Genomic DNA, 60,948 nt, shown 5'->3' with positions numbered 1-60,948 from the left:
AGGCGAGACCACAATAGCTGGGGTCCATCCTCTTTATGTGAAGCATTGAGAGTTCCACCTGGGATTGGTGGGTAAGGATCAGGTAGGCCAGATTTCTTACCTATGCTTTTACCTGGCACTTCCTCCAGTACTTTAAGATTAAATGCAAAGGGTCACATACTTAGTCACTAGGGAAGGGATTAAGTACCAACTGGAGAGCTCAGGTAGTGAGGTCTGTTTCCCAGTCTATTTCAAGACTGTGTCATGGTGTAGAAGAGCATCCTTGTGCCCTCAATGGTGTCTCTTAAGGCTCTCAGGCCTCCTTACCTACCCAGCTTCAAAACTTCTCTCCCTGGGCAGATGAGCTGCTTCTCAATGTCTCCTCTCCCTCCCTGCTGCCACGCTAGTAGTTCCTACCAGGGTTCACAGATTTCCCTTAGGAGAGTTGAACCCCAGTGATTTGGTAGAGGTAGCTTACTTAGAAGAGTAAGCTTAACATGAGCTCTCCCCTCTTAATGAATTTTAAGTGTTCTTAAACAAAAAAAAATCACACACAAAAAAAGCACAAAGAAACTTTTGGAGGTGATGGATATGTTTATTACCTTGATTATGGTAATGATTTTATGGGCATATGCCTATGTCCAAACTCATTAAGTTGTACAAATTAAATAAGCTCAGTTTTATATATATGAATTATACCTTCATAAAGCTTTTTTTTTTTTAATTAGTAACCCTTCTAGTTTCAGGTGTCTAAGTGCCGAGACTGGGACCAGGATTAGCTCCTTCAGATGGGCTTCCAACCCAGGAAATGGTCAGTACCAGTCAGAAAAACTCCTACTGGTAAACACTTTCCAACCTTCATTCATTTTAACCAGCAGAGGGCACACAGCAGACATGCAGTTTCTCTACTGAATTAATCTGTGTCTTGCATCCAGCATGGTCCTCACAGCATAGAGGTGTTTATACTCTGGATTAGTTCTTCAGTTGTCTCTCAGGGTTAAAAGGCACTTGCCTAGTAATTTCAGACAAACAGTGCAAGGACATTTGATATGACTTAAACACTTTCATTTATCCTAAGAAAAGACACTGAAAGGATCCACCTTACCAGGCTGGGTTCCGTGAAGCTCTGGCTTGGGAAAAGTAGTTTCTGATTTTAGAGTTCATCAGGAAGCCTGAGGATACCCACTTAACCACAGAGAGGGGGAGAGAGCCAGAGAGAGGAGGCCTGGAGGCACATGAGAATCAACTATAGACATTTTAAAAATACAAATTCCAGGGTGCCTGGGTGGCTCAGTCAGTTTAGCGTGCAACTCTTGATTTAGGCTCAGATCATGATCTCACAATTCATGGGTTCAAGCCCCATGTAGCATGGAGCCTACTTGGGATTCTCTCTCTCCCTCTCCGTCCCTGCCCCATGCTCTCTCTCTAAATAAATTAATTAAATAAAACTTTAAAGAAACAACAAATTCCTGAGCCCTGCTCCCAGATGTAGTAGATCAGAGTGGCGTTAGTGTCCCAGGAAATCTGTATTTTAACACGTTGCCGACAGTTTTCATGCAGTTGTCTACGATCCAGCATTTGGAAGCCTGTAATCTAGGGAAATTTCTGGGATCCTGTCTCAGTACTACTGCCCCACTGCCAGTCATTAGGGTCGTGGACAAAACAAGATTTGAGGGCCCCCTGGGTGGCTCAGTCGGTTAAGCATCCAACTCCTGATTTTGGTTCAGGTCATGATCTTGCAGTTAATGAGCTCGAGCCCCATACCAGGCTCTGCACTGACAGTGTGGAGCCTGCTTGGGATTCTCTCTCTCTGCCCTTCCCCCCGCCCCCCCCCGGTCATGTTCAGTTGCTCTCTCGCTCCCTCTCTCTCTCTCTCAAAATAAATAAATAAAACTTTAAAAATTAAAAAAAAAAATACTTGAAACCAGTGGAGCCTGGGCCAGCCCTCCAGAGAGCAAGGCCTCTCCCAGTGGGGGGATGAGGGATGGTGAGTGGAGAAGAGCCTCTAGAAGTTAAGGCAGCAACGCTGTCCCCTCAGGGGTTACAAGAGAATAATCGTTGACCTCTTTCTGCATCTGCCATTGTTGCTAGAGAAGCTGAGCCATGCTATCCAGGGAACTCTCAACACACCTCCACGCCCTCCATCCCACCCTGTAGTCAGGGTGGTCTGAAGTCAGCTTCACGTGGGGGGTGGGCTTCTCCAGCTCTTCTGGGCTAGGTGTCCCTCCCGGGCACTGCTCTCAGTGATGTGCTCAGAGCAGGATCTGGTCCTGGGCTGTCTGACTGAAGGATCCTGCTGAGATAGTCCTCTGCCTCATGAACTTGGCCAGAGCCAGTCGTCAGGCTGAATGTGGGGGCCTGAGCAAATGCACAGATGCTGGGGGATGGGTAGTTCTGGGGGGCCCAGTGAAAAATCCTGTAGCCCTAAAGGCTGAGCAGCAGAGTCCACCTGGCTGCGTGGTTCCCAGCTTATTGTCTAGGGCAAGGACATCTTAGGGGGTCCTTTGTCCCAGAGCTGACACTTCTGTCAGCCACTTGGGCTTCTTGGAAGAATCTGGCCAGGGGCATCCCATTCAAGGAGGAATGTCCCAAGCTGGCCACCTGATTATTGAACGGCCTGCTTGCCAAACCCCCATGGATCAGGGGGACCGGCTAGAGTGAACCTGAAATCCCTGCAAAGGTTCTGGAGCTTGGAACTAGCTGGAATGACAGTATAATATCATAGAAAGAGCCCAGACTTGAAGTGAGACAGATCTTGCCTCACCACTTACTATATTGGACAAGTCACTAAATCAGTACATCTATATTCATATACGTAAAATGGAAATTGTTATCCGCACCTCACGGGGAAGGAGCACTAAATGAGCTAGTGAAGGAATGTGGTGTGTTAGCACAGAGCCTGGCATATAATAGGCATTCAACTGTTGGTAGTTATTTCTCTGGGTCCTCTCTCTGTTACACAGGGGAAGACTCAAGGGTGTAGCTCTGAAAAGTGAAGACGATCTGTAGAGGAGACCTACTGGCTATCATGGATCATTCCAGAGACATAGTGAGACTGCATGAGAGGCCTGGAAGCACCTCACTTCACTTGATTCTCCCTGCTCCTCACCACCCTCAACAGCAACAAGGGTGTCATGATTCTCTGGCCTCCTTAGTCCCCTTCCTCTGGTGGCATTCTGGGATCAGCCCATTCCCAAATCCTTTTGCTCCTTCTGATGGAGGCTTGAGTGCCATTGTGCCACCCTGCTGATGCTAGCAGCAAGCTCTAGGGCTAGGAGACTGGGCGGAGCCTGGAGGTTCTCAGGATTCCCGGGGTCACAGTGGGAAGCCCCAGGACTTCTTGGCTGTTCCCAGGCACCTGAGGGAGAACAATGTCATTACTGCAGGAAAGGACAGGATCATGCAGGTGAGGCTCAGAGGACAGAGGCAGGTAGGATTGGTGAGCACCTTCTATTCAGAGCAAAATTACCAGAGCCTTGGCAGGACCAAAAGATGATAGTCTTGGGGAAGTTCAGAGTCTGATTTTTAAGATGGGAGGCAGCCAGTATGGAAATGACAGTCCTAAGGCCCACATTCAGGAGTCATCCAGGAAAGGTGTCTATTCCTCTCAGAAGAGCTAAGGAAAGTAGAGGCTTTTCGCTCTTGCTGGTCAGCAAGCCTGCTGAATCTTACCAAAGGCTATTGAGTCTAGGTGATGATAAAACCTTCCACTCGCTTCCCACTGCACTTAAATAAAACTCCAACCCAACAGACCTGGCCTCACCTACTTCTCAACCTCATCGCCCACATGCTCTCCCTTGCTCCCACTAGCCTCCTTTCTGTTTCTCAAGCATACCAACCTCACTTCTGCCTCAGGGCCTTGGCATTTGCTGTTTCTTCAGCCTGGGGTTCTCGTTCTGACCTCATACCTGGTTGCTCCTCTCCATTCGGGTCTCAGCTCAAATGTTACCTCTTCAAAGATACCTGTTGTGATCACTGTATCTAATATGTTGCCCTCCCCCCACCTCCCTCACTTTCCATCCATTTACCCTGTTTTATGACCCTGAGAGTCCTTATTGCTCTCAAATTCTCTCATTATGTATCTCACTTCTTGAATAGTGTCTATCTCCTTTGTGAGAGCAGGATTTAAATTGTTCACCTGCATTATCCCCAGGGCTTAGCACAGTGGCTCATAGTAGATGGTCAGTAAATATTTGTTGAATGACTGAAAGGTGTCAGAGGCAATTCCGGTCTAGAAGAGGAAATCCTGATTAGAGGACTCAGAATGTTGTTATCTTGACCCTGTTACGGCAGAGAAGGACCCTGAACAAGACAGGCCAAGACCCAGACTGAAATGTAACCATCAGAATGGATAAGTGTACCTGCAGCGACTGAGAGATGGCCCAGCCCTGCAGCCAAGTCAAGAGCCAAAAGACACCACACAACAGCAGGTCGTGTCCTGGGTAAGGACTCAGCATCTGAAGTCTGAGACAAGGCTCAAGGCCCAAGTCAGTTGGGGAGAAGTATAGCAACAGGGGGTTCAGCAAGCAGTTCGCCAACAGACAACAGGCTCCTAGCCCCTTGGGTGAGATTCAGGGGCAGGGTGTTAGGTGGGGACAACTAGTAAAAAAAAAAAAAAAAAAAAAAAAACACCTAGCCCTAACTGGGGTACTAGGCAGGCTTCAATGATGGATCAAGGCAGAAGTCAAGTAATGAAAACCAAACCGGTGACTGGGACTCAGCCTGAGGCCAGGTGGGGGTGGGATGGGGATGGGGTGGGGAGTTAGCCAGTTCTGGAGGAAGAGGGCTCTAAGGACAACTAGGCAGGACCAGATAGGCTATTTGTTTGGGTGGGAGGTGCTTCTGGTATGTATGATCTTTTGCTGGGGTGGGGGTGGGGAGGAGGATACAGGACAGACCTGGGTTCACCTACCAGAGGAAAGTGCTCAGGGGTTGTCTGCCTGGGACCCTCTCCCCATGGGCTTCTGACAAGAGAGCAGCCTTAAAGAGTACCCCTGAAACACCTGCTTCTGATTCTGTGTCTCCCTCGCTCTCTGCCCCTCCCCCACTCATGCTCTGTCTCTCTCTGTCTCAGAAATAAATAAACATTAAAAAAAAATTGGGGCTCCTGGGTGGCTCAGTCAGTTGAGTGACCGACTTCGGCTCAGGTCATGATCTCACAGTCCATAAGTTCAAGCCCCGCGTCGGGCTCTGTGCTGACAGCTCAGAGCCTGGAGCCTCCTTCTGATTCTGTGTCTCCCTCTCTCTCTGCCCCTTCCCCACTCATGCTCTGTCTCTCTCTGTCTCAGAAATAAACATTTAAAAAAAAGAGTACTCCTGAAATAAATCTTTTTGAGGCTGTTATAGCTATGCCTTTATAGCCACTCTTAATTACTTTAACAATTGGACAAGGGACTCTCACATCCATAGGACCAGACATTTAACAAATACCTACAGGATTCCTGCTGGAAAACCACAAAAACTCCCACTGCCTCAAAGAGCAACAAACTGTCCTGCCTCTTTTTGTAGGCCTCCCTATCCTCAGCTCCCCCACTAGGGCTGCTCAGCTTTTGTCCTTTCATTCAACCCCCAAGGTCATTCCTGCCTCCCTACTTTGGCCACTCCCCCCCGCCCCCCCCCCCCCCCCCCCCCCCCCCCCCCCGCCACCAAACCAGATGGAACACTTTATTCAACATACAAAATAAGTTATTTTTCAGTGGCTCCTCCCTATCGTTGAGTACATAATGCTCTCAATTCCCATAGCACAGCCTCAAACTTGGTGATATTGTTTAATTTTTGTTCTCAAGTAGTTTCAGTATGGACATTGTTTCCACAACCAGATCAGAGCGTCTTTGGAAACAGGGGACAAATCCTCCCCTTGTTATGTTTCCTCCATAGCACCTAGCAAGGATCTGGGGGCATAACAGGTATTTGTTAGCTTGAGCCCTGCCCTCTTCAAGAAAGGGTAGGGGGAAAATACCACTCTGGCTGTCACAGACTGATTGGTAAAAAAAAAAAAAAATGGGAGGCAGGATTTAACTATTTTGGAAGCAACTGGGCCCCTTGGGCAACCTATACTTTTTATTTTTAAACTTTGGGAAATGAGGAGAGAGCAGCCTACTCTCAACATCCAGGGAACCTAGGAAATATTTATAAGTTAGCATCTCCTTTCAAGACTTCTCTATCCTTCCACATATCTGGTCTATATCCCACCCTCTCTGGGTGTTTCTGCCCACTGATGACACTGAGTGACAGAATGAATTAGTCCTGAAGAAGTGACTCAAATGATTCAGGTGGCATAGAAGTCTAGTAGGGAGTGTGCCTTGGCAAAGCATTATCGTTCTAGTAGGGCGAGCTGCCTCTTCTACTCCTCACAATCAGAAATGTCTTCTTGGTGGAAAGCAAGACATCAAGGCGTGTGATAATCTATACAAATTTTATTTTAATATCAATTTGTATGGAAACAAGCAGATGTCAGCATTTTTGCAGGCACAGGAAAAAAAGGGAAAGAAAAAACTCCAGTAATAATTGATCTTGTATTTACACCATTTGGTTTCAACAAGGACAGGAAGCTTTGCTGTTAGCTTCCTGTGGGGACTCCAGTTTCTGCACCTTCCCCTGCTGCCTCTCAGCATCACGATAGAGCAGGGATTTCTGAGCCTTTAATCGGCAAGCCAGGCACATGAAAATTGACTCCACGTTCTGGCTCTCTTTGGGGTCCTTGGCCGAAGTCTCAAACAAGAGCATGTTGTGGGCATCAGCAAATTTCAGGGCTAAGTTGGAGGGCACCTGGATCTGTTCCCTCAAGTCACACTTGTTGCCCACAAGCACTTTGGGGACTAGTGGGGGCACAGCATGCCCGTTGCATTCTTGGATCCACATTTTGAGGTTGGTGAAGGATGTCATCTTGGTGACGTCATAGACGAAGACCACTGCGTGCACATTGCGGTAGTAATGCTCGACCATGCTTTTGCGGAAGCGTTCCTGACCTGCTGTGTCCCATACTTGAACCTGGAAGATACAAAAACCCATATCTGGAGTCAGAAAAGGAAACATGAATGGATAGGAGAAAATATGGTTCTGTGATCTTATAAAAATGAGGTGAAAAGCCCTGACACAGTAAGGGGTTCTTTGAAAGACTGGCAGAATGGACTTTTCGAAGTATACAAAGAAGTTTCTTTCCAGGTTTTAACATTTTTCTCAAAAATTTGAGTTGAAAATCTTGAGTCAAAAAATCTTAAGGCTTTTAGTTGAAAAACTGGGATGTAAATTGGTCACCTTTTCTGGAGGAGTATTTGGCAATATTATCAAGAACCTTGAAAATGTTCAAAACTCTTCAGGCCTATAATATCACTTCCAGAAATCCATACAAAGTAGCAGAGATGTGGTCAAATTTCTGTACAAAGATTTTTTTTTAATTTTTTAAAAGTGTATTTATTTTGAGAGAGAGAGCGTGCACACACACGAATGGAGTTGAGGCAGAGAGAGAGAGAGAGAGAAAGGGAGAATCTCAAGCAGGCTCTGCACTGTCAATGTGGAGACTGATATGGGGCTCAAACCCACAAACCGCGAGATCATGACCTGAGCTGAAATCAAGAGTTGGATGTTGAACTGACTGAGCCACCCAGGCTCCCCCTGTACAAGGATCTTAATAGCAGTGTTTATACTTTTTTAAAAACAGGAAACAACCTAAATGATCACTAAGAATAGCAAAAGTGTATGTACATATCTATACAGTGGGCTATTATACAGCCATTAAAAATAATGTTTTCAAAGAATAAATGGTGGACGAAATTCTCATAAAATATCAGGAAGTGAAAAAAGCAGTATACAAAATTTTTTATATGCTATGGCCTTAATATTTTTAATATTAAAAATAGACATATGCCGGGGTGCCTGGATGGCTCAGTCGGTCAAGGGTCCAAATCTTGATCTCGGTTCAGGTCATGATCTCATTGTTCATTAGTTCGAGCCCTGTGTCGGGCTCTGTGCTGACAGTGTGGAGCCTGTTTGGGATTCCCTCTCTCTCCCTTGCTCTCTGCCCCTCCCCCACTCATGTGCACACACGCATCCTCCCTCCCTCTCTCTGTCTCTCAAAATAAATAAACTTAAAAAAATAGACATATACCTAGGAGAAACTGGAAGTGTACACACCAGGAAATTAATGGTATTTATGTGCAGTGGGACTATAGGTGTTATTTATTTCCTTTTTTTTTTTTTTTTTGGTATATTCCAAATTTTCTAAACACTTTGTCTTGTATTTTTACCTGACTTTTAATTTTTTTTAATTTTTTTAGACAAATGATTTTTTAAATGTTTGTTTATTATTTTTAAAAGAGAGGGGGACAGGGGATCTGAAGCAGGCTCTGCACTGACAGTAGCGAGCCCAATGCCTGGGTCGAACTCACGAACTGTGAGATCATGACCTGAGCCAAAGTCAGACGCTCAACTGACTAAGCCATCCAGGTGCCCTTTACATGACTTTTTAAATAAAACAAAGTGTTAAAATCTCACCTTTTAGGGGCACCTGGGTGGCTCAGTCGGTTGAGCGTCCAACTTCAGCTTGGGTCATGATCTCATAGATCTTGAGTTCGAGCCCCACATCCAGCTTGCTGCTGTCAGCAGGGGCCCACTTCAGATCCTCTGTCCCCCTCTCTCTCTGCCCCTCCCCTGCTCTCTAGCTCCCTCTCTCTCTCAAAAAAAAAAAAATCTCACCTTTTAGCTCCATTTATTCTAAGTTCACTTCTTTGATGTGAAAAAGGCAATTTAGCTCACTGGATTTTTCTTCTGCATCTCAGCTTTTGGGATAAAGGCCAAATTATGAAGGAAAAAATGCTGATTATCAGTAACACATACAAAGACACAATTCCCAAGGGATACTCTGGAGTAGAAGACACACAATCACCCCATCTATTTCCCTTTATACATCCAAAGTCTTGGACAAGAGAAATTTATTCTCAGAATGATGGCCCAAGGCCCTATGCAATTCTCAGTTATCAAAGAAAATTTGATTATGGTCACTAATTGACTACTATGGCTCTTAAAACCAAGTATAGCCTTTATTTGCAGTTAGCAGTCAATAAGTATAATCTGGTAAATATAATTGAATCTCTTTGCTGAGTGAAGATCTTACAGGGCCCCAGAGTCATCATCATTCTGAACATCAATTTTCATTGTCTAGGCTCTCCTTCATCTCCTCTATTGACATGACTGCCACGTTCCTTTGGCACAACTGTCAAATTCACTCCTTCTGTTTTGATTTTCATGTCCCTAGGCCAGACCCTCCTTTCCTCACTCCTGGACTACAGCAAAGTCTTTTGGATTCTTGATGTCTCCACTCCAGTGCTTCCTGCATGCTGCTTTCAAACTAGGCTTCCTAAATCCCTGCTTGTATCAGCGTGACACCCTCCTCTTTAGGAAATTATGACAGCCCTCTTCTGCATGTGGCCTCAAATGGAAAAGTTGTCTGACATCATTCGGCCCGGCCCAGCCTGGTTTCAAACTACTCAGTTATACCCGGTTCGTTCCCTCCTCTGTACCTTTGGTCCTGCTAGTCCGTCCTTCCCCAGCAGAACAGGTCGCCCCCTTGTTGCCCTCTCCAAATCTCACCCATCCTTCAAGGTTCGGCTCATGCCCACATTCTTCCTAAAACTCCATTCTTCTCCACCTTCTCTTCAATTCTCTGTTCTTCTAACTTTCTATTGTACTTTGAGTCTGTACCACACCATTTAGAATATATTATTTGTTGTCTACTTGTTTCATCAGTGCTCTTGACATTTCTCCAGCCAAACTTGTAAGCAGCCTTTTTCTGCATCAGATCACTTGTCACCATGGTCGTCGTCGTCATCGTCATCATCATCATCATCAAAAGGCAGGATTGAGCCACCAAAACTACAGTCTGGCATCCTACGTATCTCCCAAGGCAATTTCAGAAAGAACAATCGACTTTGGTTACACAGAAAATGTAAGTCCTTGAACACTGATTTGCTTCTGAAAGCAGAGAGAGAAAAGATTTTCACTTTTCCACCTCTCCAGTGCTCTGAGCAGAAAGAAAGAGCAGGCCAGGAAAGGTATGGAGGTCAATGGGAAGAGAGCAGGTATAGCACAAGAATATCATTACCACTTGGCTCCTGATCCCCACCTCCACCCTCCACTAGTCCTAACTCTTGCCTCTGAGTAAGGCTGAATCCCTACCAGCCCTCAGGCATGTGGCAGATGCTTTAACACCATGAGCTCAGAACTCTAAAAATACCTGCCACCAGCAGGAACACGGGTGGGAGTGTGTGAGGTGTTTGGGGCTGAGTGGGTTGGCTGTTTGGCTTTTCTTTGCCTTCAGAATTGTATACACCATCCAAACTGCCAGAGCTGCGGGGAGGATCCTTCCTGCTGTAGACCTCCTTGCCTTTCCAGTGCCACGGGGAGCCTTGAAGCTTTTATTTGGAGGCTCAGAATTTAAAGTGTAGCACTGCTCCCATTGCAGCTTTTTATAAACCCCACTCTAAGTTCTTTGCACCCCCATCAATGGCAAGCGGTGAGTCCGGAAGCAGGCTGCTCATAGCACAAAGTCAGAATGGATGGTGTGGCCTCAGAGCCATCACAAAGGGAGAGCGCAGCAGTCAGTTCACTGCACACAAATGACCTCATTCTGTTTGGGAGTTTGGTGTCCCTGTTCTTAGCATCCTCACAAACCCCTGATCCCTGCCAGACAGCGAAAGCATCTCCTCCCGCTTTCCAGCTGGCACTCCTCTCATCCATTCTTCCCTTTCTGTGGGCACCGCATCCACACGGTAGCCAGGTGTGCTGGCTGATTCCTAGCCACATACATGCTCCCCAGATCCTCTTTTCTCTCCCAGGGCTAGTGAGGGCATCGTGGAGTCAACCAACCTGGGTGCAGACCTCAACAGGATCATGTACTAATCAAGTGCTCTTAGGTGAGTTACTTACTCTGTCTTCAGTGTCCTCCCCTGGAAGCTAAAGATAACCTCAGCCATCTCCGTGGGGATGCTGTGAGGATTAGCATTCCTCATGAGTACAGGACACAGCGCCTAATACGTACTCTCCCTTCCTCCCTGGCCCCAAACTTCCACCATCAAGTCTGGTCCAACAGCTAATTGAGCGGGTGCTATCAGAGATGCAGCAGCAGTAAGCATGGCATTGAGAGACCTGGGTTCCAGCTCCTCTACTTAGTAGCAGAGTAAATGACGAGGCAGATTAACACACGAGAAAGAGCTTTTGCAAAATAGAAGTACTCTGTAAGTGCTGGCTGTTGCCATTGTCTCAGAGGGCCCATCGGCTGTCCTGGTAGCACTGTTCCCTGGATGCACTGGTTCTCCTCCTGGAAAGCACAGAAAGCCTGGCTTCTTGATGATGGCATGGAGCCAAGGCCAAGGCAGTCAGTGGGGAGGGGGAAAGAAAGCAATGCCAGCAACGTGCCACAGGCGGCTGGGGGCAGGCCCAGAGTGACAGGGGTGTTGGAGGAGGCTCCAGGGGCACAGTGTGGAGAGCTGCCGAAGAGAAATCTAGGCTTTTAAACCATTATCCTGGGGCTGCCGCTGCCTGAGCAAGCTTCAGCAAGTCCCCCACCCCTGCACGTGCTCCTAGCTCACACGGGTATTTCTTTTCCCTCTGGAACATATCTGGCATCTTTCTATAGATGAGGAGTGAATGTCCTTTTGTTGGAGGTCGGCGGGGGAGGGTAGAAGTAGAAAAAGGGAGACAGATACATCTGTAACCTTTGGAGGATGCCCAAGTGGATGATGGGAAAAGTCGAAAACAAATCTTTTTTCATTTAGCTGGACTGTCCCATCTGCACCTAAGATACACACACAGTCACACACAAGGCTGACACAGAGAATGGCAAAGGAGGACAGAGACAAAGAGAAACTCACACACAGAAAGAGAGGCAGCAAGGCAGGCAGAGAAACACACACTGATGGATAATTAGCCATTAAGTGAACTGGCATAAGATGGAAGTTCAGAAGCCCTAAGGAAGACATGATGTCATTCTGACTGCAGGCAGCTTCTGAGGGAACACTGAGCTCAGCCTCTGTCCCCTCAGTAATATAACACAGGAAGGTGTCTGTCCAAGTGCTCAGCAGAGGAAGAGAGTCCACAGTCCTGGGTGACACCTGCCCACAGACGCAGCTGACCTGCAGTTTGCCTGGTCGGGAGGGCTGGGGCAGAGGGGTACCAGCTGTTGGGGGAGCTAAACGAGACAGGAGCAGGGGTGCTTCCATGAGAATTTACAAAGAATGGCTCAAAAATTAGTTCTGAGCCTCTCCTCTCTTACCTCCCTCATCCCACCCCTCACACACTCCTATTTGGCACTTTCCAGTGCTTTTAGACTGAGGCAGGCTTAATATGATTTAGCTAAACCTGTAGGAGATGGACACATCATGTCATTAAGGAAAGCTCCACCCTTCCTTTAGGATCAAGAAGGCCTCCACACTTCCTAGGCTGATGTCATGAAGGGCCGTCAGCTTTCCCATATGACGCCCCTCTGTATCCCTGTCACAGGTAACTGCGTGGGTTGGGTGCACCATGGGACCAGCCCAAATTGCTAGGGAAGAGCACCCACAAGGGAATTGGGAAACCTGAGTGGAAGGCCTGTCCCTGTGTGATCTTGTCACTTTCCCTCTCCAAGCCTCGGTTTCCTATCTGTTAAATGAGCACATTGGATTAGAGATCTTTAAGGTCTCTTCCATCTCTGAACATTCTCGGGTTCTCACATCCAAAGGGAGACAGTCAAGATGCAAAAAGTAAAACCTAGGTACTCAGCTCAGTGTCTGGGGTGCAGTTGAAGGAGACATCTTGCAGGCTCCTAAGTTCCAGGGCTCTAACCCTGGACCCTTGGCCTAGAAGAGACCACAAGGCCAGCTGTCCAGCCTGCCATCTCCCGCTGAGCACACTCCCCACCTCCCCACCCCCCAGGCTAGAAATTGCCCCCTAGAGCAGAGAGTGGTGTTAAACAGCTTGGGCTTTGAATCCACATTGAAGTTCTGACCCTGTCACAGAGAACTCAGGATAGTGAGAGAGACAAGTGGTTGGGCTCAAGGCTCAAAGACTGAAGCTCAGATCCATGCGCCTCTGGGCAAGTTATTTAATCTCTCTAACTTTGGTCTCCTTATCTATTGAATAGGAATGATAATAATAGTCCAAATTGCATAGGGCTGCTGTGAAGATCAGATAAGATAGTGCCTGTAAAGCACCTAACCCAGGCTCTTGGTTTAGTCAAAATGTAGAAGTTGTTGTTGTTGTTGTTGTTATTATTATTATTATTGCCTACTCATTGGAAGCTTTTCTTGATGTTCATGTGAACCAGGAAACACTGGATTATAAATGCTGTGATGGGGAGGGGGTGGGACACATTGATTGGAAACACCAAATGGGGCTTCGAAGCCCTAGAGATGGCCCTTGTAATTAAGAGAGTAGCCCTAAATTTGAGAACTCAGTCACCCCCCCTGCAGGGGTTGATGTATGTGCTACCTTGGGACACAGGGAGGCTGCCCAGGAGAGGCCACACCCTACCCCTGGACTGAGAGAAGAGTTTGCAGAGACCTCTCTGCCATCCTCCTGTGAGGCTGGCATTTGTTGCCTGACGGCCTTCTATTGCTGGCTGTGGCCTGGGGCCACTTCAGCCTGTCACATTGGACTTCTCTCCCTCCCCTAAAGGGAGAAGCCTTTGGCAGTCACCTCCTAGCATGGATTTGGCATTTGCTCCTTGAAAAACTCCAGGCCAGCCGGAGTGTGGGGCAAAATCTCCTCCCATCTAGATCATGTGCTAGCTGCCTTGCTCTGGCATCTTCCCACAGACATGCTGGTCTCGCCTGCTACCTTTGGCCCTGAAGTTGCAGCAGCTCTACAAGAGGCAGGGTCACTATCTCCCCACTCCCACACCCCACCCTGGGCTCCTTCGGAATCTGCACTCAGAGGGCTCCTCTATGAACAGTGTCACAAGGCTTTGCCCTCTCAAAAATATCATCTTCCCAAAAAAGCCTGTATTAAGCACTTATCGGCACATGGTGTTGTGCTGAGCTCTGTTTCTAGTGAGTCACACTGTCACAGGCTCTGCCCTCTGGGAAAAAGTCTGGAATCTTTGGCAAAGACTGTAAACTCCAGTTTAGCTAAGTACTTGGTTGTTAGGAAGGAAGGAGTCTTTTAAAAATGTCCCCAAGGCCATTGGGCAGTGACCCTCTTCTACTTGTTTTCACCTCCCTTTTCCCACTTCTGGCTTTCTCCTCTCCTCTCCTCCTGTTCTCTCTCCTTCCTCCTGCCCCAAACTCCTAAACACTTTCTTTCTCCTCCATCTGAATTTCAGGTGGACTTATTCTCCCTCTTTTAAATCCAGAGAATTCTTTGGCTCAATGTGACACTTGATTTTAAGCAAGCAATAACATTAAATTTTAAGGTCTTTGAGGGTTTAAGAACACATCCATAAGTATATTTCTACTTTAGATATAAAAAGGCATGTTTCAGGGCGCGCCTGGGTGGCTCAGTTGGTTAAGCGCCTGACTTCAGCTCAGGCCATGATCTCATGGGTTCATGAGTTTGAGCCCCACATTGGTATCTGCTGACGGTATGGAGCCTGCTTGGGATTTTCTCTCTCTGCCCCTCCCCCACTTCTCTCTCTCTCTCTCTCTCTCTCTCTCCCTCCCTCCCTCCCTCCCTCCCTCTCTCTCTCTGTATCTCAAAATAAATAAACTTTAAAAAAAATAGGGGTGCCTGTGTGGCTCAGTTGGTTGAGCGTCCAACTTCGGCTCAAGTCATGATCTTGCGGTTTGTGGGTGGGTTTGAGCCCCACACCAGGCTCACTGGTGTCAGCACACAGCCCACTTCGGATCCTCTGTCCCGCTCTCTCTCTGTCCCTCCCTCTCCCTCTCTCTCAAAAATAAATACACATTTTTTTAAAAAATGAAAATAATAAAATAAAAAGCCATGTTTCAGAAATTCCAAAATCTTTTTTTTTAGTTTTTTTTAATGTTTATTTATTTTTGAGAGAGAACTCAAGCAGGAGAGGGGCAAAGAGAGAGAGGGACACAGAATCTGAAGCAGGCTCCAGGCTCTGAGCTGTCAGCACAGAGCCTGACATGGGGCTCAAACCCACGAACTGCAAGATCATGACCTGAACCAAAGTCAGACACCCAACTGATTAAGCCACCCTGGCGCCCAGAAATTCCAGAATCTTACAACCTTACATTAAAGAAGTTAGACACACTAGAGAACGTCCTAACCAAGCAAACATCAATATACGAGCCCTAGAAAAAGATACAGACAGCTACTTTGACTTTAAAAAGGAAATGTAGCAATTCCCCCCAAAATGCAAGGGACAAACAAGGTCTCTATTTCAAAACAGTGCCCCATCTTCCTGACCCTGGGGCTCAGTTGCTCTCCAGAGCTCTCCCTTACCAGTACCTAGCTGCCCATCTTCCTGACATCCAGTGCCTTGGCCCAGTTTCCGAAGCCATTTTAAAACACATTCATTTTAATAATCAAGGAATCTGGAGTTGTGCACAGTTTAGTGTTTCATCATTCTCCCCCGTTACTCAGCCCTTCTCTCCACATCACTCAGAAGAGGCACCTTGGGGTCATTTGGGCCCCTGACCAGCAAGAGGGAAATTGACCTCCACCCAACAGCCAGCGTCAGACCATAGGCTCAAGTAAAACCCAGCTGTGGATCCAGTAGAGTTGGTATTTAGTGCCCAGGGCCTTTTGAGGTGCATTCCTGCCCATAATCCTGCCCCCTCTAATCCCCTGACACATGAAGCTGCCCTTGCCATGTCCTCCCTCTGCACCTAGAAATGTATCTGTCCTGTCGAGTTTCTACCTTTTCTGAACCAGCGTGAGCACAAATGGTCAGATGAGAATATCTGTACTTAGCCAATTTGATAAATAAGCTAATGGGGGTGGGGGTGGGGAGGAGCAAGACACTTTCCTTGGCCCTCAGATAAGTTGCTCTGCATTTTTACAAGGGCCTGCTGAAGACAATACCAACAGAATGAGTAATGAGGTAGTTCATTCATTAGGTATCCCAGACAAATAAACAAGATACCATTTGAGAGGAGACTGTTCCAAAAGAACAAGTTTGTTATGAAGGGCTGGCGGGTGACCCTGCCTCAATTGCTTTAAAAGGGCTCATGGCTTTGTGCCGGAACCACCCCACTTCACCCCTGTTCCACCTCAGTCCTGATCCTAACCATAAACTGTAGTTTAAAATAAAGGGGTTTTCATTCACTGTGGATTTCCATGTTTTCCCCCTCTCTAATGCCTCTGGGCTTAGCCAAAGTGGGTTTTTGCAGCCCACCAGCACCCAAGAAGTAGAAGAGACCTCAGGATGTTCAAAGTGCTTTGGGATCCATCCCACAGACTGGGACCAAGAGATGCCTTAGCCTTATACCTCCCTCTGCCCACAGGTGCCACTGCTCACGGCTCAGGGTCAAGGATGGGATCAAACATGCTTTTCCTATGGCAGGTGGCAGGCATGGGCAAAGGGCAGGAGTGCAACCACTCCCACCAGCCCTAACAAAACGGGTGAGGTGGGGACCATGCCACTTAGAGAAACGAAAGGGAATGAGGAGGTGCCGAGGGTCTTCGGCTCGGCACGCGGCGACACGGCCATGCGCTGGACGTTTACAACCACTAGAGCGATGCCTCAGGCGAGGCCCCCTCCCAGGTCCCTCCCTTCCCGGACCTGACCGTCTGGATCACCTTGATCTTCTCGCCCTCGATTTCCACGGTCTTCTCCCTGAAGTCCACGCCAATGGTGGCCTCAGTCTTGTCCGGGAAGGTCCCCCCGCAGAAGCGGAAGGTCAGGCAGGTCTTGCCCACGTTGGAGTCCCCAATCACGATGATTTTGAAGATGCGAATCTGCACGTACTGGTCCAGCGAAGAGTCGAGCTCCAGGGACGCCAGGCCCGCGGCCGAGGTGGGCTGCAGGCCCTCATGGCCCAGGATGGGCTGCGCCATCTCCCCCGGACCGGACCGGGGCCCCAACCCCGCTCGAGGGCTCCACACAAAGAGAGCGGGCACGTTAGTGCGCTCGAGGCGAGCGAGCTTTGTGTGTGTGTGTGCGTGTCTGTAAGTGTATGTCCGCGCGTGTGTGCGTGCGCCGGCGGCGTGTGCGCGCGCGCGTGAAGGGGGTGCCTCTCACCCCAGGCCCCCCTCCTCCGCCAGCGCACCCTCCTTGCAGCTCCGAGGCACCGGCACAAAAGCCGGCGAGTGCGCGAGAGACGGAAGGGGCCGGCCGCGAGCCTCCTCCTCCTGCCCGTGCCCCGGACCAGACGCTCGCGCGGGCGGCCCCACGGCGCTCTCCAGGCGGCCGCCGCCTAGGCCCTCCCCTGCCTGGACCCCTGGGACACACCGGAGGGCGGAAGCCTGAGGAAAGGGAGGGGATGTGGAGAGCGGCGCACACCGACCGGGGAAGGTCTTCCGTTCTCCTCGCCCCCATTGATTTTATAGGTTGCGGGCTCCCCACCCCCGCGTTCTCAGAGCGCGCGGGGTCGGTGGGCAGGGGGCACAGCTGGGGAGGACAAAGACAGCTGCACCCTAAGGCTTCTCGGGAGCACTTCGGCCTCGGAGCAACAGTACCCGGAGGGGGGCGGGGAGGGGCAGAGACACCTCTTTCACCTCCTGAGCACGCCTCCTCGGCTCCCTCCCAAGCCTGGGGATAAAGAGATGCTCTTTTTGAGTAAGCAGGTGCACTCGCGCGCCCCGAGGAGCCGGGGAGGGTGCTGCCAAGACACGCCTTGGGTTGTGGGGGCCGGCGCAGCTGACAGGAGGGAGCCGGGGGCGCGGGGTGTGCGTGTGTAGGGGGAGTTACTGTTTCTGTCACCGACTTGCCAGATGTAGGGGGGGGTGGTGGCCCGTGCCAGGCGCCAACCTCCCTTCATCACACCATGAGCACCCATCCTCTGAATGTTCAGGAGAGCGGCTTCCATTGGCTGTCGCGGTCGGTTGTGTTTGGCTGGCCAATGGGGAAGGCCCGCCGCCGGAGAGGGCCATACAGGGTAGGAGAAGGGGGGAAGCTAGTGGTGGCAGCTCCAGCAAAAGGGAACCTTGTTTCTTGGACTAACCCTTACAGACCCAGGAGGAGGGATCTTGGGACATAGCATAAACCTTACAGTGTCTTCCATCTGAAATAATGTCCATAAAATCATAAGTCCTTCCAGAATGGTGCAGTTTCAAAAGGAATTGGAAACCCCAAGGAGGGTTCACCCCTCTGCAACTGAATGTAGAACAAAGTGGTTGGGTCTACTTTGCCCGAAGTCTAGATTATGCTTGGAAGATGATAAATGAACAGAACTTTCTTACGGTATTAGGGGGCAGCTTCCCAAAGCTTACTAAGCATCACACATCTTGGTGGAGACCTATATTCCGTCTCCCAAGAGTGATTTCCAGGTTCAGAATTTGCTTGTTTGAAACCAATTTTACTGAGGTACAACTTACATACAATAAAATGCACCCATTTTGTTTGCTTTTAAAACTTTCTCCCTCCTCTCACACATTTCATAGGCTAAGGCAATTTTGACATATGTCGATTGCACTGACATATGAGTTATTTACTAATGCCTTCAAAGTCAGGGATACCAGCAGCACACAAGAGCTGCCATCTTATTTGTGTGTGAGGCTGAGCTGCAGAAGAGACAAACGTGACTAAATCCATTCCCACTATGAGAAGAACAATTCAGTGCATCAGTGATAGATCTATATGCAAGTTGGAATGTGATTGCTCAGCCAAATTCAAGTTACTCAAGATGGCTGTGAAAACTTGGGTCTTCTAGTTAATAACCTTTCTTAGATGAGTTAGCAGATATATTTATAGCTAACTCTTCTCATACATATGAGTCACTCACTAAACCCTAGAGTCACTCTAAAACCCTAGATTATACTATTCAATATTAAAACCATTTCGAGAAGGATTTAATCTTAGTTGGCTAATCCAAGGTCATCATTATAAATACCAATTATTCTTGTACAGTATGAATAGCAATCTTCATGTGCAGTATTTTGTTTTTTTGATTGGCTGATATATAAATAATAGTTTCCTGCATTATTCTCTTCTGCATTTGTAATGCTCTTGGTGAACATTATCTACAGAAGAGTAGCTATAAAGCAGGGGGTTAGGGGAGTAAGTATTAATTAGTCATACCCCAGTAGGTAGAGTGGAAAGGAGCTCTGCCAACTCACAGCCAGAATCAGTGCTCACTTTCTGAGGGATATAAAAACATTACATCCTCCTAAGACTATTTACATGTGTGCTTCCACCAAAAACTTGTCACTATGTCTGAGAGTTTATATATTTGTAAGGTAGAAACATTGATTTCTGGCATTATGGTATCTCAAAATGGGCTCCATACCCTAATAAAGAGCGTTTGTTACCTCTGTGGGGTGAGATTTGGGGGGAAATTCCACTTATATTTTGGAAGTAAGGTTGTTGTGTGTATATTGCTTTTGCAAAAAAAATGATGAAATATAATTTTTCATTAAAGAGATTTTTTAAGTACCTCATTGCATCTATTGCAAAAATAAATGTGCTATACACCACCTTTTCTTTGTGTTAGTTGTGCATTATTAAATGATGGACTTTCAAATACACCCAGCTGTTTTCATAGGTACCTGATCATCAGTTTGACACTGTTTTCCAAAGCCTCTGTCACCAACAGATATGATTTTGTATTCCATATTTATTATTGTTATTGGCTTTTAGAAATAGCAATAAATATCAATGTTAGGCATTTAATATATTAAATAAATATAAACAATTTTAACGACCTATTGTGTAATTGGTATTTTCAATATTTATCCCCCAAAGCAGTCCTAGGTAAAAAGTCACCCATTGCCTGCACTTCTGAAAATTATTTTTAATGAATAAGGGAACCCTGGATTATTTTCCCCCAATTAAGACTGCTTCCTTGGTTAAACTTCCAAAAACGAGGCCTTTGTAATTTCATTCTCTATCCCTATTCCACTAAAAACAATAGGGGCATCTAGGTGGTTCAGTTGGTTGAGCATCTGACTCTTGATTTCAGTTCAGATCATGATCCCAGAGTTGTGGGATTGAGCCGTGCATCAGGCTCTGAGCTGAGTGTGGAACCTGCTTAAGATTCTCTCTCTCAGGGCGCCTGGATGGCTCAGTTGGTTAAGTGTCAGACTTTGGCTCAGGTCATCATCTCATGGTTTGTGAGTTCGAGCCCTGTACTGGGCTCTGTGCTGACAGCTCTGAGCCTGGAGCCTGCTTCAGATTCTGTGTCTCCTTCTCTCTCCCACTCCTCGCTCGTGCTGTTTCTCAAAAATGAATACACGTCTTTAAAAAAATATATTCTCTCTCTCTCTCTAGGGGCGCCTGGGTGGCTCAATTGGTTGAAGCATCAGACTCTTGCTTTCGGCTTAGGTCATGATCCTAAGGTTGTGGAATCAAGCGCCCACGTCGGGCTCCACACTGAGCGTGGAGCCTGCTTAAGATTCTCTTTCTCTCTCTCTCAAATACAAAATAATAATACTAACTTCATCACCTACAAGATTAGCGCCAAACTCTTGCCAGGTCACATCTGGTCCCACCATGTTGGCCTGTCCTTATCTACTTCCTAGTAGGTATTTGAGGCAGTTGTCCCCTGAAAATATGCTAGGGTTTGTTTGTTTTATACCTCTGAGCCTTTTAAACAGCATGGTGTTTCCTTTAAAATACTTTACAAATATTAGTTCATTTAATCTTCAAAACAACAACCCTATGAGACTGGTAGGTGAGGAAAGTGAGGCACAGTTAAGTGATTTGCCCAAGTGGTAGAGGCAGGACTCAACCTTTAGGAAGACTGGATCCAAAGTCAAGGAGTACTTAACCACTAAAAATATTACCTTTGGTCCCAATGTGTCAACCCTTTGAAATATCATTCCTCCTCCTCCACTATTTGAATTTTACTACTCATCCTTCCAGACACACTTCAAGAACCACTTGCATGAAGTCCTTCCGTAGCTACTCCATCCCATACAGTTTCTCTTGTTCTGGCTCTGAATTAGTCATTCTTATTACCTAAGTGAGAATTAAATGATAGTATATGTCATCTCCCTAACTAGTGACCACTTTATACTTTTCCACATGCCCCAGAGCCCCTTTGGTAGTACAGTCCAAGTGGCAAGTATTCATTAAATCCTTGCTAAATGAATAAGTAACCCCAAACCTTGGAAAAGGCACGTTTATATTTTGCATAAAGTCAAATATTATTTCCAATTTAGCTTACATTTGGGAGAGTCAAAACACCTATTTACACTCAACCCCTCACCCTACTATTCCTCCCACAACTCTAAAGTCCTGCTGAGGATTTCTCGGTGAAACACGAACTCTTTTTGCCAGCATCCTTGCTCTCAAGCACAGAAGTCCTAACAGGAAACTATCCGCAGTACCTGGTACAGCATCTAGGACATAAAATTCCACAATATAAAAAAAAAAAAAAACGATATGGGGAAAGAGAGCACGGAAGGATTACTTGCAGAAAAAGGGACTGGGTGGGAAAGTGCCAGCAATTTGTAAAAGACGGAAGTCCACTCCGAATCTGGGAAGCCAGGTGCTCTGGCTCAGACCTATGGAAAAACTGGAAGTGGAATACAGCCAGAGAATCCGGAAGGCTTAGTACCTAGTAGTTAGCAGCCTAAGACAGAACAAAATGCGGTGCTATGGCCACGGCAGCAGCACAGGCCACAACCGCCAGGCAAAGTGGCTCCACGGCTCCCTCCTTGGACAGTTTTCCAAACTCGATGAGCGGAACACTTTACCACCAACCCGTTGAAACTTGCAAAAACCTCCGGCCGGGGTCTTTGCAATAGTGCGGCCAGCTAGGCGCATGCGCAAATCTCTCACCGTGCGAGCCAATCGCAATGCGGCGCTGAGTACTACGCCTGCGCATTAGGCCGACAGTCGCGCTGCCCCCTTCTCCTGCTCTAGCTGGCCAGGGTAACCGTCCAATACTCTCCCGGAGCTGGGAGGAGGAGTCAGCGTGGAGTGCGTGTGAAGGGAGCTGGGGGGAGCGGGTCGGGGCCCACGGTGTTTGACCCGTCGGTCGGTCCGTGAGAAGAAAGGAAAGGAGGAGGTGCAGAGTAGCGGTTGCCGAAATGTTCCGGTGTGGAAACCTGGCAGCGGGTGCCTTCAAGCAGAAGCTGGCGCCCTTGGTGCGGACAGTGTGCGTCCGAGGCCCGAGGCAGCGGAACCGGCTCCCAGGTGACTGACCCATCCCGGGCAACCCCGACCTCGCAGACCAAGGGCCAGGGTTCCATAAGCTCCCTGTGCCTCGCAGCCCTCCCCCTGCCTCCTTCCCGGGAAAAACTTAACCCACTCACAGCCGCGTGAATTCTGAATGGCGGGATCCAAACCCTGAGTTTCACAAGCCGTGCCGACCTGACCTTCAAGGGCTTTGAACCAAGTAGTCGGCTTGAGGCCTTTTCCTAGGAGGGTTTGCTATTCAGGGATGACAGAACAGCTAGCTGTCTCGTATTGTCCAGTGCCACCTCCCGGCCACCCCTAGTCCGCCTTTTTAGAGCAATGAGGTCAAGTAGACTTTGTCATTTACTGATTGTGAGACTTGAAACAAGACATTTAAGCCCGATGCCTTAGTTCCTTCTGTAAATGAGGATATTACCTGCTCTACTTTCCAAACTCCAGATGAGATCCATAGATTTGAGCGCCCTGTGAAACAGAAGCAGCGCAGTTCAAGTAAGGAGTCGTTCGGTTGTGCGCCAGACACCAGGAGAGTCCTCTCAGAATTAATGAGATGTCTGGTCCGTGTAATTCTTGGTGGTCTTTAATTCTTCAAAGAAACAGTTTTCAGGGCACATTGTGTTTGTCCTCCGTGAAGTTGTTTCCCCAAATTTTAGAGCTGGAAGGGATTTTGTGGTAAAGTTCAACCCACTCATTTTATAGATAATAAATCGAGACACAGAAAGGTGAAATTATTTTTCCAAGGTCACATACCTAATTAATAGGTAGAGCAAAGGATAGTTTGCTGGTCTCTAGGCCCCTAATCCACTTGCCACAACTCCATACTGCTTCCTAAATTTGACCTCAAAAAATTAAGAATTCATCTGATTCTCCTTTAGCCCACCTTGCATGAGATATCCATGTACTTATCTGAGCATGTCTTGAGCTTGCTCATTTTCAACCTGCACAACTTAGTGGGGGTAATGAATTATCCACCTGTAAGAGGTGCTGGGTTTTTTAAAATCTGTTTTTCAATGATCACCTGGTGACATTCACATTTGCAATGTAAGGAGTTATCCTCGAGGCCTTTCCAGTGCAGAACCACCTTCTGGGTGCTTTAAAAATAAGATGTGGAAAATATTTCCCTTAGATGGTTAGTCTTTGCAAATGTGCATTTGAAAAGTTTTTCCAGTTGCTATGCCTCAAGAAAACGTTTCCTAATGGGTGTATCTGAGGACACATCCTAAAACATATTGCTCTTGGAACTTAAAAACCTCTGCTTTAGGTTTTAAGCTAATATGCCATCTATGGTGTTATCTGTATGGGTTTTATGCATTGAAACGATAGTGTTCTATGTAAGCTGTACATAAATTTACACAGAAACTTAGGTAAGCTGAAGATTTTCATCCACACTAGCCTTTCAAACTCTGTGTACTTATTTTGCTTAAAACTCACAATTTTTACCAGTACTCTGAAGTCTGACCAAAAATTCTCATTAAATAAATATGGATTTGTAATGTTAAATTGATTTATTAGATATTTGAAGGTGGTTGGTGATGTTAAAACTACTAAAAAATACAGACGTTTTTCCATTGCATGATTTTGTTTGAAAGCAGTCTGCTGTAGAATATGTTCTGACTTCTTGACATATCCATCCATGTCTTTGTATACACTTATTCTTTGTCCTTTGGCCAAGCACCAGAGTACAACATCATATGCCTTTAGAAATGGGTGGGGTGGGGTTACAATTTCAAAAAGAAATCATATAATTTTAGGAATTAACCCTGTTTTGTTAGCTTTATTATTGTTTATAATCTGGTTTCTTTTTCAAGTAGTAGCATCTGCCGTATGTTTTTGCATAGGTGGAGAAGAGGCGCTCTTTGTTTATATGCCAATTTCCCTTCGTTTTTTTCCTTTTCTCCTCCCACCCCCATTTCTTTGTCAAGATGTTACCAAACTTTAAACCCACCTTGAAATGATCTCATCCACATCTGTCGCCATTGTCAGGTTCATTTTCATTATATGTTACCTTTTGCCTTAAAACCATAATTGCTGTTATTTATTTACTTTATTTGGATGCTCTGCCTCTTTCCAGAAATGATTGAAGGCAGTTAATGGTGACTACTTTATGTCTGCATTCAGCACTGAGGAGCAGATAGGTTAGGTAATGGATATTTTCTGTTCTGTAGTATTTTATTAGGTTACCAAACATTGTGTTGCCCATGTGATCAAACTGATCACCAACCCTTGACCTGAGGGTCAAATGTTTGAACCATTTTTCTCTAATCAGAAGAATTCTCACCTCCTTAAGAAGGAAACTGGACTCCTTGTGGGCAAGGATCTAGAATTACTGGGAACTGCCAAATGACACTTTTTTTTTTGAAGCCCAGAAGATGAGCTATTCCCCACTCTTTTCTGCTGAGGCAAAGCTTTCCAGAAGAAAAATTTTGGCAAGTCAGCCTTTTCTGCATCCAGTTAATAAGTTATATTGTCTAGGCATTTTCTAACATTTTAAGGGAGTTGCAGCATATTGTAACTTTTTTCTAGATCATGTTTCCAAAAGCTGCCTGGTCTTGTAAATCAAAGAGGGCTGACCCCACGCCTACTGAATGAGAATGTCCTGGAGAGACCCCTGGGAATTTATATTTTAACAGGTCCCTTGATGTAATTCTTATCATCAGGCAAATTTGGGAAATACTGTTTTAAGGTTTAAAGAAAACAGACTGAGCAACTTTGAGTCTCTTGTGATTTGTGTTAATCCCATTTTCTGATACTCAGAATAGTGGCAGCCATTGTCCCTCCTATGCTACTGCACTACCTGAGGCCAAGGATTATGTCCTATTTATTTTTGTGTCCTCAGTGCTTTGTACAGTCTCTGGCACGTGGTAAATTCTCAGTGGCAGAGCCCTAGTACTGTGAAGGACTTAACTTTGTAGAACAGAGTTAGATTTCTTTTTTTGTCCTTTAAATCATTTTTCCTCTGTTGCCTTTCTTCAGAATGGTTCACACTGCACTGTAGTTATTACTACTATGATTCGTCTAAAATAACAGCAAGGGTTTATGCTAAAGAAAGGGGGGGAGTTGATAAAGGGAAATAGTTGTCGCATTCCTTATAAAGAGATACCTGGCTACAGTGGACAGACCGTGTAGGCTTGTCCTGTCTTGTGTTTTATCCATGTCAGAAAAATCAGTTTAACATTCAGAAAATAAGACTCAAGAGCATATAGACCTCTTAATTATTTGAGATTCCAGGTGCCTCAATTATGTGGATGTATTTCTAGAAAACACTTTCTGGGAGTATGGAAAACAAGAGATTATGAAATCTACAGAAATGAACTTGCCAATTTAGGTACTATTCTAATGCTAGTCTGTAGTTGTAGTTACTAAGAGCTTACTAATTTATTATTATTATTATTTATTTAAATTCAAGTCAGTAAACATACAGTGTAGTATTGGTTTCAGGAGTAGAACCCAGTTATTCATCACTTACATACAAGACCCAGTGCTCAGGGTCACCTGGGTGGCTCAGTTGGTTAAGCCTATGACTTCGGTGCAGGTCATTATCTCATGCTTCGTGAGTTTGAGCCCCACAACTGGCTCTGTGCTGACAGCTCGGAGCCTGGAGCCTGCTTCACATTCTGTGTCTCCCTCTCTCTGCCCTTCTCCTCATGCTCGCTCTCTCTCTCTCTCTCTCTAAAATAAATAAACATTAAAAAAATTAAAAATAATAAAAATAAAAATTGTTTAAAAAAAAAAGACCCAGCGCTCATCTCAACAAGTGCCCTCCTTAATGCCCATCACCCACTTAGCCAACCCGCCCCCCTGCCACTTCCCCTTCAGCAATCCTCTGAATTAATTCAGAGGAATTTAATTCAGAATTTAATTCAGTTCTCTGAATTAAAAGTCTCTCATGGTTTGCCTCCCTCTCTGTTTTTATCTGATTTTTCCTTCCCTTTCCCTATGTTCAGATCTGGCTAAAACTTATTTGCAAAGACTTCTTCAAATTGTTCAGTCATTACCATAGAATTGGAAAGAATTTGTGTTTCCTTCCTTCCTTCATTAATACAACAAATATTTATTGAGCAAACACCTACTATGTGTTAGGCAATAAATACAATTGTAACAACAATTCAAGAATTGGGTCCTTGTTTTTAATGTTTATTTTTGAGAGAGAGAGAGAGAGAGAGAAAGTATGAGAGAGGGAGGGGCAGAAAGAGAGGGAGACATAGAGTCTGAAGCAGGCTCTAGGCTCTGAGCTGTCAGCACAGAGCCCAACGTGGGACTCGAACTCAGGAACCATGAGATCATGACCTGAGCTGGAGTCGGATTCTTAACCAACTAAACTACCCAGGCGCCCCCAAGAATTGAATCCTTGAACAATATAGTGAATATAGACAACAATATTGTATTATAATCAGACTTGCTAAGAGACTAGATCTTAATTATTCCAACCACTAAAAAGAAATGATAATTATGTGATAGAGGTGCTAATTACTGCTACAATGGCAATCATAATATAAATGTATCAAGTAAAAAAATTGAGTCCCAAGTATGAGGAAGGAAGTGCTACCTCTCTGTGTGGTCTGATTGCAGAAAATCTCAGACTGGTGTTGTAATGAGAAGTCAAGGAGTAAGTTGGCTTCCCACTTTGGCAGGACAAGTGAAAAGACATGTTTAGTCATGATGTAAAATTTCCTAAAATTTTGAAGCTATGGGGGAGAGGTGTGGGAGTGATTTTATGGGTAAAAGAAGACTGGGGGTGGGAGAATATAAACAATCCATCCAATACTTAACACCTCTTACAAAATTAAAATCAGTTGGTAGGTATGTAAAAATGGTTTATTAATAATAGTGTATTACATTTATTTCCAGGCGGTACTTTAAATGTTAACCAATTGACTTTTTAAAAACTCAATTTACTTTTAAGTGTCTTTTTTTTGGCAAATCAAGGCAAAAACTGCTGAACTTTACCAAATCTACACTCTTAGTTTTATCAGTTTGTGAAAAGCTAGCAAAAACAGAATAAACACTAGTATCATTACCTTAAAACAAACTTGTTATATCTGGATTTAGGATCTTCTAGAGGGATAATCAGCGGAATTTTTTAAAAAGCCACTTATTTTCAATAAATAAACGTATGGTGGAGGTGGGGAACACAACTAAATTCATTGAACTAAACTGCGTGGAACTTTTTCTACCCAGTTTCATTTTCTAAGCTCTGAGAGTTGTCAGTTTCTGCTTCTGGTGCTTAATCATTCTATGGGTTTCTGAAATTCAAAAGCTTGCCCATATTGAGATAAGCTTCTCCACCCCTGCATGTTTTTATTTTCATGATTTGTTATTTCCAAATATAAACTATTTTATTTCATGTGGCGATGAAGGATTCTAAAGCAGGTAAGAAATAAAAACAGTAAAGAAAAATACATTTTCACTTCTATGGGTGTGGATTTATAGTCTCTTATCTGTAATTCAGAAATCAAAATAGGACTCAAAAAATCAGGTTTTTGTAACTCATTTGCCAGTGAAACCTGACCTGAACTGGAGAGAAAGGCTACTTATTAAATCTTTTGTTCATCCCACTCAGTCAACTTTGTCAGGGAAACATTAATGTGTGTGACTGTGGGTTGCTGCCCCTCACTGTGCTGAGTGTTATTTACGGTATGGTATCTGTATTATATACTTAAACAATTCTGAGCTCTGGAATACAGTTTCCTGAGGATTTCAGGTAAGAGACTACAGACTCTGTTTTTACTTTTCTGTGCCCTGAAATTGTGGAAGCAAGGAGGAAAGCTCCATATTTCTACTATGAAATGCTACAACCAGTGCCCATTCTGTTTGTCTTTCAAAGCCTGGTCAGACCAGGAATAGATCTATCTGCCTCTAGACCATTGGTTCTCAAAGTGCAGGCCAGCAGCATAAGCATCACCTAGGAACCTGTTAGAAATGCAAATTCTTGAGTCCCCATTCCAGATCTCCAGACTCAGAAACTGGGGGTAGGTCTGGCCATCTGTGTTTTAACAAGCCCTCCAGTGGATTCTGATGCACGCTCAAGCTTTAGAACCACTGCCCTAGATCGGGATCAGCATCGGCAAATGGCAGCCCACAGGCCAAACCCACGTGCTTTTGTAGGTATGCCCCTTGAGCTAAGATTGATTTTTGCATTTTTTAAATAGCTGAAAACAATTAAAAATATACTATTTTGTGACATACAAAAATTATTTAAAATTCACATTTTAGTGCCCATAAAGTTTTATTAGAAAACAGCCATACCCATTCATTTATATCTTGCCTGTGGCTGCTTTTGTGCAACATCAGCAGAGACTGTATGGCCTGCAAAGCTGAAAATATTTGCTATCTGGTCCTTTACAGAAAGTTTCCAAACCCCTGCTCTAGGTCGGTAGTCAACATGAGGAGTATCAGAAGCAGAGAAGGTTCTGACACCTTCCTTCATTTCCATGTATGAGAGTTGTTATATTCCTCAGGTAATTACATGGATATACAGAGTTTTACATCAACATAATATTTATATTATTTTGGAGGACTAACAGCCAAGTAGTTGATGGATATTTAAAATTTTGTCATTCTAGAAAATATTTTATAATCTGAAATTATTTAGTTCTTTGGAGAAGATAAATCCACTTAATTTTTTTTCTTATTTTGTGCTTTAGCATTTCCATCTTCCAGGACACATTACCTTTCATGAAAGACTGAATTGTGTCCAGGTTCGATTATGTTGTGGGGTTTTCTTATTTTGTGCAGGATTCGAGCCAGCCATTTAGATTATTCCTTAAGTGGTGGTTCCAATGAATGTCCCAGGTAGCCTGTAGTTCACTTTTTGTATCTATTCAGTCACCTCTCTGTGTTTACTTCATTTGTGATGAGGATGTGAAGAGAGTAGTAGTAGTGTTTGATGAACTGCCTGTTGGTTTTTCATTATCTTTTCTGTAAGCTGTAAATTTCTTCCCTGGGCAGCATTCAGTTATACTCCTAAAGTCTCCAACAATTTAAGTTTGAGGATTCAGTATCTATAGTATTCATACAGTTTTAATTATTTTTTTTCTTGGTCATTGAACAGTAACATCATGCAGCCCAGTGGGCAGTAAGTCTTGACTTCTACAGTGCATTGACCTGTAGTCATAAACGTGTATTAACTATTTTATTTTTGTATGTGTGTGTGTCTTAATGAATTGTGTTCCTCAGGCAACTTGTTCCAGCGATGGCATGTTCCTCTAGAACTCCAGATGACAAGACAAATGGCTAGCTCTGGTGCATCAGGGGGCAAAATCGATAATTCTGTGTTAGTCCTTATGGTGGGCTTATCAACAATAGGAGCTGGTGCATATGTAAGTAGAAAAGCAGCGTGTGTAAAGAAGCTGCCAGACAGCTCCCATTAGTAGACTCAGTACTCCCCTGCTTTAACACTTCTGCAACTAACTCCCCTTTCTCCTTTTGCAAAAATTTCCAAAAAGCCTTCTTTAAAGTGCCTACTATCTAACATCCTGTGAGAGCCAACATGGGAATGACTGAAATTTAATCTCATGTTGATTAGCTTTGCTCTTTTCACTTGTCTTTTTACTCATTACTTGAAAGCCACTGCGTTTTCTTAGATTTGACTAATCTACAAAATTGTACCTTTTCTCTTAGATATGACACACTAACCTGTGAATAGGTCAGAACTCATTGCAGCTCCTTAGCACAATATTTGATTTTGACCCATTTGTCAAATATTCAGTGTTTTCCTCGGCTTGGGATAGACATTAAAAAACAACAACAGCTTTCAATCCAAACTATTAAATGTTCCTAAAAGGAAAACTATCCCTGAATCTCACCCAAAGACTCAATTATAGAAGTAGGCCTAGTATCTCCACTTTTAGAATGGAATTTGTGTGAGGTGAGAAATATGGTTTTAAATGCTATGTAGTATTAACACAATTCTGTCTCCTTAAATGAACTCTGATCAGCTTTGTTGGTCACAGAGGAATTATTCCATAGGTGTTTTGTTTTGTTTTGTTTTGTTTTTAACTTGGCAGGGTTTACTGTGACTAAGCAGATCAGTCTAAAGTTGGATCACGTAAGGTTGAGTGAACCAACTTAGATAACACCTACTATCACCCTTGATTGAAGGAAGCTGTTTCACTCCCCAAGAGCAAATTTTGGATGCCATTACGGTGTATGGCACATACATACGGTGTATGGTTCTTTCCACACTGATAAGACAGTGAAATTATCTTTGTTCTTTGGTCACTAGGTTATAAAAAAGGGGTGTGAAAATTACTTGAAGTTACCTAGATTGACTGACCTGACTCCCAAATGCACCAATAGACAGTTTTTGCAGTTGTGAATTGACTCAGAATAGGAAATAGGTGAACTCTGATAGCAGACTTTGAGGAAGGACACATTCTCCTCTAGTCCTGGCGCAGCATGTTTTTTTTCTTTTTTAGCACAGGGTTACCAAAAATCCTTCCCTGCCTTTGTGTTGAATGCTTCTTCATTAATACTTAGTGCTTTTTCTATTTCCTTTTGTTTCTTTCTTGGCCCTATCTTTACCTACAGTTGTGCAGTGTCATCACCTAGGATCCCCTTCTAGATCACTAGTGTCTACAGGTGCTCCCGTGAAAGATGGCAGCAGCCTAGTATACTTCTTAATTGTAGGAGCGACAGTCACTGGGGCAGGAGTTTATTATGTAAGATGCTTACACTAAAATATATTTCGGGGTAGGGTGGGTGAGACCATGGTACTAATGAAAACTTGATCCATTAGAATACAGTGAAGTATTCACAGCATGTGCTTTCTAGGTATTTATCAAAGGGACATTGTCAGTCACTAGGGAGCCCTCAGATCTCATCTTTCAAACTGTTGAAGCCCTACCAGATGTATCTAAAGCTATCATACATTTAATTATTATAGATCCTTCTCATTAACCCTTTCTTTGAAACTTTTGCCAAGTTCATAATTCTTTTTTAAGATGCTAAATTATATTGTGCTTCAGTGCTGCAGACCTAACAAGATAGTCTCAAACAGTAAACATTGAATAAGCAAGCAAAAGGAACTTGAATACCATCCATTTTAGATCATTTTAGGTAAAACGTAATTTTTGTGTTTTGTCAGAAATGATCAACCTGACTTTTATTGTGAAAAGGCATTTTATTGAATGCTTCTGAGGAGGTCCAAAAAAGCCACAGAATTACAGTATTCTCCCCACCCACCCCCAGCCTCTATTTCAAAGTAAATTCATTTGGCAATGTCCCTTTTGTAATCTCTAATTTGGTCAAACTAGTGGCTGAAGTGGTACAAGCTAACACATTTGTGTAGACTGCTTTCATAAATGCCTCTCATTCATAATTGAGATACTACCCTCTGAGCCTTACCTTTTCCATTTCCTAGCTCTCAGCATTTGCCATCAGTTCCACCTCATTCATTCAAAACTGGATTTAAAGTGTTTGCATCTGATATGTTTGTAACAACTGAAACCTTATAAGCCTCTGGTTTATGTTGCTGTACCAGAGTTGGATGGCCTTCACAGAGCTGGCCAGGCAAACCTCTTGATGCCAGGCCACAAGACAGGGGCCATTCACTGTTGCTTTCTCTTGCCCTGGAAATATCTACGAAGCACAAGTTCCTCTCAAGCCATTCACTCAAATGCCTCATTGCCCTCTGTGTTTATCCAACACTGGTGATAGTAAAGCTAATTATAGTGCTTTCAGGTTAAATGATAAGCTTTTGTCTACCTACAACTGTTATTGAACTATTCTGTAAGGTTTTATATTAGGTTTTAAATAATTTAAAATGTGATCTCAGGCAGCTTAGATTTTCATCCTCTGAAACTGGTCTTAGTCTCACAAGAACTGTTAACTTAAAATCAGAATTCAGATTTGATGAGATATAGCTATAAGTTATTTAGATTTGATGAGATATAGCTATAAGTTATTTAGTGTTTGTATGAGTCTGCTCTGGCTGCTGTAAAAAGATAGCACAGAGAGAGAGAGAGTGATATTTACTTAAAGCTAGATCCATAAATATATGTGTATATAAATATATAAGTATATAAATATAAATATATGACAAACCCCACTAAACTTCAAGATATTTCTTGGTTTGCTCTACCCCTCATGTGTGAAACCATTAGGAGGTGTAAGAGAGCCTAGGCTATTTTTGGATGTTCCTCTCTGTCTGAGCATGACGCATTTCTTTTCACTCATGTTGACTAGCTTCAGCCATCTTTTTGGTAAAATTCCCTTTCTTAAAAGAAATAACTTTTTAGGTGCGGGTAAGGTAAAAACTTTCTTCCTGAAATTAATGTTAGTTGAATTCAGTGTATTAATTTGGTGAATTTAGTGGTAAATTCAAGGACTAGCCATTTTCTTTTAATATACAGTACTTAATTTTCTAACCCATTCATATCATATGTTAGATGTTCCCAGGCTAATGAATGTTAAGCCCAGATCTCAGAGTATAGATTCCTCATTACAGCCCATTGCCTAATGGGCTGCTCTGTAAAGGGGCTCATAGAAATATTCTTAGGACATGTCTTATGACACTTCTTCTGATTGCCCTTACTTTCTCCTCCAATTAATTAATAACCTAGGATTTCAGTTGACATAAATCACTTAAATTTCTGTCTTGTTGAGCCTGTGGAGTACAAAAGAACAAAAGTGTTGTAATTAAAATAAATCATTCTTGCCAATTAAAAAAAAACATCTCCAACAAACTCTGATGCTGTATTAAAAAAAAATCTAGTCATAATGTTAAGGGACTCTTTTTCAAGTTGAACAGCTAGAAAAGATAGTATATTTGAAATAGGTGATTAAGCAGGGTGTTTCACCCTTGGTAAATATCTGAGTGTCAAAAAAAGGAGAGACCATTGAGGGAAAGATTAGTTACTCTAGAAGACTAGGATACAGGGAGTCATGTTTCAGGGCATTATCTGAGTACCCAGAAAAACTTGGGACATCTACCTGGAAAACTTAATGTCCCAACTTCGTACCCAAAACCGTATAGCTTGGTTTCACAACTAGTATCCAGCATGGTCCAAAACCCCTTTTATAAAGTTTAGCATTTTATTCTTCTAGTATAAAATGATTTTCTTTTTTTCTTTAGCTGTACCTTCAGACTTAAATATAAGGAAAATTCTTTACATAGAGCCTAAGGAAATTTTTTTAAATTTATTTTGAGAGAGAGAGAGAGAGAGAGAGAGAGAGTGTGTGTGTGTGTGTGTGTGTGAGAGAGAGAGAGAGAGAGAGAGAGAGGAGGGGCAGAGAGAGAGAGAGAGAAAGAATCCCAAGCAGGCTCAACACTGCCAGTGTAGAGCCTGATGCAGGGCTTGAACCCATGAACTGTGAGATCATGACCTGAGCTGAAGTCAAAAGCCAGATGCTCAACAAACTGAGCCACCCAGGCACCCCAGAGCCTAAGGAAATTTGAAAATGGAACATTTTCATCTGCTTACCTGTAGTCTTTCTAGGCCAGTGTGTACATACTCAGTTTTTTTTTTCTTGAGAAAGTAATTTTGCCTTAATGATGTTAACATAGAAGAACTTAACTTCATGTAGACAAAAGCTTCTCATTTAATTGAAAGATACTGATATTACTTACAGTGTGAGCTGACTTTATGATAAAATAAATTTTCTCCATGTTTGGATCTGCAGGCCTACAAGACTATAAAAGATGACCAAAAAAGATATAATGAAAGAATGTCAGGGTTAGGGCTAACACCAGAAGAGAAACAGAAAATGGCCACATCACCTGGTGAGTATCATTTGAGGCTCAGTATGTGAAGGGCAAGTTAAAAACAGTTTGGGTGTTGTGCTTTGCAGATGTCTTATAGACAGGACGATGCTATGAGATGGTAAGATTCTAAAAACTATGGAATTACCCCAGACATGGGAGTAATTTATTAAAGTATTTGACTGGAATTTGGGTTTGAGAATAGTTATTAATGATGATTATGTTGGTTGGTTATTTTTCTTTATATTGGACTCTTAAAAGGCAAGCTTTAAATTACAAAGGCAAGCTTGGTGAGGAAAATTTTTGGAAAAGACATGAAAGCCTTTTTTTTTGATGAGGAAATTCTTTTGGTCTGTTTTGTTCCCCGTTAGAGTCTTTGGAGTTTTCTATTTGTTAAAAGATACATTTGTTTCGCTATAACACATAGCCCTAGCAATCAGTTCCATCCCCATGACTGGCTTGAGTTTTCAGAGAGGAATGTTTTAATCCTTTAATAAGTCCTACAACTCTGGGTGGGCGATTTGCATCACTTTCTTCAGCAACACCTCCTTATTCCTGAACACTGTATAATAATTCCCAATTGGCCTGCTGAGTTTCCCCCCCTTTATTGCTAACAAAAGCTGAAACTGAACTTGATATTTCTTCTTTTTTAAATTTTTTTACATTTATTTATTTTTGAGAAACAGAGTGAGACAAAGCGTGAGCAGGGGAGGGGCAGAGAGAGAAGGAGACACAGAATTTGAAGCAGGCTCCAGGCTCTGAGCAAGCAGTCAGCACAGAGCTTGATGGGGGGCTCGAACCCATGAACTGTGAGATCATGACCTGAGCCGAAGTCGGATGCTCAACTGACTGAGCCACCCAGGCGCCCCTGAACTTGATATTTCTTGTTGGTCAGTAGGAAGTGAATGGAAAGAGCAGAAGCTTTCTTTTTTTAAAATTTTTTTAAATGTATTGATTTTTGAGAGACAGAACACGAGCAGGGGAGGGGCAGAGAGAAAGGGAGACACAGAATCCAAAGCAGGCTGCAGGCACTGAGCTGTCAGCACAGCTGACAATGCGGAGCTTGAACTCAGGAGCCATGAGATCATGACCTGAGCCAAAGTCAGACGCCCAACCAACGGAGCCATCCAGGTGCCTCAGAAGCTTTCTAACATATTTCCAATAGCTAGACATTTAAGCTAGGTTCTAGTTCCGACAGACTTAATGAATGAACAACATTGGCCAAATCAGTCACCTCTTCAGGGGCTATTTTTCACTTATGAAATGAAAGATATACTTGTTTTTCCTGTCCCATCAGGTGGCTGTGATGTTTGTCAAGATTAACATAGGTACAGCATTTTGCTAGCCTCACATAAAGGGTTGAGACAAGTGCAAGCTGATTTTCTTTTTTAATAGTGGCAAGGACTCATCTGAGATTTCCAGAAAATTAACCCTGTCTGGTCTGTTGTCTGCAGCTCCAGAAGGAGAACCAGTTCCTCAAGTCAGGGTACCAAGTCATGTTCCGTTCCTTCTCATCGGAGGAGGCACTGCTGCCTTTGCTGCGGCCAGATCCATCCGGGCTCGGGATCCGGGGGCCAGGGTGAGGCGCACAGTCTTGCTTGGCATGGAGGGTGTGGTCCGCAGGCCCTTAGCCCGTGTGAACACGTTGACATCTGCCTCTTAAATGACCTGGCTCTGATAAGTATTATTATTTTATACCTAAAGGTACTGATTGTGTCTGAAGATCCAGAGCTGCCATACATGCGACCTCCTCTTTCAAAAGAGCTGTGGTTTTCAGATGATCCAAATGTCACAAAGACGTTGCGATTCAGACAGTGGAATGGAAAAGAGAGAAGGTGTGTTCGCTTATGTAAAATGGGCCTGTCTAGCAACTTCAGCTAAGCATAAGGAATGGGTCAGGATTTTGCACAGAGCCGTGTGCAGCACATAGGAGAGACGACATGGCCACACAGCGGAGTCTGATGTGGTACACGCTTGGCACAGCTCAGAGGCAACAGGATACAGTGGCAGGAGGCCTGGATTCTGTCATCAGATCTGCCAGCAAGTAAAGCTGTAGTGTTGGCCTCTGAAGTACTACTGCTCCTATCTCCGGGACCTTTCTGTTAGACTTCTACAGTGAAGATCGGCTTGGCCACTGTTGTCCCTCCTTACATGACACTTCCCTAGGTGTCTCCCAGAAGAGTAAAAGAAAGACACTGTTCTATGGCATTTTCTTTGATGCCGTAGCAGGGTTTCAGAATTGTGGGAATGCCATAAGGAAGAACCTCTTTATTAAAATGTTTGCATGAAAGACTTGGAAATACAGGTCCTGAAGCCTTTTCCTTCTAAGGGACTCCATGGATCTCTTGATTCCAGTACTGCTTTGGGGTTCCAATGTTTTTCTCATTAGTGTTTGTGTTGATACTAGACTAAATTTTACAAATCTACCTACCTCCCTCACCCCCATTATCATGTTCTGTTCTCAAGCAAGATGCGTGCTGTCAGTTATATTAGCCACCCCTTGATTAGTATCTCATAGCTAATGTCTGCTATTTGAGGCAAAATCCTCTCAGGAGCTAGATGTAGCTGTCCATTGACCAGCCATTCTAGACAACTTATTTGCGTGGATGTGTGAATACCAGCTCCTTGGGTGGTCTTCCTGTTCTAATTTTGAAATGAGCCTAAATCCAGAGCAGGGTTTCTCAGCCTACTGGCTAAAGTCTGGATAATTGGCATTTAGGTCTTGATAATTCTTTGCTGTGGGGGCTGGTGCATTATAAGATGTTTAATAGTATCCCTGGCATCTCCCACTGGATACCAAAAGCATCCCTCCCCCTAAGCTGTTACAGCCAAAAATGCCTCTAGACATTGCCAAGTGTCCTTGAGGGGGCAGAATTGCACCCAGTTGAGAACTGCTGTCCTCAAATACATCTGTGTACTGGGTGCTTGGGTGGCTCAGTTGGTTAAGCGTCTGACTCTTGATTTTGGCTCAGGTCGTAATCTCATGGTTTGTGAGTTTGAGCCCCATGTCCAGCTCTGTGCTAACAGCGCGGAGCCTGTTTGGGATTCTCTCTCCCTCTCTCTCTGCTCCTTCCCTGCTCGTGCTCTCTAAATAAATAAACACACAAACAAACTTAAAAAATAAAATATCTCTGTATAAGACACAACTAAGATTTAGTGGTCTTGGAAACTTACTCTGGAAAATGTTCCTGAAAGTTTTTCATGATGAGAACAATTTTACTAAGGCTATGGGGGAAGTTGATAGCAGTTCCGGATGCTTATAACATTTTCTCCCTTCCTCTTTGTACAGCATTTATTTCCAGCCACCTTCTTTCTATGTCTCTGCTCAGGACCTGCCTCACATTGAGAATGGTGGCGTGGCTGTCCTCACTGGGAAGAAGGTGAGCTAACATGCTGCTTCCCCTGTCAAGTTCCATGTGGGCGGCAAGTATGGTGACCTGTATTCCCACGACCATTTACGTCTCTCCTGCCATTGTAGTTCATCAAAAAAGGATCAAGTCATTTTAGGTTTAATATTGCCAGTCTTCACTGCTTAGTGTTTCTTCCTGGGGAAAACACTAATCTCAAAGCCTAGAGTAGCATCCCAACTAAACATAGAAACTAAACATAGTTTTTCCACACTAACATTTCCTTGGGATTACTGATGACAAGAGACTGACAAATGTATATTATTCAAGATAGTAAGATAATTTAGAGGTTACATCCACATGGGAAATATTGTTAGACTTTACAAAGGTGAGTGCCTAAGTAATGGGAGCAGTTATTGGAGGGCATTTGTGAGGTCCAGGGAGGGTTTTAGGGTTTTTTTGTGCTATGTTTCATTTTTGTTAATGTGGGGGTACTAGGGTATGTTTATAAACTAATGACAGTGTTACAGTAGAGAGGAAAGGGTTATCAGAAGGAGCAAAGCCCAGAGTAGATGGGATCCAGAGCACAGGTGGTGGCATTGACCTTTGATAGGGATAAGCCCACTTTTCTATAAGGAGCCATAGGCAGCGGAGGTGGAAATAGGTTTATGGATAAGCTATTAACGAGATGTAATGTATGTATTAAGTACCCTCTGTGTGTAAATAGCACACAGGCCCTGACCTCCAGGGGCTAACAGTATTTAGGCAGAAACATGAACAGATGATTGTAACACATAGATGTGGAGTAAGAAAGATAGGCATAATGTGTTTTGGGAATTACTAGGAAGCATGCCCTGTATAGTGATGGTTTCAGGGAAGGCTTCCTGGAGGAGGAGCTCTTATAGAATGGGAGATTTTATGGAATGAAGAGGGATACACTAGATTAGTGGTAAGTGAAAAGAATTCAAGTAAAACACAGCATAAGCAAAGACACAAGGGTATGAAACAGCACGTTTGGTGCAGTGAAACAAGCAGCCAGCTACTAATAGAGCAGAAAGTATAAGTTAAAGAACAGCAGGAAATGACACTGAGAAGTCACACAGGGGCCCAATCATGGACGGCTCTGTTGTATAAAAACTTGAGCTTTTTCCTGTGGGCATTGGGGGGCTGTTAAGTTTTAGACAAGGACATAAAACAGATTGAATTTTAAGTAATCACTGTATTGGCTATGAGAAGGATGGATTCCAGAGGGACAAGACTAGAAGTAGAACATTTTGAAGACTATTGCAATAATCCAGGCAAGAGATGATAGGAACCCAAATTAAGGCAATAATGGTAGTGATGGTGTAGTGGTGATGATGAAGAAGCAGCAGCAGCAGCAGTAAGCACAATTTTAAAATGCTTTACAGGTATTGTCTCATTTTGTCATAATAATCTTCTCAGGTAGGTAGTATTGTTGGCCATTTTATAGAGAAAGAAATTGAGATTAAAAAGAGGTCAACCAACTTGCCCAAGATCATACAGCTAATAAGTAGTGGATTACAGAATTTGAACCCAGATCAGTCTGACTGCAGAGCCCACGCTCTTAATAACACCATTTTAGAGCTTGCCTTTTTTTTTTTTTTTGGCTATAGCTTCCTGATAGAGAGGTGATGGGGAGTGGGAGGCAGACTGAGACCTGCTTAGAAGGCAGCCTTGATAGGGCGTGGCGATAGACTGAAGGTGGGCCGTGAGGGAGAGGGAAGAGGCAGAGATGACTTTCTGATTTCCAGCTTGTGTGGTAGGTGGTTGTTACCCCCAGCTGAGAGAGATGTTACAAAAGGAAGACCTAGTTTAAGGGGGAAGGAAAATTTAGTTTTGGACTGTTACGGATGAAATGGCGTATAAGTGTAGAGATGTCCATGGGCAGTTGGATATGTGACTGTGACACCAGAAGAGGGGTCTGGGCTTGGATAGGGATTCAGGTATCATCCACGTATGTGTAGGGGTTGAAACCATGAGAGTGGGTGAGGCCTCCTGTGGAGAACTTTGCAGTCAGAAGGGGAATGCGGCAGGGATGGAACCCTGGGGAATCCAGCTTTGAGGAGGCAGACTGAAGAAGAGCCCCCAAAGGAAAGTAGGAAAGAAGTTAAAGGAGGAGAGCCCAGGACAGGTGCCAAGTGAGACTGGAGAGAGTTTCAAGAAGGAGGATGTGGGGGTGCCTGGGTGGGTCATTCAGTTAAGCATCCAACTCTTTGGATTTTGGCTCAGGTTGTAATCTCACATTTTGTGGGTTCAAACCCAATATCAGGCTCTTCACTGACAGCGTGGAGCCTGCTTGGGATCCTCTCTCTCCGCCCCTCCCCAGCAGGTGCTCTCTAGCTCTCAAATAAATAAACTTTAAAAAAAAAAAGGAGGAGGATGTTATTGACCTTCCTCCTTGCAGCAGAGGGATCTGGTAGGAAAAGAACTGTAAGATGAGCCACAGACTCAGTGGTTCAGATGTCATCATGAAGTTCGAAAAGAGGATAAAGTAATGTAATTGTAAATTACAAATGTACAAATTGTACAAATTCAAAATGTAAATGAGAAAATGGAGACTGCAATTGGACAGGCCCTGGAGAAGGACATAGAGTCAGAGGTGGGGCTCTGAGGATGGGACAGACCTAAGCGTGTGAATGGGCCAAAGGCCTAAGATGTCAGCAGAGAAGGACAGGAGTGTGTGGTAACTAACAGGGGGTGGGGGTCAGGCACAGAAACATCTCAGAAAGGACACCTCATCCCAGAAGCTAGAAGGAAGGACGTAAAGTTTTTATTTGGGGGTTGGGAGGTGAGAAGCCTTATGGGAACCTGAGCAAGATCATATCCTATAGCTTCACTTGTTTTTGCAGTAAACTAGGATACCAGGTGGTTGGTTATCTGAGACTGAGCAGTGTGCCAGTTGAGTCACTGACTTACTGGGGCTGTATTGAAGAGAGAGCTTACCCAAGGACAAACCGGAAGTGTCTAAAGCAGCTACTTACCCAACCAGTCACAGTTTACATCATTGCCTCCAGAAAGCTCGACTGAAGGCATGTGTCACATGTCTCTAGAGCTACCTGTACAACCTTTATCAGAGCATTTCTCACTCTTGAATGTAGTGTTTGTTAAATTGTCTGCCTTGGCTACTGGACTCTGGAGGCGGGGAAGGTAACTTTTTCTCACCATTGTGTCCCGAACACTTAGCATGGTCCCTGACATAGTAGGTGCTTAGTAAATGTGTCTTGAATGAATGGCCTCACAGCTAGTAAGGAGGGGAGCAGAGACTGGGTCTCTAGTCTCTCTGACTACAGATGTCAAGCTCTTCACCGTAAGGATTAGGGTTCAAGGAAATTAGAGGTGGTAGCAAGAGAACAGTTTGGGTGACCTACCATGAGCCCAGATTAGTTGGAATGGATTAGCCCACTGGGTAAGCAGAGAAAATTAAAAGCATATATAGATGACAGTGGGCCTGAGAAAAAGCTGGAAGAATGGAAATTTGTGACCAAAAAGTGGGATATTCAAGGTAGAAGTAGAGCTTTAAGATATAGGATTCTGGATGTGGCTCACAGGAAAAGGATGAGCCAGATTCCAACCACTTCAGTGAATGAGGAGTGACCGGGAGGTGGCTGGATAGCAGTGATTGGTAGGATACAGGCTGGTGCAGCATGAGGGTACAAGAATCTGGAAGCAGCTGCAGCAGCAGCAGCAGCAGCCAATACCTGCCCTGGGTGTGATGAGGAGTGTGGGTGAATAAGCAGTCTGTACGTGTGAGGTATCCTTGGCGGGAGAGCTGAGTTTTAGTGAAGGATAGAAGTTGGACAAAATCTTGTAAAAATGTTGAGAATGTAGGAGCATTGTTAACGAAGAAGGTTTCCAAAAAGCCAAATAGAAAAGTCTGTCTCTGTTCTCCATTTCCACAAATTGTGCAGGGACTGTGGGGACTGTAAGGATTTGTTTTAATGTTAGTTGCGTAAGACTATGACCACTCGGGGCACCTGGGTGGTTCAGTGAGTTAAGTGTCCGACTTCGATGCAAGTCATGATCTCATGGTCCATGGGTTCAAGCCCCGCACTGGGCCCTCTGTTATCAGTGTGTAGCCCACTTTGGATTCTCTCACCCTTTTTCCTCTTTCTCTCTCCCCCAACCCCCGCGTGCACACACACACACACACACACACACACACACACACACTTTCTCTCTCTTAAAAATAAACAGTAAATTAAAAAATCTTAAAAAAAAAAAAAAAGCAACTGTGACCACTTGAAGAGGCTGGATACCAGAAACTGTGGTGCCAGTGATTACTTAGAAATGGTTTCTTGGGGCACCTGGCTGGCTCAATCGGTTGAGTGTCTGACTTCGGCCCAGGTCATGATCCTGCGCTTTGTGGGTTCGAGTCCCATGTCGGGCTCTGTGCTGACAGCTCAGAGCCTGGAGCCTGCTTCAGATTCTGTGTCTCCCTCTCTCTATGCCCCTCCCCCGCTCTCTCTATCTCCCAAAAATAAATAAACATAAAAAAATTATAAAAAAATATAAATAAATGGTTTCTTAAGCATCACCTTAGGTCAAGAACTAATTCTTCTCACTAGACTGATGGCTAAAAGGTACAGGGTTCCTTTTTGGGGTAATGGAAATGAGCTATAATTATAGTGGTGATGGCTGCACAACCTTGTGAATATACTAAAAACCACCAAATTGTACACTTTAAAGTGGTAAATTTTATGTTGTGTGAATTATGTCTCAATAAAAAACTGTTTTAAGCTAATGCATTTCTCCTTTCTGTGTATGTACCAGGTAGTGCAGCTGGATGTGAGAGGCAACATGGTGAAACTTAATGATGGCTCTCAAATAACCTATGAAAAGTGCTTGCTTGCAACAGGTGAGTGTTTCTGGACAGGGAGTTTGTCCCTGGTACAGCTCATTCGAGTTTTAGTATAGAAGACATGACTTAATCTTAAGAAAACCAAACCCAGTATCTCTGAAGTGGTCCTCTTCTCTTGGTGCAAAGCCCAGCTAACTACAGGCATCTGATCAGTAGCCCTGCCAAATTATCCTTGCTGTCACTTCCAGTAAGGGCATGGATGGGTATTGAAGAGAGTGGCCTTTTTTTTCCCTGCTCTCCCTGTTAACCCTTGCCCTCTGCTCTCTGCCCTGTGCCCTGAAAATGATACAGCCTCATGGCCACTACCAATCAGAAATCAAAAGGGGAGATCAAAGCTGTCCCTTAAACAAAGCATGCTTTCTGGTGAACGCCCTAGAAGGGATTGGAGAAGCAAAAACTGAGGCCTTGTGGCCATCACTGGAGAGGGCAGACTCTTTGTAGAGAGACTCTCAAATGGCTTGTCGAAGAAAATTGACAGAAGCCTGCCGGGAGAGAGGTGAGGTGAAGGGAAACAGCCTTCATGCCCTGTGAATGCTGAGGTGGCCCTGGTAGAGAACACCACAGCACCACCTTTGTGAGGGGATTTTCTGGACTAGCTCCAGCTTGTTGGGCTAAAGGGTTTTCCTTCTTCTATTTCTAGGAGGCACTCCAAGAAGTCTGTCTGCTATTGATAGGGCTGGAGCAGAGGTGAAGAGTAGAACAACACTTTTCAGAAAGGTAACTTCTGTAGTGCTTTGGTTGTGTTGGTTTTTGAAGAGGTAGCATAAGCTTGTGGTCCCCAAGCAACCATCCAGGAATCAGGGGACGTGAGTTCCTATTTATCGCTCTTCTACAGACTTGTTATCTGGCCTTGAACAAGTCACTTCCTCTCTCTGCACCTCAAATACCTCACTCAAGGGTTTTCTACTCCTAGGTGAAGAATACATTTACTGTTTTTGATTACTTGCTATGGTTCCTTCTGATTGCCCTTCCATAGTTGTTTTTTTCCTGATACACTGGAACTCCTTATAGCCTCTTGGCATTTTGCATTATAAATGCTACCGTGGAGACTTTGAGGAGAAAACTTAAGAATACCTAAGTGAAGGGGCACCTGGGTGGCTCTGTCGGTTAGGCGTCCGACTTCGGCTCAGGTCATGATCTCATTGTTTGAGAGTTCGAGCCCCGCATCAGGCTCTGTGCTGATAGCTTGGAGCCTGGAGCCTACCTCAGATTCTGTGACTGACTAACTCTCTCCCTCCCTCTCTCTCTCTCTCTCTCTCTCTCTCTCTCTCTCTCTGCCCCTCCCCCACTTGCACTCTGTCTCTGCCTCTCTCAAAAATAAACAAAACGTTTAAAAAAAAAAAGAATACCTAAGTGAAAAAGGAAGTGGGGGCTTTTTTTCTTAACACTGCTTTACTCATGAAAACAGCTGAAATTTTCCAGCCACTCTTACGGGTATTTGAAAAGATGTGTATCATCCTTTAAATTCTTGATAGAATAAGGTTAATCAGCCTTTGGCACTATGGACATTTGAGGCTGGATAATTGTTTGTTGTAAGGGGCTGGCCTGTGCATGTAGGATATGTAGCAGCATCCCTGGCCTCTCCCCACTAGCTGCAAGTAGCACCTCTTCACACCAAGTTTTGACACCCAAAAATGTCTCCAGAAATTTCCAAATGTCCACAGAGGGAGAGAGGGCAAGACTGCCCCCAGTTGAAAACTACTGACACTAGAAAGAATGTTACAATGGAGAAAGAAATTTATATCAATATCAGAGGCTTGGGCCACCTGAGTGGCTCAGTTGGTTAAGAGACTAACTCTTGGGTTTCGGCTCAGGTAATAATCTCACAGTTCGTGAGTTCACGCCCTATGTGGGGCTCAGGCAAAGAGTCTGCTTGGGATTTTCTCTCTCCTCTCTCTCTGCTCCTCCCCGGCTAATGTGCATGCATTCTCTAAATAGATAGATAGATGGATAGATGGATAGATAGATAGGCAAAAGCCTGCTTGGGATTTTCTCTCTCCTCTCTCTCTGCTCCTCCCCCGCTAGCGAACGTGCATTCTCTAAATAAACAAACAAACAAAACAAACAAAAAAAAAAATAACAGAGGTGGGGTGCCTGGGTGGCTCAGTCAGTTAACCATCCAACTTTGGCTCAGATCATGATCTAATGGTTCGTGGGTTCGAGCCTTGCGTCAGGCTCTGTACTGACAGCTCAGAGCCTGGAGCCTGCTTTGGTTTCTGTGTCTCCCTCTATCTGCCCCTCCCCTGCTCGTGTTCTGTCTCTCTCTGTCTCTCAAAAATAAAATAAAACATTAAAAAAATAAAAATAACAGAGCCTATAATTGAGCCACTTTATACAAGAAGAAGATTTTATATGCAAATTACTATTATCAAAGATTTAGCAGAAAATTCTTCTCAGTATTATCATCCTATACCTCTTTGGAAAATCAGTGGACTAAACTGGTATGATCCTGCAGATTGGAGACTTTAGAACTTTAGAGAAGATTTCCCGGGAAGTCAACTCAATAACAATAATCGGTGGAGGCTTCCTTGGTAGCGAACTAGCCTGCGCTCTTGGCAGAAAGGGTGAGTACTAGGCAGTGACCTCGATTTTCTCTCTCTGGTCTTATATCCTATGCTTTTTGGGGCTCTCACAAATTCCAGGGATGCATTTTCCAGGATCAGTAGAAAGAGTTTGATTAAGATTTATATGGTAAGGGGCACCTGGCTGCCTTAGTCAGTAGAGCATGCACCTCTTGATCTTGGGGTATGAGTTCAAGCCCCATGTTGGGGGTAAGGTTTACTTAAAAAAAAAGATTTATATGGTGTAAAGCTAAGCACTGAGCTTAGTTCTCATGAGGAATCCCTTAGTGAACAAAAAGCTGTCATTTGAGCAACTGAGCAGAACTGCTTTCCTTCCCTTCCTCTAGCCTCTAAGCCAGGACTCCTTTGAAACAAAATATTAAGGAAAGTGAGTTATTAAGATGGTAAGTGCAATATAGACTACAGAATCATATGTATATTTGAACTGCTATTCCCTGTAAAAGTCAGTCTTCAGACACACAATGGTTCCCAGTTGGATAGATCTGTGTGTTCCAGTTTGAATGTTTCATTGCAACCGTTTTTCTTAATGTTAGTTTTCAGCTCTGTGAAATCAGGGCATCTTTCTCAGGAGGGTGCTTACTGTTGAGAGGTCGTAAGGCACCTGTGTAAGTCTGAGGTGATGCCTGGGTGTAAGTGCACTTAATTCACTTATAGATGAATCCAGGGATGGCAGTTCTGGCACCTGTTATATTTGCCTTGTCAGTGCCCTCGTGCCCCAGTGACCCACAGATAGGAGCTCTGGCCTGGGTCGCAGCATTGCCCGGCATATAGTGAATGGCTACCTGCTGCTCCTTTACTTCTCTTCCAGTCTTTCCAGGATTGGCTTTCACCTCCCACTATACACTCTGTTTCTTCTTCCCAGCTCGAGCTTTGGGTACAGAAGTAATTCAACTCTTCCCTGAGAAAGGAAACATGGGAAAGATCCTCCCTGAATACCTCAGCAACTGGACCATGGAAAAAGTCAGACGAGGTAGGGAGACTCCTTCCATATGCTGCTACTCTTTCCTTTGAGTTAGGCCTAAAGCAAAGTTAGCTTCTTTGGGAACCCCCTTGCCATACACCATATCACCTGACAGATGAAGTATTTCCACCATTCTCCAGTCATCCAAGTTCACGTAGGTGTTCTGAATCTGATGCACCAAATTTCTGGAAGTACTGAAAGTGAACTGTGGGTGTGGGGTCTCCAAGGCTGCCTGCATACTGATGATTACCGGTTTTATGATAGCAGATGCTTTAGTCATCTTCTCTACTTGTCGTGAAGGTGGTACGCTCACAGACTCAGCCTCAGGTCTCATTTGCCTTCACAGAGGGGGTTAAGGTGCTTCCCAATGCTATTGTGCAGTCAGTTGGAGTCAGCGGTGGCAAGTTGCTCATCAAGTTGAAAGACGGCAGGAAGGTAAGGAGGGGAAGATGGGCTGCCAGATCTTCCAGCTCTGCCCCCTGCCTTTCCTTATTCTTACTCCTTCATTTGATAGCAGTAGTTTTCGGGGCAGCCACCATTCACCTGTCATAGTTTTCTGAATGAACTTTCCATCCATTAACATAAGAATGATGAGGGGTGCCTGGGTGGCTCAGTCCGTTAAGCCTCCAACTCTTGATCATGGCTCTGCTCATGATGACATACTTTGTGAGTTCAAATCCCATGTTGAGCTCTGTGCTGACAACGTGGAGCCTGCTTGGGATTCTGTCTCTCCCTCTCTCTGCCCCTCCCCTGCTTGCGTGCACACACAATCTCTCTCAAAATAAATAAATAAACTTTAAAAAAGAGGCCTTTTTAAAAATAAAAAAAAAATAGGGCGCCTGGGTGGCTCAGTCGGTTAAGCGTCTGACTTCGGCTCAGGTCACGATCTCACGGTCCGTGAGTTGGAGCCCCGCGTCGGGCTCTGTGCTGACTGCTCAGAGCCTGGAGCCTGTTTCAGATTCTGTGTCTCCCTCTCTCTCTGACCCTCCCCCGTTCATGCTCTCTCTCTGTCTCAAAAATAAATAAATGTTAAAAAAAATTTTTTTAAATAAAAAATAAATAAGAATGATGAGAGCCAGAGTAGACACCTGTGAGCCATTTTCCCATAGCTCCCTCCTGTCTGTAACAGATTTTTGAGACCTCACAAGGGTGGCAGATTTCTGTTCTGATAATGTGGGGTTTATTTGTGTTTAAGGGAACTTTATGAAGTAGAAGTTTAAATCTATTTACCAGAGTTACCTAAGTTAACCAGTGATTTTTTTTTTTAAGTCTCCAGTTCTGAGTAGAACAATGTGCAGTTGCTATGTCCATAGGCATACATGGAAACCGTGGTAATTGGCTGAAGTATTTCTTTTTTTCCTCAGGTAGAAACTGACCACATAGTGGCAGCTGTGGGCCTGGAGCCCAATGTTGAGTTGGCCAAGACTGGTGGACTAGAGATAGACTCTGATTTTGGTGGCTTCCGGGTAAATGCAGAGCTCCAAGCACGCTCTAACATCTGGGTGGTAAGTGTGCTACAGCACGAGCAGGCATGGTTCCTTGTCCCCAGCCTGTGAGCAGGTCTGCCTGGCAGTGTGCAGAAGCTCACCGAACTTTCTTACCTGAACAGAGCCGGGGTGTAAAGCCCAGGGTAAAGAACAGGAATGTAACTACTTGACTTAGGAGATCAGGTATGGCCTCATGCCACAAGCCGGTGGAAAAGGAAATGAACAGTGTACATGCCTGCAGAAAGACAGTTCTTCCCATTCTCCAGTTGGCTGCAGCCATCAGCATTACCCAGATGTGCTCATGCCCAGCTTTCACATTGATCTTCTGTTCCCTTTGCCCGAACGTGAGTCCAGGGAATGGAGGATGAGGCAGCTTTATAACATTTTGGAAAGGAAGATTACTCCATTTTCATTATCCTTGAGCACTATTTTTAGCTGTCTTAAAAAAATCTGTTATGACACAAACAAGACTATAGTGTGTAGAAACCATGAGGTAATTTCCCCATTGTTAGATCATTACGAGTGTATTGTGTTTGATTATGGACTCTGCAACTAAGGACATGGGAACTTTGAAGGGTGTTTTTCCCTTAAAGCTTTTTTTTCTTAAAGATAAAGTGTACTGGATTTTTAAAAACTGTTATAAAAGCAATCTGCACTCAATATGGAAGACACAGACAAGAAGGGGGAAGGTGGGAAAATCACCTATAGCAAGCACCAGTATTTTGGTGTATTTCCTTCCCTTCATTTTCTTGTGCATCAGATTTTTTTCCTTTGTTGTAGATGGTCATGGTGAGTGTGCTTTATATGAACACTTGTATTCTCCTCTTTTTCACTTTCCCTTCTAACGTATCTTCCACGTTGCTTCATAATCTGCAGTCTAATGACTATATAATAGTCCACCAAGTGGATTTCATCATCCACTTCACCATTGCTCACATGTTGGATTTTTAGGTTGCTTTGGGGGAGTCTGAATAGCCACAAAGATGAACAAAGGGTTAGAGCACTCACGTGCCACATGTTGAGTGAAGGTGGCCTTGTTCACTTCCAGCCGGAGGCCCTCTCTCTGCTTGGAACACTGAGCTCACTCAGTCTGTACCTCTCACCTGGTACCACACTCATTTCCACCATGCTGTGGTGAGGGGCGATGCTGCATCTTCAACTAGGTGACACCCTCCTTGTGAGCAAAGTGTGGCTTGGGTCTGTCTCAGCCACCCAGACAGGATAATGCTTTGTACAGGAATAAGTTCTCCGGAAATATTTGGTGAATGAAGGAACTGAGGCCGCATGACCAAAATAAAATCTTACCTTGGAAAAGATTTCTAGGTAAGAGGCAGTCACACCTAAAAACTGGTTTCCAGGCATAGGAAAGCATATTCTGCAAACCATGGCTATTAAATATTTGGTCTCTGCTAAGGGCAGAATAAGAAAAGAAATCAGTGTGAGCTGGAGCATAGAAGATTTAGGTTAGCTTTGTGGAAGCACAGATTCGTTTTTTGATTTGGTTTTTTTTTTTTTAAGCCTAGAATACTTTTTTAAAAATGGAATCTCAACTGTTTTTTTTTTTAATAGTGTAGGTGTGATTCTGGCCTATAAATGGAAAACATTAGGTAACAGCACAAGGTTTTATTGAGCCCCCAAAAGTATGTTCTGTCTTCAATTTGCTTTTTTATCGTGTGCTCATGTAATGTATTTGTCTCCAAAGGCAGGAGATGCCGCATGCTTCTACGATATAAAGTTGGGTAGGAGGCGGGTAGAGCACCATGATCATGCTGTTGTGAGTGGAAGATTGGCCGGAGAAAATATGACTGGAGCTGCTAAGCCATACTGGCATCAGTCAATGTTCTGGTAATAGTTTTTTGTACCTTGTGGATTCAACTTATTAGAACACAGAATTACTGAAACCACAGTTACAGTTTGGTTTCCATGTGGGCCAGTTAGCTTAATACAGAGGGGGAAAACTTTCCATCTCATTTCCATGTATTTTACACCCAAGCAGTGTTCCAGTAAAAGGCCCCACCTGGCATAAGTTAGACTAGGAGAATGAGTGGAGAGGGCATCAGCACTTCTGGTAAAATAGGTCAGAGTTTGAGCTCTTAGCTATAGATGGCAGTATATTTTTATTTGTTCTTTGCTGAGCCCAATGTACTGACAAAAAAGGCAGCCCAGGGGCACCTGGCTGGCTCAGTCAGTGGAACATGCGACTCTTGATCTCGGGGCTGTGAGTTGGAGCCCTACACTGGGTGTAGAGATTACTTTAAGCAAAAAAAAAAAAAAGGCAGCCCACTCATATGTAACCCTTAAGATCAGCAATTCAAAGTCAGACATAGGTAGGCAGTTCTCTGGATAGCAAAAAGTTAGCAGTGGACATTCCTGAGTACTGGGACTGGCCTTACTTGGCACACTCTCATCTTGTTCCTTTGAAAGATGGAATACATAAAAAACTTCAAGGTTTCCAGAACCTCTAAACAATTTCTGTTGGGGAAATTCTCAGCTGGTGAGAGTACATTTTAGGACAATCACACACAGTTTTGTGAGTGGGCAGTAAAAACATAACAGATGGATTTCAGGGTCAACACATGTAAGATAATGCGGTTAAGAAAAAAAATAGTCCATAGCTATACAAGTATCAGTTAGGTCTCAGGAACACAATCCAGGAGGTCATTGTGGACCAATCCAATCCCCGAAGACACCAGTTCATTGAGCTTCTATGGTCAGGAAGATGACAACATGGGAATAAAAAGCAGAACAAAGGGAATATAGTCAATGATATTCTAATAGTGTTGTGTGGGGACAGGTATAGCTCTGCTTGTGGTGAGCATGGCATAATCACTAAGTTTTACACCTGAAACTAACATAACATGGGTGTCAGCTATACTCAAACATTAATTAATTAAATGATGGCAAACTGTAGAGCACCAGAAACAAAACCATGAGTAGCCTCCATGATTTACAAAACCATGGTGTATCTGTGCCTCAAACACTCTCTGAAGTTCCTGACATACTAAGAGCAGGGTATGATAATGATAGGAAAAGTTTCCAAGAGAGACAATTAAAATGACCCAAGTGGATGGAGGCATTGCAGCCTTGATAAAATGAAGGCTCAGAGGAAATACCGTGAGTTGATGAAGCTGTAAAATATCTCAGATTCTGAATTCTAGAAATACGGAGTACTCCTTAAAGCTTCAAAAAGGCAGTTTTAGGATGAGTTAAAGGAAGGTAGTGAATAGTAAACTCAAAGAACCCATCACTCATCAAGTATGGTAAGGGGTAAAAGCATAGATAAATTTAGCAAAGTGTAGATCATTGTATGGATATGTGATATGTATAATGGCTTCCTAAGGGAAATAAAAACTGGTTTGGGATAACCCCAGATGCTCTAGCAAGTGGACAGATCAGTTTGGCGTTTCTCTTGTTGCACCTACCAAGTTCTCTGGTTGGCACGAACCAAAGTGCGGTGTCTTAGAAAAAATACGCCGTTGTGTCATTCTTTGCAGCCCCTTGACAAAACACCCTCTTGTCTCTCTTTCCTTAGGAGTGATTTGGGCCCCGATGTTGGCTACGAAGCTATTGGTCTTGTGGATAGTAGTTTGCCCACAGTTGGTGTGTTTGCAAAAGCAACTGCACAAGACAACCCAAAATCTGCCACAGAGCAGTCAGGTAAGGAAGCCCAACTACTTCTCTTGCAAGAGTGTTGAGCAGCAGTGGTCCAAATTCTCCTGAATAAGGAGTTTCTGTATTGACCAGAGGGCACTGTCAGTGAAAGCCTTTCTTCATGTTGTGCTTTAAAATAAACCATACCCGAAGTTCTCACACTTTTGTGGTCTGAGAGCTGGCAAAATCAGGTCTCCTGGTCAAAGCGTAGACTCAGATGTTGTGGGTATCTGTCCTGGACTCTGGACAGTGGCTGGCTCAGCAACTCTTGTTCAGTTTGCCTCTAGGGGATAGGAAGCCCTGTGTGATGAAGAAAACCTGAACTTTTTAAAGATTATTATTATTATTATTATTATTATTATTATTAGCTTCCTACTAATCCAAAGAACCTTAGTTTAGGCCTGAGAACCGTAGTTTAGGACCTACTATCTTCCACGGACCCTGGGTGGTGAAGAACTGGGCTGAGTAATTCTTGAGCTGCCTGTAATTCCATCTGTCAGGTCTTACTGCCAGGTTTTCTTTAGATGGGAGGCATCTCTCGTGGAATGAACTTCTCTCCCACACACAACTCTCATTAACTCTTAGACCTATTCTCTCTGCCTTCCATGACCCTGGCTTAAGTTATTTAACCTTTGTGTCCTCTTGTTAGAGGCATTTCAAAAACAGGTTGCTCTTTAAGGAGAGAGCAAGACATCATAGGGACACGTAGGTCCTTTTTCTGTACAATCCAAGTGATAACATCCACCCGCTCCTTCATTCAGCCCTCCAGGGAAGTGGATCCAGGAGAGGGACTCAGGGACTTATAAACTTCAGATCACCACTCTGTGCACTGGGCAGTATTATTTGGAAACTGGTTGTTCTCAGAGGACAACACACTTCCTCCCCAGAAGGAAACACCTCCACTGTGGTTTTTCCATATTAAAGTGTCCTTTCCTGCTTTGGCCAGAGTGCCTCTAGCAGTACTGCCCAATAGACCTTTCTGCTATAATGGCAGTGTTCTATTTCTGCTGTGTCCAGTACATTAGGCACTAGCTGCATGTGGCTATTTAGCACTTGAAATTTGACTAGTGCAAATGAGGAACTCAATTTCACATTTTATTTAATTTTGGTTAGGGGCGCCTGGGTGGCTCAATTGGTTCAGTGTGTGACTTCGGCTCAGGTCATGATCTCCCGGTTCGTGAGTTTGAGCCCCACGTTGGGCTCTGTGCTGACAGCTCAGAGCCTGGAGCCTGCTTCAGATTCTGTGTCTCCCCCCGCCCCCGCCTCGCTCGCTCTCTCTCTCTCTCTCTCTCTCTCTCAAAAGTAAATAAACATCAAAAAAATAAAATTAATTTTGGTTAAAATAAATTAAGCTTTAATTAACTTTTATTTATTTAATTTTATCTAATTAATTTTAATTAGAATAGCTGTTTGTGGCTAGTGGCTACGATACTGGACTGTGCAGCTCTAGAATGTTTCTCAGAGGGCAAGGGCAAGTCTTCTGCAGTGTGAAGAAATCTAGATACCAGGAAATATCCATAGCATAAATTTAAAATGAGATAGTAAGGGAGGGAAGTTTGGGGTTAGACTGACCCAGTGCCCTGGAGCTGGCAAGGAAGACCTTTTGTTAGCTTTGTCAAAGGAGAGGATCTGGAGAAGTCAGTGTTCACTAAGGGGGCATAGAAAAACAAATCATCTAGAAGCAGCTTGAATGAAGCAGGTGTCAAAAGATGCTTGCCTTCTAGAATTTCCTAAGTTCATAACTGACTTTGTTTTGTTTTGATTTTGTCTGTCATGTGGGTTGGCCACAGGGACTGGTATCCGATCGGAGAGTGAGACAGAGTCTGAGGCCTCAGAAATCGCTGTTCCTGCCGGCAGTCCCACAGTCCCCCAGGCCCCAGCTGAAGGGGAGGACTACGGCAAAGGTGTCATCTTCTACCTCAGGGACAAAGTAGTGGTGGGGATCGTGCTGTGGAACATCTTCAACCGAATGCCAATAGCAAGGAAGGTGGGTACCTGTCAGAGCTCCTAGAGGAAGATGGGCAGTGTGGACCAGAAAACGCACTTGGGACTCCATCAAGGTGCCTTGCTGTGCATTGTCCACCTGGGTCAGACTGAGCCTGAGCAGAACAAAGGTGTAGCCTTGCCTCAGGAGCGTTTCTTTTTCACTCAGGACTTGGCTGGGTGGCCTGGGAGCTGTTACCCGCTCATTTGGGGTTAACAGAAAGCGGTTCCCACAGCCCTCTCCCAGTGTGATGTGGGGGCTGGCCTGGGCTGCCCCCATTGTGCGGGCCCGCCTGAGTGCACATGACGTGAGTTAGTGACCCATTGTTACTCTCTCCCTCAGATCATTAAGGATGGTGAGCAACACGAAGATCTCAATGAAGTAGCCAAACTGTTCAACATTCATGAAGACTGAAGCCCCCCACAGTGGAATAGGCAAGCACTTTGCTGTCCCTGACAGCAGTTTGGATGAGCATTTTTTATTCAGCAGACTTCCTCTGTGTGTATGAGTGTGAATGGTAAAATCTTTTGTGAATATTTCAGCCATGTAGACAAATTCTTAATGTTCACATAACTAAATAAAACCTGATTCTTCTAAATTCAATTCTTTTCTGTTTGAAAGGGAGCAGGTGGGTGAGGGGAGGAAAGCTGAGCATGTTAGCGAGCAAGCGCACTGGAGCTACGACCAAGTGTGTGATTTTCCTCAGCCTCCTGTTCCCTGCTCCACGCTCTCAGCTTTTTTCAGTTCCCTGAATGTGTCTCTTGCCCCATCCATTGTTGAGTGAGCGAACACATAAACATGTGGAATAGACTCTGATTTACCCAGAATGATTCCTGTTGTCCTGCTCAGAATTGGATTGGTCCTGCAGGGGCCAGCAAGGTCACTTACTGCAAAAGAAACGGGTTCAGAGACCTGGCGCTTCATGGCTAAACCTGGAGACTGACTCCTTGAGGGATCGTGATCTCTGAACTCCATCTCTCAACTCCTCCATGCACTGTCCCCCAAACTAGAAATCTGCTCTCTCCTAACCCTTTTTACCTAAAACAGGCTTATAGACAACATCTCACTTTCCTGGGGACAGAAGTCAGAGTTTCATAAATCAACTCATTTTTTTACATTTCAATTAGTTAACTTTTCAAAATCAAATCTTGGGGTGCCTGGCTGGCTCAATGGGTGAAGCATATGACTCCTGATCTCGGGATCGTGAGTTCAAGCCCTATGTTGGGCATACAGGTTACTTATAAAAAAAAAAAAAATCTTGGGGCGCCTGGGTGGCTCAGTCAGTTGAGCAACCGACTTCGGCTCAGGTCATGATCTCATGGTTTGTGAGTTCAAGCCCCACGTTGGGCTCTGTGCTGACAGCTCAGAGGCTGGAGCCTGCTTCAGATTCTGTGTCTCCCCCTCTCTCTGCCCCTCCCCTGCTCATGCTCTGTGTCTTTCTCTTAATAATAAATAAACGTTAAAAACATTTTTTTAATCAAATCTTATTTTTTTTAATGTTTATTTATTTTTGTAGGAGAGAGAGACAGAGCGTGAGCAAGGGAGGAGCAGAGAGAAAGGAAGACATAGAATCCGAAGCAGGCTCAAGGCTCTGAGCTGTCAGCACAGAGCCTGATGCGGGGCTTAAACTCACGAGCCATGAGATCATGACCTGAGCCGAACTTGGACGGCTGAGCCATCCAGGTGCCCCAAATCTTATTTTAATTAAGAAGAAATTTTTACTACTTATAAGAGTCCTGTTATGAATATTTTTGTAAAAAGAAAATTATTACCAGCCTGGATTTTTTTCAATATTGGGTTTGCTTAAAGAGATTTGCAGCTACAACAAATTCCTTTCCAAACACTAGAACAGGATGAATGTCCACTTTAAGAATTAGCTGCACTACTGGGGCACCTGGCTGGCTCATTTGGTGGAGTGTGCAACTCTTGATCTCAGGGCTGTGAGTTCGAGCCCCACATTGGGTGTAGAGATGACTTAAAATCTTTAAAAAAAAAGAATTAGCTGCACTCGGACAGGTTCTTACCATATGTATACAGGTTTAGTGAAATACTATCTGATTGATGCATAGCATATCCAAATCCATATGTAGGAAACTTATCTAGCATCCTATGAAATAGGACTTATTATACAGTAATAATTGCTACTACAAAGATGGTGGTAGTTCTAAGATCCTAAAGCATTTCACAAATCATTTTTAAAAGGATCAAATTGTGGGGCTCCTGGGTGGCTCAGTCAGTTGGGCATCCGACTTCAGCTCAGGTCATGATCTCACAGTCTGTGAGTTCGAGCCCCGCATCGGGCTCTGTGCTGACAGCTCAGAGCCTAGAGCCTGCTTCAGATTCTGTATCTCCCTGTCTCTTTGCTCCTCCCCTGCTCATGCTCTGTCTCTCTCTGTCTCAAAAATAAATAAAAACATTAAAAAATATTTTTTTAAGATCAAATTGTGATGTATCTTTTTTTAGTGTTCTGTGAAGTTTAGTCTTAATTTTTTTTGACAGTTGTTATCCTTATATGGAATGTCATTGTAATTCAGTTAAGTAAAATGAAATGATTTATTCATCTAGCCAGGCAGTAGTTGAGTGCCTACTGTGAGTCAGGTACATGTCAGAATAGGAAGATGGAAAAAACCTGGCTGCTTCAGGAACTCCTGGTGTCAGTGAGGAAGGCAGGCACATGAGCACAGAAGTATAATACGGGGAGATGTGTCCATAGAAAGACACAAAAGTATATAGACACACCAAGAAGGGAGGTCACTCAGAGCAACCATCCTTAGTCAACTACTGCTGCTAGATCACTTCCTAAAGCGTAACTTGGTCCTCCTAGCCCCACCTCCACCCCCCAGTTGAAGAATAAAATGACTCCTTGTCACTAATCGGATCAAGTCCAAAGTCTTCCATAGTGTTCCTGAAGCTCAGCCCACAGTGCCCCATCCAGCCTCCTCTCCTGCAGCATACACATGTATGCGGGCACACGTACACGTCTGGTTTCTTGCGACCTTTAAACTTTTTTTCATGCTTTTCACATCTGGAATGTCATCCCCATTCCCTTTTACTTATCCAATCCTGCTCACCTCTCAAGTCCCAAATGAAATCGCACCTTGGTAACGTGGTACAAGTTGGATTAGTGCCCATGCATGATTTCATCTCTGAACTCCAATTGCACCTTCTACCTTTGAACTTGATTGTTAAGTCATTCTCTGCATTATTAGTTCACTCCCTGAATTGATAGTAAGCTGTCCCAGAACAGAGACTTTTTTTTTTCTCAAAATGAGGACAGCGTGCCCCATCCCCCAAAACCCTGGCAGAGTCTTGAACAAGTTTTTGGTTGCTTGGTTGGATGACACTAGATAACAGGGCTTCCTGCAAAAATGACCCTCTGCCTTGTAACCCCTGTTCTCTGTGATCCAGGTTATCAGATGCCCATCACTTCACCTGCTGCCGAGACTTGCCACATAACCCGGGATGCATTTGATCTGTTCAGGCCCCCAAGGATTGAAGAGATCTATTTCTAACCATATAGATGAGCGGTACCAGTGGAGTTCTGGCCCTGGACAGCTGGCCTGTGAGTCACTGGGCCACAACACCATTTGGTACAGGGCTAGTCATGCCCCACAAAGAAGGGTTGGGGCTCTGACAAAACCCTGGACATTTGGAGCCCATCCTCTTGGCCTCAGTTTCACTTTGCCATTTTGCAATGCTATCCGATGGCACCTCGGCATCACATAGTGGTGGCACTGGCCTTTGCCTGGCCACCTGTAAGGCCCTCAGGAGGTATCCTCATACTTCAGGTGGAGAGATGGACCTGAGTGAAGGAAGAGCGTCTAACTGGAAAGGGGTCAGAGTAGGCCTCTTGGTGGAGGATGAGGTCAACATATGTGACTTTTTTGTCGTTCTAATCAACGGGGCCCGTTTTGGAGACAAGAGGCTTAAAGCAGAAAGGGATGGGTGTGGGGATCCACAGTGACCTACTGCAGGCTGCTTCCTTGAAGGAAAATCAGCAGCTTCTCTAGAGACCCATTTATACAAAAGAACTCTCCCCTCCCTTCCACCACTACCCCCTTCCCTTTCCCGCTCCTCTAAAGTTTGGCTGCTGCATTATCCCCTCTGTCCCTCCCTGACCCTACCTAAAGCTGGGCACCCTCACTTCCCTGGAGATTGTTGAGACTCAATCCCAGCAACTCGCTCCCTGGGCAGAGGGGAAGTCCTGCTGGGCCCAGAGGTGAAGTAGGACCGCCTCTGGCCTCTTTCCCAACTTATCAGGGAATTTCTGGCGGGCACAGACACATGTACACAAAACCACACACATCGACACACAGCCCAAGCCAGTGATGACGTTCTCTTGCCTGGCTGGTTCTACAGATGGGTGTGACTGGGTCAGAGTACAGGGAGGGTCTAAATATTTAGATACCGGACTGCCAAGCTCTTGTTGGAAAACAGGGATCATCTCAAAATGGACATTTTGAGAAAGAGAAATGCAGCCCCTGACAATCCGGAGGCCAGCCTGGGACTGTGGGCTGGGCGGTGGTGTTATAACCTGTTACAACCGGCCTGGCTCTCACCATTAGGCCTCTGTATTCTGTTAAATGTAAACAGATTCACAAGACGTTAGCATCATACAAGGCCACTCTGAGCATGGTGGATGGAGACAAAAACAAGAGCACTTCATAATCATGTGTGAATTCAGACAAAAACATGAACCTTGCCCAAACCACAGAAATGACCAACACCTACCCACCCACACACTGGCTAATGTGAGTGATTGCTGCTTCCTTGCCAATTACAGCTTTAGCCTCACTCTAGTCTGCCCTCCTATAGGATAAAATTTATTTAGGAGGCGTCTGGGTGGCTCAGTCGGTTAAGTGTCCAACTCTTGATCTCAACTCAGGTCACAATCTCACAGTTCGTGAGTTTGAGTCTCACATCAGGCTCTGTGCTGATGGTGCGAAGCCTGCTTGGGATTGTCTCTCCTCCTCTCTGCCCCTTCACTGCTTGTGCTCTTTCTCTCTCTCTCAAAATAAATAAACTTTTAAAAAAAAGTATTTGCTGGGGCGCATGGGTGGCTCAGTTGAGTGTTTAACTTTGGCTGAGGTCATGATCTCACGGTTTGTGAGTTCGAGCCCCGCATCGGGCTCACTGCTGTCAGCGCAAGGCCTGCTTCAGATCCTGTCCCCCTCTCTCTCTGCCCCCCCACTTGTACTTCCTCTCAAAAATAAAAATAAACATTAAAAACATTTTTAAGTATTTGTTTAGGATAAAATTTATTTAGTAAGGTACCTGATCCTCGGGTTAGTCATGCCTCTTGACAGCATCCAATCCAGAGTAAAGCCCTGCTTCTTTCAACCCTCCCCCAAATCACCCAGCCTGGCCCACGTCCTCTAATAAATCCTTTCTAGTACATTTTTCCTGAGATACCCCATGGTTCCCCATGGTATGCATTCCCTGTCACTATAGTGAGCAGAATAAACCCAACTTGCCCAACCACAGGAATGTCTTGGTGGCCTCTGGCTGGTGGGCGTTAGCAATTTGGAGACAAAAAGCCAAAATACGTGCCAGAAGCCCACTACCAGGCAGAGACCCTCATGGATTCTGCCTCATATTGTACCTTCCCCAAGATGTCTCAGTGAAGCCTCCCAAGGTCTCCGTCTCACAGGGGAAAAGCCCACAAGTTGTACCTGATGTCTGTGGACAGAGGTGCCTGGTTCCCACATACTGCAATGCCTTGGCATTTGCCGTGCAGCACAGAGATGCTTCTGGAGGAGCACCGAACATGGGCATTGAATTTATAAATACATAGACTCATAAATGGATTTACTGGTCAGCTAGCAAACTTGTGCTGCACAGTTACTGCAGGCCATGGTACGGGTACAATAGGCCCCGGAGATAAGACGATGAGTAATAGTCCCTGCCCTCAATGGCCATATAACCTAGTAGTGGACACAGGTCAACAGGAACGATCTGTGCAACACACAAGTGCTGGGAGTACCATGTGGGAGTTCAGATCAGAACTTCATGATTCCTCACGTCGCTTTATTGCTTCTATCTTCTATCTTGGCTAAGCCTTTCTTTCACTGACCAAATTATGGTTCTGCCTCCATCCTATGGTTGTATCTTCTCTGTCATGAAACGTGAATATGGGGGCACCTGGTTGGTTCAGTCGGTTGAGCATCTGACTTCGGCTCAGGTCATGATCTCACGGTTCATGGGTTTGAGCCCCGCATTGGGCTCTGTGCTGTCAGGATGGAGCCAGCTTTGGATCCTCTGTCCCCCTCTGTCTCTCTGCACCTACCCCCCTTGCACGCTCTCTCTTCCTCTCTTAAAAATAAATAAAACATTTTTAAAAGGATGAATATATTTACTGTGCTTAAATGAATATGTGTAATATACTTCATGCAGAGGATAGAGCTGATGTTCTTCTTGCCCAAAGAGATTACACCTCTTTGTCTCCACTTTCCCTCGGCCCCATCATTTTCCTTCCTTTCTCTCAGAATATCTGCAGTCTCCCCTGCTTGTTTTCCTTCTCTGTTTCTTCCTCAGCTTCCAGTAAGTGCTCCCTGCCCATGTGTTTTTCTCCCAAAGCAGTGGAGCACAGTGTAAAGAGCATTCCTGGATTTGAGTCTCAGCTCTGCCCTGGATGACCCAGAGCAGCTACTTACCTAGGTCTCAGTAGGTTCATCTGTAAAATGGGGAGAACAGACTAGATTATACCTCCACCCTCAGTTCTAACCTCCTGTGTATGGAAAAGTCTCTCAGGTGCTTGCACAGGACTTTGTTCACCTTGCCATGGACTCAGTTGCCTTTCGTCTCTAAGATCTAGAGCAGATGCTAATGGGACTCAAATATCTTGGTAAATGTCTCTCCACATTGCCTCTGCTGTCCCTTTGACTCAACTAGATTTACAGGTTTGGGGTTGGGTTTTTTTCTGGTGGTTTTTTTGTTTGTTTTGCTTTATAGTTAATGGCTTGTGATTCTTCTTTGACCTAGCAAGTTACAGCCAGAACCCCCCAGGACCCCTAAAAATTGCAACTTGCCTTATTTACTCTCCATGGAGAGGTTGACAGCCTCAAAACTGGGATCCATGAAAGGTGGCATCCTTCAGCCCCTAAAAAATGTTGACTTCAAGCCCAGAATTTCCCCAGGAAGGCTTTATGGTGAGACTATTCTTAGCTATGCTCCTAGCAGGTACATCCCTACCCAACCATTTAATGGCTCCCAGTCCCCAAAAAACACACCCTGCAGAGCTAGCAGGTGGATAGCCACCATAACCCAGGGCGGTCAACTTGATGCTGACATGAGAGCTCACAACACTCCCCCCCCCATGCAATATAAGCACTGAGCCCCAAGATCAGCCTGTACACCCACTTTGTTCTTGGTCCATGGCCATCTTCACATTGGTTATGGCCTTGGCAAAGCCCTGTCCTGAAGTGCAGTATCAAGTGAGCCAGGAAGCTTGCAAGCTTTACCACCCAGCTTTTACCATAGAGACAGCTGGAAACTACACAGGGAAAGAAAGAAAATCCAGTACCATGATTTGCTGGGTGAACAAGAATGCTTAAGGATCACTGCCCCTCCAGAGAGGAAGTGGAGCTTCAGGTGTTTCACAGGAGACTAGCAGAGCCCCTCCAGCTTGAAGCCTACTCCCACCAGGCCCTGAGGCCCTCAGCCACCTTGTTGAGACTAATATCCTAAGCAACAGGTGTAGAATTCTGGTCTTCTACTCCAGTGGGAGACCTCAAACTAGCAGTACAGTGGGGGTAGGGGGAGGAGGGGAGTGCTGCAAACAGGGAATCCTTGGCCTCAAGTCACCCCCTCAACCTGGACTTGGGCCAATACCAAGTCCTAGGAAGAAGGGCCACAGCGACCTTTCAGGTGATCAGCTCGACTTCATGCAGGGGTGGAGGGCAGCTCAAGGTTCAGAGCACTCTACATCTGTCACCTTTGGTGGCGCAAGCCCTGGTGCCGGTCTGTTCATCCGAACAGGAGGTCCCAAAGAGACCTCAGCTACTAGGTGAACTCCCGGCCCGACCCCCGACCCGAGGAGGCAAGGAGGTCCCCAGACGCCCTCCTCTCCGCAGGCACGCACTGTATGAGGTGGATAATTGCAAAAGAATACTTCAGTGGGAGTTTTGCCCAAGGTAACAAGCATGCAACTCCCCGAGGGCATTACATGTGCGCCCCAGAAAAGCGCCGAGTGGCC

At 44.6% G+C, this 60,948-nt stretch overlaps 2 protein-coding genes and 1 long non-coding RNA gene across 6 annotated transcripts; 2 read left to right on the top strand and 1 right to left on the bottom strand.

Annotated features, from left to right (window-relative positions):
* The first annotated feature begins 649 nt into the window (after nt 1-649).
* On the top strand, nt 650-13,283 carry LOC125931972 (uncharacterized). Of its 3 annotated transcripts, XR_007460515.1 has the most exons (5): nt 650-790; nt 4,273-4,421; nt 9,724-9,922; nt 10,812-10,889; nt 12,387-13,283. It is a non-coding gene; the product is annotated as an uncharacterized LOC125931972 (long non-coding RNA). The 3 variants fall into 3 exon arrangements; XR_007460514.1 differs by lacking the exon at nt 650-790 and having other exon boundaries at nt 4,004-4,421; nt 9,776-9,922; XR_007460513.1 differs by lacking the exon at nt 650-790 and having other exon boundaries at nt 4,004-4,421.
* Nucleotides 6,431-17,646, bottom strand: RAB33A (RAB33A, member RAS oncogene family). The gene is made up of 2 exons (XM_049644281.1): nt 16,663-17,646; nt 6,431-6,969 (listed from the first exon to the last, which is right to left on the bottom strand). The coding sequence occupies exons 1-2, from the start codon at nt 16,918-16,920 to the stop codon at nt 6,514-6,516; spliced, it is 714 nt and encodes a 237-aa protein (XP_049500238.1). The 5' UTR covers nt 16,921-17,646; the 3' UTR covers nt 6,431-6,513.
* Nucleotides 17,647-21,895: 4,249 nt separating this feature from the next.
* Nucleotides 21,896-53,352, top strand: AIFM1 (apoptosis inducing factor mitochondria associated 1). 2 transcript variants are annotated; one of them, XM_049644280.1, is made up of 16 exons: nt 21,896-22,162; nt 30,692-30,822; nt 33,785-33,884; nt 35,318-35,442; nt 35,568-35,698; nt 37,153-37,243; nt 42,002-42,086; nt 42,730-42,806; nt 44,545-44,653; nt 45,534-45,641; nt 45,979-46,067; nt 46,997-47,137; nt 48,822-48,964; nt 50,652-50,776; nt 52,561-52,757; nt 53,097-53,352. In XM_049644280.1, the coding sequence occupies exons 1-16, from the start codon at nt 22,057-22,059 to the stop codon at nt 53,166-53,168; spliced, it is 1,830 nt and encodes a 609-aa protein (XP_049500237.1). In that variant the 5' UTR covers nt 21,896-22,056; the 3' UTR covers nt 53,169-53,352. The 2 variants fall into 2 exon arrangements, with proteins under 2 accessions (XP_049500237.1, XP_049500236.1); XM_049644279.1 differs by lacking the exon at nt 30,692-30,822 and adding an exon at nt 29,339-29,481 and having other exon boundaries at nt 21,898-22,162.
* The last annotated feature ends 7,596 nt before the right edge of the window (nt 53,353-60,948 follow it).

The sequence above is a fragment of the Panthera uncia genome, chromosome X, assembly GCF_023721935.1.
Source record: "Panthera uncia isolate 11264 chromosome X, Puncia_PCG_1.0, whole genome shotgun sequence".
NCBI lineage: Eukaryota > Metazoa > Chordata > Mammalia > Carnivora > Felidae > Panthera > Panthera uncia.
Note: the sequence above shows the minus strand (reverse complement) of the source record. Positions and strands in the feature narration are given on the sequence as shown.

What these genes read in the sequence shown, in the direction of transcription:
- RAB33A (XM_049644281.1), bottom strand. Translation starts at nt 16,920, where the DNA reads ATGGCGCAGCCCATCCTGGGCCATGAGGGCCTGCAGCCCACCTCGGCC. An exon ending in TCGAGGGCGAGAAGATCAAG is followed by an intron (nt 6,970 to 16,662) that starts GTGATCCAGACG and finishes TGTATCTTCCAG; the next exon opens with GTTCAAGTATGGGACACAGC.
- AIFM1 (XM_049644279.1), top strand. Translation starts at nt 22,057, where the DNA reads ATGTTCCGGTGTGGAAACCTGGCAGCGGGTGCCTTCAAGCAGAAGCTG. An exon ending in GAAAATGGCCACATCACCTG is followed by an intron (nt 33,885 to 35,317) that starts GTGAGTATCATT and finishes TGTTGTCTGCAG; the next exon opens with CTCCAGAAGGAGAACCAGTT. An exon ending in TGGAATGGAAAAGAGAGAAG is followed by an intron (nt 35,699 to 37,152) that starts GTGTGTTCGCTT and finishes CTCTTTGTACAG; the next exon opens with CATTTATTTCCAGCCACCTT.